Consider the following 60,948-nt stretch of genomic DNA (forward strand, 5'->3'; position numbering starts at 1 on the left):
TATCTCAATTGATACGTAATGCTCGTGCATGTTCACACTATACAGACTTCATATACAGGAGTGTGCTCCTTACGTAGAAACTGCTCCAACAGAGTTATGAGGAGGAAAGATTAAAAGTGACACTCCGTCACGAATTGGTTCATCTATATGATGTGTCTCTGTCTAAACTAACTAACGACATTTTTATCACGTCTTAGATTGTGGTTTACCATCTACGTCGTCTGGTCTGCTTAGTACCGAACGTGACCTATTTCCGAATATGACTGTTTTGCCGAGTGTGAATTTGCATTGCTATACGACATGTCTCGGTATTCATATATCCAACATTTATGTATTTAGCTATGATGTTTTATTTTGTAAGTCCGGTAAGATGTTTTATGTTCGCTTTTGGAGACGAAGTGGTTTATATATCCCGCATTCGGGCATTTTGTTGGTACTTTCTTATACGTGTTGGTCCGTCGGATCATTTTGTGCTGAGTTGTAGTCTGTTTAAGTCGTTTTTGGTTGAATTCTGTATTTTCGGTACATTTCATATATGTCTTATTTGTCAGTATAGTCGAGTTACTTGTGGTTCGTCTACATGGTTTTTGTTTTATGTTGTTTGTATTCATGTGTGTTTACTGTTTGGTCTTACATGATCTTGCCTTATATTGCAGTTATTTTATTCTTATTTTCTATATGTATGTAAAAGTTAAGATAAAAAATTAGCTACTTCATTTATATGATTTTAAGTTTAAAGCTACTATATGCACAGGATTGTTTTTATACACAGTTTTAATTTAGAAGAAAAACCGACATGGTTAAAAAATACAAATAATAACACCATTACAAACACAATTCCATTTTAATATTCTTGTCATGGTTAGAAAATACATACAATAACACCATTACAAACTCAATCCCAATTTAATATTTTTGTACGTGTCTATAAATAAAACAAATCTATTTTATTTTTAGAAATGTACCTGTGATAATATAAATGTCCGAAAAAAATACGTCACTTGTTGTGACGTTGATCCATTCATGTGACTCGCAGTTTATATTTCGTTTGTGGTGTCCTGTGTGCTGTCGTTAATTCATGGCGTTTGTCCGTTGTTATTCTGCATTTACATTACTTATTCATGTATTTCTCTGTGCTGAGTGTTCTTGCGTTTGTTTGTACTGTATTACTGTCACATAGTGTTGTCATTTGAGTGGTATTTTAACATTGCCATATAAGCGGAAGGTTTGGCTAGCCATAAAACCAGGTTCAACCCACCATGTTTCTTAAAATGTCCTGTAACAAGTCAGGAAAAAGGCAGATGTTATCTACATTCCGTCTCTTTGTATGTTGGCGTTTGCTTTAGTTGTTCAGTGTCCTGTTGTTCCGTTGTTTTCCGTTTATAGTTGATGTGTTTCCCCGGATTTGTTGTTGCGTAATTGAATTATGACTATTGAACAGCGGTATACTATTGTTGTCTTTTTTTTTACCATGTTAACGGTTTTGGGTATTATTTTTATTATTATTATTATTTTTCGCTATCTGTAAACTTGATATTGATGACACATCTGTTATAGTTTCTGTTTAATACAACTTGTTCATACCTGACATTTAAAAGCATGGTATATTGTAGAGAGCTTTAGATGTCTTTGTTATTTGGGCATTGGGTTGCTGTCTCGTTGATGTATATATTCTTTGATTTATACACAGAGTTGGCCATTATAGGTTAATCAGAAGCAACACATTACATTCTTGGCACCACGTATCTAAATTCTTTAACTTTTCTCTCATAATTTAGTTTTTTTTTCTTCTATAGGCTATTTTTTTCTGAGACATTTCAAAAGGCTAAATCGGATAGGTTATTTCACAAAGTAAAAATCGAACTAAACTTACTTTTTATGAAAGGCATAATGTAAAAATAGTAAAAACTTATCAAATCTTTATTAACCAAAACACGAGTGTGCGACAAAAACAACCCACTGACAAATACAACTAAGGTATACAGTTAAATAAATCATAAAAAATAACAGATAAATTAATTAAAAATATAAAAAAAGAGTTACCTCTTACTTAAGTTTAACCAGTCATCTAAACATGTTTTTGTTATAAACGTGAGTGAAACAAGGATTCTGCCTTGATGTTCTATTATTACATGGTAGAGTATACATAAATTACGTCTCTTGTTTAAAAATTGTGTCGTATATTCAAACATTAGCATATGGTAAAATCATGTTAGGGTCTTATACATGTTCTCTCTCATAAACTAAAACAAAAACGGAAAAAACCTCACCTCAAAACGATAAGCATGTCATGATTTCCAATTTTCTCTAGTTCTATAAGCAATCAAATCCTCAATATTATCTTGACAATTGTGTACACGTTGAAATTTGTCGACTGCTTTACTGATCATGATTGAATTATGGCGGTATATGTTTTTACTATATGTATCGCATAAACTTACTACTACCAGTGTAAATTATGTCAAGGTTAGATAAACACTAAGAACAAACCCAAAACATGAGTTAAAATTGATAAATGAACCATGAAAATGCGGTCAAGGTCAGATAACCATGCCAAGCAGACATTTACATATTATAAGTATCCCTTTCGTCAAATAGTTAAACTATTTCTTATAATATCTGAGAAACAGACCAAACCACAACAACTTGACATTGACAAATAAACCATGAAAATAAGATCAAAGTCAGAATAATCATGCACGACTGCCATGTACACCTAAGAATCACTCCATACACCAAACCCAGCTGATCTATTGATTTCGTCTATCTAATAAAGACATAACGATAAAAACTTAACGTTGACCAATGAAGCATGAAAAAAGGTCAACGCCAGATGAACCTTGCTAGAGAGACATATTCCTTAAAATCATTCAATACAACAAATAAAGAGGACCTATTGCTAATAGTATCTAACTGGCCTTGGATATTGCAAGGATCGCACACGTCATGGCGTTGGCAGTTTATTTTCGACTTATGAGTTTGAATGTCCCTTTGCTATCTCTCGCCTCTGTTTTTCAATGATGAGTCTTGTACATGAAACACGCGTCAGGCGTACAAAATTTCAAACCTTGTATCTATGATAAGTTTGTTTACATACCATATATATTCATCCTAGTTATACTCATTATAAATAAGAAATTCACATGATTAAAAAACATAGTAACCAGTCGATGAACTACGAAAAAGTGTTTATGGACAATGGACATATGATTGCCGGAAACCTTATGATATTGGCATCCATATAATCTACCTCCTGAAATATAAAGGTTTATACATGTAATTTACGCCGTCGCCGCCGGATTGTACTCCCTTTGCATTCTTTTACTTTCGGCGCAAGCTAGACAACAAAGTGTCAGAGATATATACCAGTCGGAGAAGTTTAATCAGCAGATTTCTGAGAATGTTTTACAACAAATCACATGTCGTTGAGCAAAGATTCACATGGTTTGTAACAAATATTTTTAAAATTGCCCCTTTATCAACTTTGAAATAGAGGTTTCAATTACCTGAGTAAAGTAAACCTTAGATGGAATTAGCTATTTGTTTTTGAAACCGTTTTTGGTTATATAGCTCTTCAATTGTTCCGTTCTTATACATCCTTTGCTTTCAAATTTTCAGTTTTGATCGTTCCTGGTGAAGATAAACCAAGAGAAGCTCGTCGGACGCATGAAATTTATAACATTATAATTTATCTTAAACGAATGAGACTTTGATTAAGGATTTTTGTTCGATTATATTTGGTGTGATGATGAAAGGATGGTTAAATAGAAATACAAAAATATTTCCGGGTAAGGATACAACTGTATTTTTGGTGTATTTCCAGAATACTTAGATAGCCTTCCTAACAAATACTGATAAACAGTAGAAAACAAAATAGATACATATAACATGTAACCAAATTAAATCTATGCAGACCATTACTGACCAGTTTGTTACATTTGATTCTACTGTAAGTGTACCATTATAATTTGTAATGTTTAGGTCATTACGACACTGTACAGAAAAATCGACACCTATGGTGTAAGAAATATTATAGGCAGAATTTGTACATGAGATATTATTAGGACTAAACTCTGTACAATTTAAGGCTGATAGTTGCATTGTATTCATATCGGGCATTGTATAAAAATTGTGTTCTGAATCCACAATATAAACAATTTGAACAATTGTAAAAAAAGATAATGTTAAAATATAGACCATACAACATTCGTACAACATTGAGAACTTTATATTAAGTATTTTCTTATCCTTACATATCTTGAATAAAAAGTATGTCAAAACGTCCATCATCTTTATAAACAACATATACAAAATAACAAATACAGTCATTTTAAAGATGATGTTGTATACGAATTGAATGTATACATATGCACCAAATAATACGAAAGAACCACATCCTATTAATAACAAAAGTAAAAACCATCGCAGGTGAACTGAACACCTATTATCATACATTATCGATGAACATAATACAAAGGGTACCATCAGTAATAAACCGTATATGCTTCTCGTCACCTGCACCAATGTAATATTATCTGATTCTGTGACTTGTCCATTGCAATAAAACGCATTTTGACTTTCCTTACCAATTATGTACGGAATACTCTTTAGTAGGCAAATAGCGGATGCAATAAGGACGAACATAAAAGAGCATATACAATATGAGTCTTCTTAAGTAATTGTCTATATTTGCACTGTTGTTGATGTATTCGTCTGTATCACAGCAATTTCCAATTAGCTCTAATGCTGAAATGCCAAAATCATTAAATAAACAAGGATTGGCCCCATTCTCTAATAATGTTTCTATACAATCACTGCTTTCCTGTTTTAAAAGGCACCTGTTTATAACCGAATGTAAGGGTGTATTACCCTCACTGTCTAGCATATTAACACAGTCACGATAAAAATTTCTGAAAGCAGTGTGTAGAATTACATTTAAACATGTGGTCTTGAAAACTGATATACGTGCTATTTCATACTCTCTCAATTCATTTGCTTTTAGCTTAGTCGCAAAACACTGGTTTTGAAAGCTATGAGACAGCAATAATTTTGTTGCACTTTCACTAGTTGTGTAATGTAAAGGGGTTCTATCAAAATCATCACGAACATTAACATCTGCTTTATAACGAAGCAGAATTGAAAGTGTTTCGATATTATTGTTTATAACTGCTAGGTGGACAGCGGTAAGCCCGTTGTTGTCAGCTATGCTTACTTTCGGTTTCGACTTTCTGCGCAAAACAAAATCATCGTTTTTGGACAAATCGTCATGGAATAAAATCTCCACAGCTTTTATATTATTTGATAATATAGCGTAATGTAGGACTGTCCACCCGCTCTTTGTTTTAGAATCAATAATCTCGGATGAAATATTTGATCTTAAAATTTGTAGAATGTTATTTCGGACAGCTTTATGAAGTTTGGTCTGGTTTAAATCATATTTTTCATATATCAAACTGGTTAATTGGTTATTGTTTGAAATGACTAAGATTAGGATCTTCATGTCAAACAATAATCGTAAGTTTATATGTAAAAGTAGGCGTACCATATCACAGCGACCTGAATTAACTGCTATATATAAAGGAGTTTCAAAAAATTCTGAAAAGCAGTTAACATCTGCTGCATCAGAAATAAATGTTTCTACAATATCTAAGCTACCACCAAGAACAGCTAAAGGATAGAAGGACTTTGATAAAGGTTTGGATTTATAGTCTCTATCCAGAATCTGTTTATGCTTTGAAGGTGTCATCACGCTCCAAGCATATCGAAAGAATTCATAACAGCCGAAGGCCACAATCCAGTGCATAATTGTACTTCTTTTACTTTTAGCCTCCATAACTCGCCTAATGGCGTCTTTGTTATCTTTGAATTCATCATTCGATTGTTTTTGAAAGATAGACTGAAAGATGCTTCGTTTCCACTCGGAACTAACTTCCGAAAAAGGTTCATCAAAACTTCTCTGATTAGTTTTAAAATGGGTTCCAAATATATCGACAAAGTGTATATTCTTCAAAAGGTGACTCATCAACAAATTAGAAAACCTTCCAGATTTTAATTCAGTCAATAATCTATGATATAACGGTCTAAAACGATCCTCATTTAGTTCATCTTCCCGTAAAACCACAATGTTTTCATCAACATTTGTATTTAACTGAACTCTTACTCGATCTCTAATAAACAAGATATTACAGTCTGCAAACATTTCTTTTGGATTCAAAGTACAGAAATGACAACCCACAGTCTCTTCAAGAGCATCGTGAATAAACCGGAAATTGTAACTGTCCTTTGTGAAATAAGATCCTAAAGCTGAAAGAGCGCTTTCCTCGAGTGCTTTTTTTCATATGTTTCTTTGCATTCCACATGTTTTCATTATTTTGTATATTTTCTCGTCACACTCAGTTGAGTCAATGTCAAACATACTTCTACTTAATGAACCATCAAACAACAAACATACTATCAAAATGCAATATAACTTTTTATTGTCATTACTCATTTTATCAAGTTCTTCTTTTAAAAGTGATAATGGTTGCCTAAAAAATGTGATTCTTTTTCTGAATCTTTCCTCATTATTTGACACTAATTTGCACATTATTTCAATCTCCTCAGTTTCCATTTCGTTTTCTAGATTATTTGCACATTATTTTAATCTCCTCTGTTTCAATTTCGTTTTCTAGATTACTTCTCCTAAGATGTTTCATTAATATTTTCTGCTTTTCCTCTATTGAAAGAGCATTAGACTCGTGCTCTAAATTTATGACTACTTTGTTTTAAAATTGTGGATGCATTTTTAAATCTATTTTGGATTGCTATTTGTAATCTCAGTGTACATAATATTTTTGTTGAACATAATCCTGTGTTGAAACAGCTTATTAACTTTTCGTTTATTCTTTCCCATTCATTCAACAGGGTTGGACTTAAATCGTATTTACCAAGGACATCATCAATAAGAAACATTTGTTTTTTATTTGTTTTGTAAGTGATTATATCCTCTGGGGACTCTACGGGGACAATTTCAAATCCTTTTAGTTTAAATTTTAATGCGACATGTCGGATGGTGGCAGTCTTTCCTAATCCTGAATTTGATGTCACCACAATACAGCTACAATCCTTTACTTTACCATAAACAAGTTCTGTTCCGAGTGTCTCACAAAAACTTTCGTCATCTTTTATCCATGTTTCAACGAAAGCTGCATTTGCTTCTGTAAACAATGGTAAAGACAAATATAATTTCAAGATAAAAAATTACTTTGTCAAGACCTACTTCAGATATTGAAAGACCAATTGACATTACACACCATTTCGTTATCTTCTGTTTTATTACGAGAAAAAAAGGTAAAATGAGAAAATCATAAAATGTATCAAACTGTAATACGCCAGTGTTTAGTCAATTTAAGCTTCAAACAGGTTTCTATTGATAAATTACAACAAACCTTCAATGTTTTTTGGAAGATTTCCCTCCCTGTAATAAGTGATATCACATTCTATCTGTTCTTTTTCCTTTTCGCAATCCAGAAATACTTTTGTCAGTTGCTTCAGTTCTTCTTTCGCTAATGTTTTTGCCTGTTCTCCATCAAGATCGTAATTCAAGATTTCAGTGACTTTTTGTGGTCTTTGACCGATATTTAAAGATGTCAGTGCCTAAAATCAGAAAAGTATACACGTAATTGATGATAATCTTATCTCTAAATGGGACATAACAGAATCTATCCCCCTACAGATACATCATACAGTGTTTCTATGGTCAAAAGCATTAGATACGAAAGGAATAGTGTGTCTTTCATATTTTGAGTACCTTACTTAATCTTGAACTACTTGTACATGGAAAGGAAGCAAAAGTTATATATACATGTATATCATTTGACATGTGAACATACTCATTCGGCACCATCAACAATGTAGTGAATAATTTTTTGTTTACGATTAACATTTTACGTATATCTTACCTTATAATTTGAAAATGTATATACCACCAATGTATTCTAAAATTTGGTTTGGTTAATTTCATGTCTTAATTACAATTATGAATATCTAAACAAAATAAATAAATGTGCTTTACTTGTTACAACATACATTTTCAACCTGAGTCCATTTGAGTGTGAAATCATTGTTATCCATAGAGGAAACTGTTGTAGGGCCAACTGATTTCTGTACCACTTCAGTCTAGCAAAGTGCGCTCCCGGCAACGTATCATTCGGTTGCGGAAGTTGATCCCATCCATTGGAGGGTTTTGATAAACCTCCTAGATTGCGTAGCAGAAATATCATCATTGTCAGATCAAAGTCCTTAGAAGAGGTAGCTAGAAAAAAACAAAAGTTGAACGGTCAATATCTGCTGAAGTATTTCACACAAGTGACATTTTCAAAAAATTCTTCATTCTTAAAAAAAATACAGCATCACAACATTAAAAAATGAAAACAACACGGTATTAATTTCGTGCGTACGAAGCGCTGTTCTGGATTTTCCTTCATCGGGAACGCTCATAGCCGAATATATGAAAGTCAAGGATGTACAAGAACCGCGACATTTCTTATTAAGTTTTGCCCAAAACACAAAAAAGGGTAAAACAAAATCTTCTTTTAAGGGCAATCACTCCTATCTACTAATTGTTTTGACAGAAATTGACCTGATTATAGGTCTAGTCTTTTTGATCATGTTGAAAGTTTCTATCTATCTTGTATATAATATTTTTTAAGGTAATAGACAAAAATGCAGTAATCGGTAAAAATCGTCTTTAAAGAGTAATAATTTCAATAAACAGTCGTCTGAAAACATCAATTATTAGATTTATTTGTAGATCTTGCCTTGCTGATCACTTAGCTGTTTAACGTTTCTATCTATCTATTGTAGTTTTTAAGATCTTAGGCAAAAACGCAAAACAAATAGTAAAATTGTCATCAAAAGTGCATTAACTCTAATAAGGAGTCGATTGAGGATTTCCGCTATATTGACTTATTTGAAGATCTTGTCTGGCTGATCAGTTTTGCTGTTTAAAATTTCTCTCTTAAGCTACCTATTATAGTTTTCAAGATAATAGACAAAACGGAAAACAGTATTAAAATTCGTTATTTAGAGCAATAACTGCACTAAGAAAGTGTCGGACTGTTTTGACGTTAATAGATAATTGGTAAAGCTCATCATTCTGACTATTACAGCCCCTGTCAGATTTTTTTTTCTATTTATAACGGTTTTCAAAATAATAGACAAAACTTAAATTTTACCCCATGTTCTATTTTTAGACATGTCGGCCATCTTGGTTGACAATCGGGGTCATCGGAAACATATTTTAAAACTGGATACTCCAATAATAATTGTGGCCAAGTTTGGTTAAATTTAGCTCAGCAGTTTCAAGGGAGATGATTTTGTAAAACTTAACGGACGACGGACGACAACGACGAGGACGACAGACGACGGACGCTGACTGATGGGAAAAACTCACTGGCCCTACGGCCCAGGTGAGCTAAACTTAAGTTCTTTATAGTTTAAAAATTCATAAACGGACAATTTTAATAAGGTTTGTTATAAATCATGTCGTACCGTAGTTGTTACTACTGAGCTGAGGATATCATCGGGACTGATAGTCCATTAAATGTATACTTTGAGGTAGAAACAACATAATGGTGTATTTCCGAACATGGCTTTTGATGGTAAGTAGCTTAAAACTGCAATCAAAAAAGATCTAGACAAATTTAGAGTGTTTATTCAACAAAATAAATGTGTATTCTTAGACGAAAAACAATTCTATCAGATAACAATTGTCACTCTGATACAAATTAATTCATTTAGGTTACGGTTGTCTTCCGATACAAAATTTTACTAAACATGTAAAATGTGAATTAATTTATCAGAATTTTTAACTGCAATTTAAACAATGATAAAATATAGAATTTTATTTATATATGACATATTGTTGGAATATCATTAATTGTGGGATTTTGATCACGTGACTAGAACGAATTCAGGTGGAATTGGCAATACTTACGTGCATTTGAATAATATAAACAATCCACACTCATTATGAAGTTGATTATATTTTTAGAGTCAACTTTTCATAATCTAGTGTTTCGGGGCCATTTATAGCGTACTGTATTATATGGTTATGCTCATTGTTAAAGGCTATACGGTGACTTATAAGTGTTTATATCATTTTCATTTGATCTTTGGCTGATTAATGTTTCATATCGCGTGGACAGTTAGTCCCAGAGGGTATCACCATTCATGTAGCCAGTACTTCGATAATTGTGCTATTTAAATTTGCAGTTACAAAATTTTGGAAATCATCTTAAATTAAGGAACATATCTCCCTCATGCAATACTCTGATTTCTTGCCCTAATTTGGCTATGTTTTGTCGTTTGTGGTTGAAAAGCTCTTCATATTTTAAATAAGCTTTGGATTATCAAAACATCACTGAAGTGACATCTACAGTCGAAATGCACATCCGGTGCATGTTGGTTGGTAACGTTAATGTTATTTTCCTTTTTTTCATTTTGAAAATAGATTGTGAATGCGTTAGAGCACTATTAGCTATATTATAAATATTTAACTTTTGTTCTTACAGGCATCGGGGGAAGATTGGACGGCCATATGGTTCCAGGGACACTCCTTAGTATTTCTAATTGGGCCGCATTAATTTTTTTTTATTTGTGCAACTTCATGATGACCGGCATTGTATTGTTGATAGTTTGTGTGAGCTAAGTGTGTTGGTGAAAATACTCCGTCATAGTATCCCCTGGCAATCTCAGGTGATACTTTAAAGTTGAGCAAGAAAAATCAGGTGAAGTTTCCCTCTTCTTCTGTAAGTTGTGAAATCGAAGCCATGATTACACTTTGGAGCCTCTGTTTAACAATTATGATCCACAGTATTTAGTCATGAACTCCGTTTGTAATATATGCCATCATGAACAACCTGTTTGAAGTATAAAATATTTGTTTATTTTTAAAACATTCTTTAAGTTTTAATGAAAGCCTAGGCCAAAAATAAAATTGAAATTGTGTAATGGTGCCTACCTTCCCACTTAAAAAGCAGCTATATATAGAAAAATGTATATGACAAACGGTTTCAATTTGGGGTTTTTGTTCGTGCTCTCATACGGAAGCGTATTAGGGACATAGTAAAAAGAAATTTGCATTTTTTCAAAGTCGATATTATGACATTTCATAGCTTTAAATTTCGACTTTGAAATATATTAAAATCTTGAATAAATTCATGTGGAAATTTTGTAACTGAAGCTAGATCTGTAAGGTTTGGTATAATAAGATATTCTACAATTGTTATTTTACCTATCATTGTAAGATTTCTCCCTTTCCAGTAACGTATTAATTTTTCCCATTTTGTATTATATTTTCAGTATTCAGCTTATTACATTCAGCTTGATTCATAGGCGGATCTAGCGGATGGGGACCCGAGCCCCCCTTTAGTGGGAAATTATTTGTTGATTATATAGGGAATCACTGAAGCATGACTGTAGCGGCCCCCTTTTATGGCAGTCAGTGGGCCTTCTTTGCAAAGTCCTGGATCCGCCAATGTGTTCAGTTCCAAATTAACGTCCTAGATTTTTAGTTGATCTATTATTCCATACAACATTTTCGAATTGATTTTTACGATGTTTTATATTTCCTAACCAAATGCTCTTTGTTTTTGATCTGTTTAGTTTTAAACCCGATAGTGTTCCAAAGATTCCAGGGATATTAAGAGTGTCACGTATTTCGTTTGTGCGATTTTAGAAAAAGTGTAGTGTCTTCGGCTAACTGTTAGATCTTTAAACTATGAGTTTTAGTATCAAGATTTATTTAAAAACCTTTGATGATAGAATCTTATTTTATGATTCATGACAACATGTCTACAGCTATAACAAAAATAGCTCAATATTTGCCTCTTAATAAATTTTTCTGGTCATGAAAGTTGTTCTTTTCCTTATATAATCTCGTTTGTTTTGTTCCAAATATAGTTGCATCATTATTAAAGATGTTGCTCTCTTTGTGACATACATGTTAATAGACAAATTTCTCAGTTTTCATTGATTGTCTATTAAAAAGATCATTTATCAATTTTAGACACAGTTAGATCCTTTGAAAATACATTTTGGAACGGTACTATAAGTATGGGTTTTTGTCGGATTCAAAATATATCTTTTTATGGGTTCTTTTTTAATAGCACACTTTTTTGAACATTTTAAGGTTAACAGATAGTAATAAAGAATGACTGGCACCACCTAGAAGCTAGACATCCAAAAACTAAAAGTAAATATATTTTCTGCTGCCGTGTTAATTAGAAAACCAAATTAATGCAAACAGTGGAAAATGAGTGTTGGCTATTGGTGTAGAATTTGATAGAAATATTGAGGAAATTCTCTTTGATGAGCAATATTTTCTGTGCAAAATTAAACAAGATGTGTTCTTCATTTTTACTATTACATAGCGTATCCTTACAAAAATATGCCATTTCTATCAAAAAAAATGCGGCTCCATATGTGTTTCACAGTTTTATTTACACCCAAAGTTGTTGAAATTCAAAATATGACAGTTTTTCAACGGATCTTTTATCATGCTTATAGTGAAAACTTAGAACCCAAAAAGGCTTTCATTGTCGTGTATAAAAATAATTACTTCATTTTAACATACAGCTAGAATTAGCCAAACTTCTCATGTAAGTTTTTGAGAAAGCTAAATTGTATGTGTGTATGACACAGAGAGCAGAGCACATTAATATGTCATTATAATACGATTATGGACAATTCAGAAATCAAGGGAAATAACTCTATATTGTGCATCCTACAGTATAAAGATAATAGGATCAATTTTGAACAGTGATCATATAATAAGTAACTGGGCACTTTACCTTACCAAAAAGAAAACTATTTTCCTTTTTGAATAATGCAATATAAGAGATTGCTTTAATTTGAAAGCGCATCAAAAATGTATAATTGAATACACAAGAGCGATCGGGAGTTTTTTTTAAACACGTGCTTGAGCTTTTTAGGCTTGGATAGAAGTGGTTAATTATACCCACTAGTTTTCCACTGAATGTTTGCAAACCAAGAAAGAAAAAAAAGAATCTCCATTTCTGTGGTAATTCTATCAATAAGGTGTCAATTAACTCAAATCTACGATTTGTAGCTAAATGAACCGAAAACACACACCGGAGTCGTTTTGTAGTCTTATTTCAGTTTACTTTTAAGCTGAGATGACAGATAAGAATTTTACAAAAGTACGTGCATGCATTTTATTATAGCAAAGAATTTCTTAATTGTATGAATAAGATGTGGTATGATAGTCAATTAGACAACTCTCCACAAGAGATCAAATGGCATAGAGTTTTCGACTATAATTCACCGTACGATCTTCACCAATGAGCAAAATCCATTCCGAATATTCATCTTTAAAAGGCTCCGCAAATACAAATGTAAAACAACTCAAACGAGAATAATAACAGACTGAAATATGTAAAAGAAACAATGAAAGACAAACAATAATGATATCCAGCAACAAAATGCAAAAGAACTAATCAAGATCATTTATGCCTTGAGCACTTTACAATATCCTAAGTTTGTATAAGCAATGATAATTCCTTTCGTCATGTTTAGTAAGCGCTAACACTCGTGCTAAATCTAGCTTTCATAGTTATCTATTGTCGGCAAAAGAGGGCTTATTATATTTCAAATATATTTGATATCATTGAAGGTCAAATTCCGCATTTTCATGCTTTTTCAGCACTGTTTGTGTCAGCAACATCTTTTAGTAATGACAAACAGTTGTAACAAGGATTTTTTTTATATAAAAATGAAACATCAATGAGCAAAGCTTTGTCTCTAAAATTTATCTTTTAAATTTTACCAGATGCACTAAAACTAGAGGTTCATAAGAGCCACTGTCGCTCACCTGCATCTTCCACAATGGCCACTGTTTAGTAAAAATCATCATTAAAGGGGAATAACTCTATTTAGAGTTAACTGCCAAATTCAGTCATGTTGCATATTTGCAGATCTTATCTTACTGATAATCATCCCTTTTAAAGTTTCTATTTATCTATAATTATAATATTATAGTTTTCAAGATAATAGGCAAAAAATGCAAAAATATGTTAAAATTTTTCATTAAAGAGCAATACCTCCAAAATTGAGTCGACTGAAAATTTCGGCCATTTGGCTTATTATTATTGATTAAAGTTTCTATCTATCTTCTAGTATTATAGTTTTCAAGATAAAAGGCAAAAACGGGGAAAATCGCCACAAAAGGGAACCAACTTCAAAATGTAGTCGAGTAACGATTTGGTCATTTGACTTAATTATAGATCTTGTCTTGCTGATAGTTTGCGCTACTTAAAGTTTCTATATATCTAATATAGGTAAGATAATAGACAAAATCGCTAAAAAAACTTGTATAAATGATCATTATCGGAAATCAGTCTTATAAGGAGTTGACTAAAGATTTCAGCCATGTTGACTTATATTAAGATCTGGTCTAATTGATCGTTTTTTATTTCAAAGTTTTCTGTCTATCTATTAAACTTTTCGAAATAAAAGGAAAAAAAATAGCAGAGTTCATCATGTAAGGTCAATAACTCCCACAAGAAGTTGACAGACAGTTTTGACGTACATGTAAACGAATAATAGGTATAGCGATCAACATTATGAAATGTTTGCCTCTGTTAGATTTTCTCTATTTATAAATTTTCCTCTTTTCATGTGCGTTCCAATATCTATATGACATGAATATCACAGGGTGCCTGCCATCAACCAAGGTTTGACTATTTCATGAACTTACAAATTAAACCTGATCGTGCATTTTTCATTGTTATTCAACGCAAAATAATTATTTAAGATACCTGGGACGATCCCATTTCAAATAGGATTTCTTTTGTTTACTTATTGTACCTTGAACTTATTAACCTGGTGTAGGTCTTTACGTTGCAGGTTCAATTTACTAAAAGTTAATCGTTTTTGACTAATTAGACACGCCCTCTTAACATCAAGGGGTTTATAATAGGATAGGAAAAAAATACCATCAAAGTGCTTTTGGTTGATTTTAAAATATCTTCGATCAATAATCAGACGGTATTTGAGTGGAAACACAAACCTTTCCGAGACAGGGAAATGCTGGCTGCAATAGGAATTTATTTACAAAATTTGTCCATATCTCTTAAATTTTAGTGGGCTTTATTGATCGTAAATTCATTTTGTTTTTGGCGTGCGTCTTCCGTAGAGAAAAAAGGGGGGGGAGGGAGGGGGGCAAATAGCTTAACTTACGATCTTGATCATGATTCAACTTTATTCTAGTACAGCATACGTTTTACCTCTAGCAAACTCTATATATTATTAATGTGTCAATCATTTGCTTCAGGTCGATCCACTTTGCACCTCGTCGTGAATATGCGTGATATATTTGCCATTGGACATAACGGGAGCAATCAATATACCAGCTTCATTTAGTGATGATTAATCATTAGTTCTCAGTTGATAATTGTCTAAAACAGTTTTCCATTTTTTGTGTATTTAATTTTTATTTATATTTGATTTTTTAAGCGTAAATTTTTAGAATTTCTTTCCGCATTTTTCTCTTTGAATTTATTTTGTTGTTAACATTTAGTAAACGGCGTAGTATCCAGCCAAACTAGGAGGAGGGGAGTAGAACAAAAAAATCTTTAAGTACATACAATAACTCATATATTGAAACGTAAAACAACAGCAGTCTCGTATAGGTGGCAAAATTTGCTGTGTCAATTTATATATATATATATATCTGGTATAGTTGTCATAAAAGCAAAATCGGATGAAAAAAGGTTGGCAACAATTTATAAGATTTATCAAGATTCAACTTATTTTGGCCGTTTCGTTTATTCTATAGTTACTGTCTTATTGATCGGTTTTGTTATTTAAAGTTGTTTAATTTTTTTTCATCTACAATTGTCATTGCAAAAGGCGCAAAAGATGTTTTAACATCAGCCGTGCGACTTTTTTTTTGAAGATCCAGGTGACCTTTGTTGTTGTTTATAGAAATTTCAATCGTAGATCGTATTTACCCCTCAACGATTTATTCAAATGGTTCTTTAACGTGAAACTCTCACTACACCAGGCATCGAATATACGACATTTTTATTTCGACCAAACGAGGTTGCATATTTTATACATCCAAACAGCTAAACGGCCGCGAACAATTTTAGCAAAGATATACTGTCGGAAGGGAGAAGTCCAGAGATGTCAATATTTCTATACCCAATCAATCCTTTGGTTTTGAAAACGAATATAAAGGTATACATCAATACGACAGCAACCCAACGACACGCGTAAATCAAAACATTAAGAGTCAACAAACAGACGTTTGTAATAGCAAGAAGCATACACATGCTATACAGAATAAAAAAGCCCAAAACCGCAACATGACTTAATAATACGGAGTTGAATTTTAGACAAGTGTTAGGTTGAAAAGTTTCACATGCCCTTTTTTATTTTTTCGATTGTTGGAAATTATAGAAGGTGTAATATAAATCAGTAGAAGAAAAACACTTCACTGTATAGTAATGATAAAATAAATAATGATTATATATATATATAATTATGGATGACGTTCAGTGGCAAATTAAATGAATATTCAGGACAAAATGGAATGAAAATATAATATGAAAATTAACCCTGCTTTGTACTAGACCGACAAACTGAGACGGCTTTTTAACGTGTAAGTTCACAAGCTATTAGTTCGGAGGGAAAAAAGTCACCCTTCGTTTGACCCGGTTAGGATTCGGACCAAAGTCCTCCCGCTCTCGAGGCGAACATACTCTCACGAGACCAACCATGAGAGCAGTCGCAAGGAATATCTAACCAAAAACTCTAGCATAATAAACAATACAGTTTCACAGAATTCTCATGGTTACTAATGCAAGCTAAAAGTATTTAGCTTAAATTAGATGCGTTAAATGATATTGGAAACTACACGTAAATAACGATGGCCCACATCAGAGTAGATTTAGAGGATCATCGCTCTCTGCAAGTTAAAAACTCTTGCTTTATTTTTTTTAGGGGTCCCACTGTGGCGAGCTGTTGCAAGGCTAAATTTCTATCCTTTTTAAATCTACCCTCATTTTCCAGTGGTATTACAAGTTTACGTCCAACCTAACTGTCGACCGACTATTGCAAGTCCTACCTATTGTATTTAAAATTAATGTGTTCTCGTCATGAACACTGGACGTGATGCAAACAACAAAAATGATTCCATGTGAATAGTACACGAAGACACGATCTTCTTAAATGTTGTAATATCCATTTAAATCACTGAATAGTAGTTCAAACATTTTTATATTATTTTGGGCAATTTACCACAAAACTGAACAATTATATTTCTTTTAAATACTTCTTTACTATGGTTATTTAATATCTACCGTTTCGTTATTATTTATAATATAAGATTATGTCAGGCGATTATAAAACTAAGAAAGATTAAAGTTTTTTTCAACGTGTTTATACTTCATCTATAGCCTTGAGAAGGGAATGACGGACGACTAAAATAAAAGTGTTTGATCTCATATAATCAATTGAAGAATTATGAAAGTTTCTCATCTATACACGTTTTGATCGAGCCACTCAAACCTACACATCTTGCTGCTAAAGTTGTTACATTTAGGGTATTCAATACAATTGTATGCATTGAAGTTTACATGCGTAGTTTTTTTATTTTAAAATATTAAAACTAGAGGCTCTAAAGAGCCTGTGTCGCTCACCTTGGTTTATGTGCATAATAAACAAAGGACACAGATGGATTCATGACAAAATTGTGTTTTGGTGATGGTGATGTGTTTGTAGATCTTACTTTACTGAACATTCTTGCTGCTTACAATTATCTTTATCTATAATGAACTTGGCCCAGTAGTTACAGTGGAAAATATTTTGTAAAAATTTACAAAAATTTACAAAATTTATGAAAATTGTAAAAAATTGACTATAAAGGGCAATAACTCCTTAAGGGGTCAATTGACAATTTTGGTCATGTTGACTTATTTGTAGATCCTACTTTGCTGTATACTATTGCTGTTTACAGTTTATCTCTATCTATAATAATATTCAAGATAATAACCAAAAGCTGCAAAATTTTCTTAAAATTGCCAATTCAGGGGCAGCAACCCAACAACGTGTTGCCTGATTGGTCTGAAAATTTCAGGGCAGATAGATCTTGACCTAATGAACAATTTTATCCTCGTCAGATTTGCTCTAAATGCTTTGGTTTCAGAGGTATGAGCCAAAAACTACATTTTACCCTGTGTACTATTTTTTAGCCATGTCGGCCATCTTGGATCGCGGACGGGGTCATCGGACACATTTTTTAAACTAGATACCCTAATGATGATTGTGGACAAATTTGGTTAAATTTGTCTTAGTAGTTTCAGAGGAGAAGATTTTTGTAAAAGATTACAAAAATTTACGAAAAATGGATAGAAATTGACCTGATAAACAATTTTATTCCATGTCAGATTTGCTCTAAATGCTTTGGTTTCAGAGATATAAGCCAAAATCTACATTTTACCCCTATGTTCTAATTTTAGCCATGGCGGCCATCTTGGTTGGTTGGCCGGGTCATATTTTTTAAACTAGATACCCCAATGATGATTGTGGCCAAGTTTGGTTTAATTTGGCCAAGTAGTTTCAGAGGAGAAGATTTTTGTAAAAGTTAACGACGACGGACGACGGACGCCAAGTGATGAGAAAAGCTCACTTGGCCCTTTGGGCCAGGTGAGCTAATAATATATTTATAAATTAATTGGACTGAACAGACAATTACTTATTTCGCATTTGCATGTAGCTTAGTGTAGGAAAAGTACAGAATCAAAATACCTGAATATTGTGCAGGAACTTATGCATATAGGTCTGTTCGATTAGAAGTTGAGAAACTAGCTGTTTAATAACTTATTGTTGGAAGAGTTTACTTACTGTTTTCAGTTGGTCTGGTCATATCGAATCTGTTTCATGATTACTGACAAATTAAAAACATCAAATATATATAACAAGACATTTTTGTACAGAACATTCATTGGTCAGTTGTAAATGAGGTCTGTATAGGGTTTTGATTTGTTCATTTATAAAATGAAAAATAGTTATTTAGAAAAGTTGGAATTCAAAAATATAAATTTACCCCTTAATCTTTTATAAAACTATCCTATGGTGTTATTTAAATGCTATAATATGATAATAAATAGACAATAAAATGATGTGCTGCCATTTAATCGGTCCGTTTCAAATGCAATTCGGTAACGGTTATTTGTATATACCAGTGTGAGTACTATTTAAGTTTGATATATTTAGACTGGTCCAATTCAGGGGATTAAGGCTTCTGCAAGTGTTTTATTGCGTACTTTTCTTATGTTTTTTGACGGTTTGTAAGTCAGTAAAAGATCAATGATTAAGTTAATATTGACATTAAAAGACATCCTCACAAAAAAGGGCTGTTCAAATACCCTCGCCCTTCGGGCTCGCGAATCTGAACATCCCTTTTTTGTTCGGAGGTCTTTTAATATCAATATTAACTTATCATTGAGCTTTCACTATTACCAATAATACTTGTAATGTGTAGTAAAATTCATTGATCCAATGGTTAAACTTTTTTGTAAGCTAAAAGGTAACGTCACACTGACTACGTTTCAGGTTGTTGTGACCTAATCTTCATTTCTTGGACTTATAGCTAACTCTGCGATATGGGTTTTGCTCATTGGAAACATATTATGCAACATGTAATTGTTAACTTATATGCCAGATATTCTCTACTGGAGAGTTGTCTCATTGGCAATCAAACCACATCTTATTATTTTGTATAAACCAAAATATTTTAATCTGAGAATATAGAATTGTTAGAATGTATTTATCACATTTGTATGTTCAGTTAACCGTGTAATCAGGATATAGAACCGTATACTGCGATATAATATAAACAGTTCAAGTTGTCATAAATGGTATATTTTCATGATAACCTAACTTAAACAAAAACTTAATCTAATTATGGGAGGACTTACGGACGGACGCATAGAATAGAATACATAATGCCCCACTCTTTTCTATCATGGACGGGTGTATTACTTTTACAACCGTAAAAATAGTTCTTCATTATTTCAGGGAACAAATATATATTTATCGTTTCTGCTTTGTTAAAAATGTAAGTTAAAACATATGTCCTTATAAATTCCTGACTTTTATGGTATGATTATTGAATTCTATTTTTGTCATTCATTTCGAGATAAACTTATATATTTCGAAATATAACATTTCCGTCTATGGGTACTGACTCGTGATTTCAAATAGGTTTGTTTTAAGTGGTTTTCTTTCTAATCTTAATCAAACAAGTGTCAAAGGTTAAGTTTTTCCTGTTATGAAACTACATTACATGGGAAAAAATAAATTAACAATTATTTCCTCTCCAGTTTAAAAATCCAGTTATTAGTTTCTTTTTTTTTTACTCATTTCGTTTAATAGTTCTTTGGAATACATTCATTTAAGTTAAATTCCTGCATTTTGATATGCTATGAATATTTATCATGTTTATCTAATTTAAAAAGAAAATCATTGGTGATCTGTTCATAAAAGAGAGCTCAAAAGTCGAAAATAAACTGACCACGTCCACTCTGGGTTTTTGTTAGATGTATTTCTATTTGTATCTATCTGACGAGTTTTGCCTTTTTCAACTGTATTTGTATAGTTCGTTCTTTAGTTGTACTGTTTCACCAATGTCCCAGGTTAGGAGAGGGTTGGGATCCCTCTAACATATTTAACCCCGCCACATTCTGTTTTTATGTGTCTGTCCCTGTAATTCTGTGGTTGTCGTTTGTATGGACATTTTATAGCTGACTATGCGGTATGGGTTTTGCTCATTGTTTAAGGCCATAAGTTGACCTGTAGTTGTTAATTTCTGTGTCATTTAGTCTCCTGTGGAAAGTCGTCTCAATGGCAATCATTTCCCATAGGGTTCAAAAATACATGTTTGCTTAAAAATTAAAAGAAACTCTAGAAAATTTAAATCACGTATTTACATCTTACTCCGAACAGATGGTAGCCTACTCGAAAAGTCATAGAAACTCAATACAAACATGCAAATACATTTTTGATGTTTACAGTTTATCTCTATCTATTATAATATTCTAAATAACAACAAAAAAATGTAAACTTTTCTTAAAATGACCAATTAAGGAGCAACAACCTAACAAATTAAAGGGTCGTCTGTTTTGCTTAAAATTTTAGGGCAGATAGATATTGACCTGATCAACATTTTTACACATGTCAGATTTGCTCTATATGCTTTAGTTTCAAAGATAAAAACAAAACTGCATTTTACCCCCATGTTCTATGTTTAGCCATGGCGGCAATCTCGGTTGATGGGCGGGGTCATCGGAAACAATTTTCGAACTTAATACCTAATGATGGTTTAGGCTAAGTTTGTTTGGCTCAGTAGTTTCAGAAGAGAAGATTTTGAAAAAGATTACAAAAATTGAGAAACATAGACTATAAAGGACAATATCTCATTATGGGGTCAATTAACAATCTTTAGTCCACGATTATAATTTAATACGCCATACCCGCGTTTCGTCTACATAAGACTCATCAGTGACGCTCAGATCAAACTAGTTATGAAGCCAAACAAGTACAAAGTTGAGAAGCATTGAGGACTCAAAATTCCAAAACGTTGTGCCAAAAACGGCTAAGGTAATCTATTCCTGGGATAAGAAAATCCTTAGTTTTTCGAAAAATTCAAAGGTTTGTCAACAGGAAATTTATAAAAATGACCATATAATTGATATTCATGTCAACACCGAAGTGCTGACTACTGGGCTGGTGATAGCCTCGGGGACGAAACGTCCACAGCAGTGGCGTCGACCCAGTGGTGTAAATAGTTATCAAAAGACCAGGATTATAATTTAATACGCCGGACGCGCGTTTTCGTCTACATAAGACTCATCAGTGACGCTCAGATCAAAATAGTTATGAAGCCAAACAAGTACAAAGTTGAGGAGCATTGAGGACCAAAAATTCCAAAAAGTTGTGCCAATACGGCTAAGGTAATCTATTCCTGGGATAAGAAAATCCTTAGTTTTTCAAAAAATTCAAAGTTTTGTCAACAGGAAATTTATAAAAATGACCATATAATTGATATTCCTTGTAGATCGTACTTTGCTAAATAATTGTGCTGATAACAGTTTATCTCTATCTTTTATAATATTCTAGATAATGACCAAAAACTTTAAAATTTCCTTAAAAATACCTATACAAGGACAGCAACCCAACAACGAGTTGTCTGATGAATCTCAAGATTTCAGGGCACATAGATCTTGACTTGATACGAGTTTTTTTCTTCATGTTTTAGTTGCAGAGATATAAGCCAAAAAACTGCATTTTACACCAATTTTCATTTTGAACCATGACGGCCACCTTTGTTGATGACCGAGGTTGGGGGTCATCGGATACCCTAAGGATGATTCAGGCTAAGTTTGGTTTAATTTGGTCCTGTAGTTTCAGAGGAGCAGTTAAAGACCACAAAGAACGATGACGGACGAAGGACGCCAAGTGATGTGGAAAACTCGGTTGGCCCTCTTGGCCAGGTGAGCTAAAATGAAATATGACAAATTAACGAGTGTATATAAACGTAGGGTAAAACACGATAAATGTTTTCTATATAAAGCTTGTTTTTGGAAACATATTTGTTTGGTCAATAGTTACACCAAAAAGAGAAACTTGCGTGAAAAAATGAAATTGTTTCACAGCCGATATTTCTTCTATCAGATCTAGAATGAAGTGTATAGAGAAATAAGATTGACGGAAGATATGTTCTCTATCTGAAAAAAATGTGAAAAACGAAAACAAAACGAATACAAAACGAAAACAAAAAATAAGTTCATTTGAAGAGATTTCTCCCATCAACCTGATTTGAAATACTTGAAGCAGTTAGTTCAAAGAAAGATATTCAATTTTAAACCTGAAATGATACTTGTGGCAGTCTGTTTGTTTCAAATTATTTTTTTTATTCTACTTAAAAATATATTTTTGGTGCAGTAAGTTTGTTACGTTTTTCTAGCATACATGCACCTAAAATGAAACACACGAGGCAGATAATTTATTTAAAGAACTTTCTCCCATTAGAAATTAAACACAGTCTTTGGAGCGGTTAGTTCACTTGTTTTGTTTTGTTTTGTTTTGTTTCAAACCTAAGATGAAAGATGTTGAGCCTTTCATTGGAAGAAATTTCATTTCTAAACTGAAAATGAAATATCTGAACAATTAGTTCGTTGGAAGAAATGTCTTCTATCAAAACTTCAACAAAATACTTGGAACAATTAATTCGTTGGAAGAAATGAATTATATTTAGCGTAAATATTAAATCTTTTTCAACAGTTATATCAGTTATAGAAGAAATCATATTAATCACGCGGTGAGTAACACAAGAATACCAAGAAACTGTTCACATGTACAAATGAACCTGCATTGTAATTTATCTTAAAAACGAATTAACTTGTATCGACCTATGAGACAGAATAAAGGTACAATAGTTTTAGCCTAGGAGTCAGCCCTTTTGTGTTTACACGAACTAAGATTGATATGGTCATATTTACAGACGATTGGGGAAAAAATCTTAATAACCCTTTTGAAAGGAAGATATGTATATTATGTTACTTTTTAATCAAATATCTTGATATTACTAAGATATTTGAAGAGATACAGAGACTAAAGGGATTTTGTATATCTTCCACCATGTACTTATAGATGAAAGTTCATATATTTATACGCCTTGGTACACTAGAGTATGCAAAAGATGTTGTAGTAATGAGGTTGAAGATGACACAGGTTGTTTTTTAACTGTGATAGCCATATTGACCAACATGACCAACATGACCAAAGAAAAGATATAAGAAATATAAATAATTGCTGCGAGAATATCATAAATCAAGACTCCACCAACCAACTGTTATGGTTATGTTATACCACAAATGCCGATAAGACGTTATAATCAGAGTTGTGCATATTCATTGAAATATATGAAAGTTTTGATGGGATTGACATAAACACATTAATCTAGATCTTCCCTCTTTGTTTAGTTACTATATCTCAGATAATATAAAATGGTCTACCTGATTTTTATCACTTGAATTTTAGAATTTTCCATTTGTGAGTTATAAAGCGCCGTGAGTTGGCATTCTTGAACAGTACATTTAGCATTGATCAACCCTTGCAGTTGTGTATTAATCAGGAGGAAAACAAGGATTGGAGTTAAGCTTTTTTTAATATTAGGAGCTGGTTCTAAATGACCACCGCTTGATTACTTCTGCATCATGATGATTTAAGTTCCTTACTGATGTGCAGTGGTCATGAGGAGAATTACTACAAAATATGAAACCATTTGTCTTGCTTTACTATTTCCTTTTCATATATTTCATATCTATGTTTGTATACTGACTACATTACACTAAACACTTAGTCATGTTAGTACTGCAATACTCATATCTGAGGGTCTGGATGGGGTTTACAGAATAGAGAATTATAGGCCAATACTGCAAAAGACAAATTGTCAAAAAAAATAAGAATAGAGAAACATATATAGTAAAAAAAAAAACGGAGAATAATTGGTTGCTTGAATATAAAGAATAGAGAAAAATGTCCTATTCATTTTGAAATAAAAGTATACATAATTGAACGACCCTCGATCCAGACCCTAATATTTTACTTATTTCTTTGTGTATGGTTTATTTTCACTAAAAAGTCGCATGTTTGATGATAATTATTGTATCATGAGGTGTAAATATGTATCTAAACTTTTATACAGGAAGGCATTTCTTTAGTATGAGGCTTTTTTAATTATTCACACGATCTTTTTATTACATTTCTACAGAATAATGTAAAACATATATGTTTATCCTCTTAGAATTAGCTTCGTCATCAAAAAGACTGAACAATGGCAATATTTCGAATAAAAGTAATTTTACCGTCCAAACTAGCTGCCGATAGCTTTTAATTTAAGTTGGTCAAATTTATACTAAAATACATGTAATATATGGAAAATAAAATATAAAAACAAATAATTTCACCTACCTATTTAACCTATTGTTTTCGTCAGCAGACAGGTGACAAGTGTATACATGGTAATGTCTCAATAATATGATTAATATCACTTATTAAAGTTAATCCAAAATATCCAAGTTTAACCAGAAACACTTATTGTAGAAAGTGTTTCGTGTTCATGTGAATCTACAGCTTCAATTACACGTATCAGGATATTTTCCCGTAAACACACACTTCTGCTGTTCTCTGTACATAGTTTTACATTCTTAAAATTAGTTTATCTGCACTACCAAATAATTTGAGTAACAGTGAATCTCCTTTTAATACACACATTGATGTATGTATGTAAATAGGCCACGCAATAATAATTTACAACAGACTATTTGATGGTATACTATTAAAACTAAAGAACTGAATTAATCGTTTCTAAACATGTGTTATGTATCTTGTGTATACACAGCAGTACTAATTGTAATAGAATACAAGTAATAGCTTTTTTAAAAAAAACTTGCCGTTTTATAGCTTGTTATCCATATGAATATAGTATATTATTACATTGGTAGCATTGAATTACATTGGTTTCTCAGTCAAATAAAAAACGGTAATTTCACATGTGAAATAAACGTGGTTATCTCACTCTCTGACGTCATACAACAATAGGCGTTGTCAAGACGTCGATAACGTCGGATCAAAACAAATTGTGAATGCGTAGAAAAAAGATATAGTTCCTTACATTTTCTACATTAATTTCATTAAAAAAAGCCATTTGCCAATGTAATAAAAAGAATAACTAATCAAAGAATTCAAATATCGAAAAATATTCAACTCGTGACCGAACAACACTGATAATTAGCTCATGCGCTACGCGCATTCGTGAATTAATGTGTTGTTCGGTCACTCGTTGAATAATTTTCTCTATTTGAATTCTTCGATTAGTTATTCTATAAATATTATCAAACTAAGTTATAGATTTTAAAATATTTGAAACACAATCAGAACAGATACAAAAAGTAGTAAAGTAGGTACTTATTTCAAACGACAAATGTTTTTGTAAAGAAATTGATCAATCTTTAAACATTTGCTTATATGAGGAGAGCAATGTGTTAAATCAGATACAGTTACCATGATATCAAAATAGAAAGACCCCGATATGCATTATCATTGATATGGTCACAATTTCAAATTAACTGTTTACAAAACTTAGATATTTAAAATAATAACGCTTTTCTGCCCCAGAAAGAGATAGCTTAGCTGTATTTGGCAAAACTTTTAGGCCTTTTTATTTTTCTCTTTATTCGACCGTCACTGATGAGTCTTTTGTAGACGAAACGCGCACCTGCCGCAATTACAAATTTCAATCCTGGTATCTATGAATAGTTTATATAAAAAATGTATACCTGGTAAGATATCAGAGGCGTTGTACGAAATGTATCCCTAATTTGGTTGACGAAAAACAACTTGTTATAATTATAAGTTGTCCACCATACAATGAAAATAACATTTTTTAAAGAAATAAACAATATTTGTTATTATATTTTCAATTTATCTCACGTGAGATAAATAAAATTTTGTTATTACTAATGAAAATGTGTCTGTCTTGAAGTATATATAGGAAATTATATTATTTGATGTTTAGATTTAAGACGCAACGTGAATTTATCCTAAATTAATTTTAGTTATTCGTTGTTATTCTGTTGTTAAAATGTCGAAATGTAATATTCTTGCATTTATTTGTACTGTATTCCCGTCATGTAATGCTGTCATTTCAGCGGTATATTTAACATTGCCATAAAGCCCGACACAGGTTCAATCCACAATTAGTTGTTATCTAATAGTTCTTGTCTATGTATGTTACATTGTCGTTAGATTTTTATTTTGATTGTAGTTAGATCCGTTGTTTCTCCTCCAAAATGTGTGTTTCCTCTGGGGTCGCACTACCACTAATATCCTTGCTGCAGAGAGTAAAACTTTTAAAATCATTTTACATTGTGTTTGTTACTATCCAATCGGTATTATACAGTATATTCTTGTACTGGGGTAAATTAATGAAATCAAAATTTCAATTACTTCCGTTGCGGTGAAGATTAAACAGATGGAATTCGCTATACAAGAAACAAGTTAACGAAATTCAAATATGGAAAAGGGTTGCGAGGAAATGTGTTCAACTATTGATTCCGTAATCGGAAAATACTTTCAAAACAAAATGGTGGAAAGCGTCCTTGAGGAAACTGTGCAAATGTTCGAAAAAAAGACGGAAATCTTACCGAAATACTCTTACCAAGTTAATCAGTTGAACGATTGTTTATTGTATCTTTGTTTTTTTATTGGAGGAGAATACTCTGGACCTCTGTTTCAAGAGGACGAACATTTTGAGGAAAAACGGCAGTCCTTCCCATGCAGCGACACTGGCTTAAGCGAAGAGTGTAAATAGGACCTATACTTAGGTTTTAGAAAACCAGATTTTGAAGGAGTTAGAACAATTGTAGCCAATTATCGCATAAAAAAAAGATATTGATATAATCCTTAAAAGTGCGTACCAATGGATAAAAATCATTCAGAATCTATTAGTTTCCGTAGAGGAAGAACAGAACACTGTTATATTCAATCAGAACGATAGCGAAAGATAAAGGGAAACGATTCCAAGTTTTACGCGATAGATTGCACGGTCAGAAGGAATGCAAAGAAGAACGAATACCTCAACTTAGAAAGTGTTATTGACGGATAAGAAATAACTTGTAAATCAAAGCCCTTTCATACCGCTACGGACCTTTAAGAAAGCGAGAAAAGATCTGTTACAAAATACATGTCCTTAGTAATACACCGTTAAAAGCTAGTGTCTCTAACTATTAAGTTATATGTACTAGAATATTACTTGTATGTATTGAGGCAGAATAAATCATTCATAACAGATTGATTAATAACGTTACTACGTTCTTTCATCTTATGTGTCTCAATGACACCAATGAGGAAATTCAGTATCAATAAGAACCTTCTAAAAAACAAATAGAAATAGCACCTTGCGAAATTTTACTTTCAGATATATTAAGGAAGTTCGGGATTTTTGTCAGATTTTCAGAATCGTCTGGTTTTATCCATTTTAATGCCTGAAAAATTGCCCATTGACCCCCTTTTTCTTTTTATAAATCTTTTACATGTATAATGATAAGCCATCTGTAAAAGTCTTATAAAATTTTAATTATTTTTTAATAGTTTTTGATAAAGCTATGAAAAGTCAAGGGAGAATATTCTCCCGCCAAAATGACAATGGCTGATATCTCGAAAACAAGTACATTGACCTATATATATTTTTTGCTCTTTTGATTCCTTAATTAATCACCTATCAATATAGACTAGTGTTTTGAAAAGCTGATTATTTTGAACTTGAGAAGCGAACTCCCTTAATGATGTCCTTTCACTGAAAACCCCATATTTCAGTCAGTATTGCATCTCATATATCCCAGTAAACTTGAAATAAAGGATTCTACTGATACTAGAAGGTCTGCTTCTTGCCTTGATCTTTTCCTCAATATTGACAAATGGACGACTTCAGACTAAAATATATGACGAACGTGATGATTTCTACTTCCCATTTTTGAATTTCTCATTTTTAAGCAGTTACATACCCTCTGTCTCGTCGTATGGCGTCTACATATCTCTATTGATACGTTATGCCAGTACATGATCACACTATACGGACTTCATATACAGGAGTGTGCTTCTTACGCAGAAACTGCTCTAACAGATCAAAAATGACACACCATCACAAATTGGTTGATATATACGATGTTTCTGTGTATAAACTAACTAACGACATTTTTATCCCGCTTAGATTGTGGTGTACCATCTACGTCGTCTGGTCTGCTAAGTACCGAACGTGACCTATTTCTGAACATGACTGTTTGGCCGAGTGTGAATTCGCGTTGCTATACGACGTGTTTCGGTATTTATGTATCCAAGATGTATGTATTTAGTTATGAAGTTTCTTTTGTAAGTCCGGTAAGATATTTTGTTATGTCTTATGTTCGCTTTTGGAGACGAAGTTGTTCGTTATTAATATATCCTGCATTCGGGCATTTTGTTTTTATTTTTTTATACATGTGGATCCGTTGGATCATGTTGTGCTGAGTTGTTGTCTGTTTACTTCGTTTGTGGTTGAATACTGTATTTTCGGTACATTTCACATAAATTATGTCTTATTTAACAGTATACTCATTGTTCGTCTACATGTTTTTTTGTTTTATGTTGTTTGTTAACTGTTTAGTCTTACATAATCTTGCCTTATATAACAGTTACTTTACTTTTATTTTCTATATGTATGTTAAAGTTAAGATATGATCGTAAATTCAAAGCAACTATAATCACTAAGAACAAAACCAAAAACATTTACATTGGTAAATGAAACACGAAAATGCGGTCAAGGTCAGATTACCATGCCAAGCAGACATGTTAATATTATAATGATCCCTTTCGTCAAATAGTTAAACTATGTCTTATAATAATTGAGGAACAAACCAAACCACAACAACTTGACATTGACAAATGAACCATGAATATAAGATCAAAGTCAGAATAACCTTGGACGACTGCCATGTACACCTAAGAATCACTCCATACATTAAACCCAGTTGACCTATTGATTTTGTCTATCTTATAAAGACATACCGATAACAACTTAATGTTGCCAAATGAAGCATGAACAAAGGTCAATGTCAGATGAAGCCCTCTTGTGAGACATATTCCATAAAATCATTCCATACACCAAATAAAGAAGATAAAATTGAGAATGGAACTGGGGAATGTGTCAAAGAGACAACCCTACCATAGAGCAGACGATAATGCAGCGAGAAACTCCCGCACCCGGAGGCGTCCTTCATATCAGCTGGCCCCTACACAAATATGTATACTAGTTCAGTGATAATGGACATCATACTAAACTCCGAATTATACACAAGAAACTAAAATTAAAAATCATACAAGACTAAGCAAGGCCAGAGGCTCCTGACTTGGGACAGGTGCAAAAATGCCTATTGGTAATAGTATCTAACGGACTTTAGATATTACAAGGGTTGCACACGTCATAGCGTATCAGTTTCTTTTCGACTTGTGAGTTTGAAAGTTCCTTTGTTATATTTTGCCTCTCTTTTTCAATGATGAGCCTTGTACATGAAACACGTGTCAGGCGTACAAATTCAATCCTTGAATTTATGATAAGTTTATTTACATATCATATATATTCATCCTATTTATATTCATTACATATAAGGAATTCACATGATTAAAAAAACATAATAAGCAGTGGATGAAGTACGAAAAAGAGTTTTTAGACAATGGACATATGGTTGCCGGAAACTTTATGATATTGGCATCCAGAAAATCTCCCTCCAGAAATATAACGGTTATTACAAATAATTTACGCCGTCGCCGCCGGACTGTACTTCCTTTGCATTCTGCTTCTGTCGGCGTAAACTAGACAACAAAGTGTCGAACGTATATACATCCCGGAGAAGTTTAATCAGCAGAATTCTGAGAATGTTTTACAACAAACCACATATCGGTGAGCAAAGAATCACATGGTTGATAACAAATATTTCTAAAATTGCCTCTTGATAAACTTTGAAATAGAGGTTTCAACTACCTGAGTAAGGTCAACCTTAGATGGATTTGGCTATTTGGTTTTTTTCGATAGCTCTTCAATTGTGTCGGTTCTTATACATTTTTGGTTTCCAAATTTTACGTTTTGATCGTTCCTGGTGAAGGTAAACCCAGAGATGCACGTCGGACGCATGAAAATTATAACGTTTTTATCAATTTCAAGCGTATGCGAATTTGATTAAGGATTTTTGTTCGATTATATTAGATGTACTGATGCAAGGATGATTACATAGAAAAACAAAAAAATTTCCGGATAAGGATACAACTTTAGTTTTGGTGTATTTCCATAATACTTAGATAGTGTTACTACCTTCCTAACAAATACTGATAAACAGTAGAATACAAAATAGATACATATAACATGTAACCAAATTAAATCTATGCAGACCATTACTGACCAGTCTATAACTTTTGATTCTACAATAAATGTACCATTATAACTTGAAATTTTTGGGTCATTACGACACTGTACAGAAAAATCTACACCTATAGTGTAAGTAATATTATAGGGAGAATATGAGATATTTTTAGGACTAAACTCTGTACAATTTAAAGATGTAAGTTTCATTGTATTTATATCAGGCATTGTATAAAATTTGTATTCTGAATCCACAATATAAATAATTTGGACAAATGTAAAAAAAGATAACATTAAAATATACACCATACAACATTCGTACAACATTGAGAACTTTATATTAAGTATTTTCCTATCCTTACATATCTTGAATAAAATATATGTTAAAACGCCTATCATCTTTATACTCAACATACACAAAATATAAAATACAGTCATTTTAAAGATGATGTTGTATACGAATTGAATGTACACATATAAACCAAATAATACGAAAGAACCACATACTATCAATAACGAAAGTAAAAACCATCGCATGTGAACTGAACACCTATTGTCATACATTATCGACGAAAATAACAAAAAAGGTACAATAATCAATAATATACCGTGAAGGCTTCTCGTCAACTGTAACAAGATAATATTATCCGATTCTGTAACTTGTTCATTGCAATAACTCGCATTTTTACTGTCCTTATTAATTATGTAGGGAATACTCTTTAGTAGGCATATAGCGAATGTAATAAAGACGAACATGAAAACAGCGAATACAATATGAGTCTTCTTGAGTAATTGCATATATTTTGCACTGCTGTTGATGTATTCGTCTGTATCACTGCAGCTTCCAATAAGCTCTAATGCTGAAATGCCCATGTCATTGAACAAACAAGGATTGGCCCCATTCTCTAATAATGTTTCTATACAATCACTGCTTTGCTGTTTTAAAAGGCACCTGGTTATAACCGAATGCAAGGGTGTGTTACCCTCACTGTCGGGCATATTAACACAGTCTCGACAAAAATTTCTAAAAGCAGTGTGTAGAATTATATTTAAACATGTGGTCTTGAAAACTGATATACGTGCTATTTCATATTCTCTAAAGTCATTTGCGATTAGCTTAGTAGCAAAACACTGGTTTTGAAAGCTACAAGTTAGCAATAATTTTATTGCACTTTCACTAGTTGTGTAATGTAAAGGGATTCTATCAAAATCATCACGAGCATTAACATCAACATTATTACGAAGCAGAATTGAAAGTATTTCAATATTATTGTTTATAACTGCTAGATGGACAGCGGTAAGCCCGTTATTGTCCGCTATGCTTACTTTTGGTGTCGGCTTTCTACGCAAAACAAAAGCATCGTTTTGGGACAATTCTTCTTGGAATAAAACCTTTACAGCTTCTATGTTATTTGATAATACAGCATAGTGTAGGATTGTCCACCCGCTCTTTGTTTTAGAATCAATAATCTTGGATGAAATATTTGATCTCAAAATGTGTAGATCGTTATTGCGGACTGCTTTATGGAGTTTGGTCTGGTTTAAATCATATTTTAGGATCAAACTGGTTAATTGGTTATTGTTTAAAATGACTAAGATTGGGACCTTCATGTCAAACCATAATCGTAGGTTTATATGTGCTCCATTTTTTAAAAGTAGGCGTACCATATCACAGCGACCTGACTTAACTGCTATATATAAAGGAGTTTCAAAAAATTCTGAAAAGCAGTTAACATCTGCGGCATCAGAAATTAATTTTTCTACAATATCTAAGCTACCACCAAGAACAGCTAAAGGAAAGAATGACTTTGATAAGGGTTTGGATTTATAGTCTCTATCAAGAATCTGTTTACGCTTTGAAGGTGTCATCACGCTCCAAGCATATCGAAAGAATTCATAACAGCCGAAGGCCACAATCCAGTGCATAATTGTACTTCTTTTACGTTTAGCCTCAATAACTCGACTAATGGCGTCTTTGTTATCTTTGAATTCTTCTTTCGATTGTTTTTGAAAGATAGACTGAAAGATGCTTCGTTGCCACTCGGAACTAACCTCCGAAAAAGGTTCATCAAACATTCTCTGATTAGTTTTTAAATGGGTTCCAAATATATCAACAAAATTTCTATTCTTAAAAAGTTGACTCATCAACAAATTAGAAAATCTCCCAGATTTTAATTCGGTCAATAATCTATGATATAACGGTCTAAGACGAATCTCATTTAGTTCATCTTCCCGTAAAACCACAATGTTTTCATCAACATTTGTATTTAACTGAACTCTTACTCGATCTCTAATAAATAAGATATTACAGTCTGCAAACATTTCTTCGGGATTCGAAGTACAGAAATGACAACCCACAGTCTCTTCAAGAGCATCGTGAATAAACCGGAAATTGTAACTGTCCTTTGTGAAATAAGATCCTAAAGCTGAAAAAGCTCTTTCCTCAAGTGCTTTCTTTGATATGTTGCTCTGCAGTCCGCACGTTTTCATTATTTTGTATATTTTCTCATCACACTCAGTTGAGTCAATGTCAAACATACTTCTACTTAATAAACCATCAAACAACAAACATACTATCAAAATGCAATATAACTTTTTATTGTCATTACTCATCTTATCAAGTTCTTCTTTTAAAAGTGATAATGGTTGTTTAAAAAATGTGATTCTTTTTCTGAATCTTTCCTCATTATTTGACACCAATTTGCAAAGAAGAGGAAATGCATAGTTCGCTTCGCACATTATTTCAATCTCCTCTGTTTCAATTTCGTTTTCTAGATAACTTCTCCTAAGATGTTTCATTAATATTTTCTGCTTTTCCTCTTTTGAAAGAGCATTAGACTCGTGCTCTAAATTTATAACTACTTTGTTTAAAATTGTGGATGCATTTTTAAATCTTTTTTGGAGTGCTATTTGTAATCTCAGTGTACACAATATTTTTGTTGAACCTAATTTTGTGTTGAAACAGCTTATTAACGTTTCGTTTATTCTTTCCCATTCACCCAACAGGGTCGGACTTAAATCGTATTTACCAAGGACATCATCAATAAGAAATATTTGTGTTTTATTTGTTTTGTATGTGATTATATCGTGTGGAGACTCTACGGGGACAATTTCAAATCCTTTAAGTTTAAATTTTAATGCGATATGTCGGATGGTGGCCGTCTTTCCTAATCCTGAACTTGATGTTACCACAATACAGCTACATTCCTTTGATTTATCATAAACAAGTTCTGATCCCATTGTCTCACAAAAACTTTCGTCTTCTTTTATCCATGTTTCAACGAAAGCAGCATTTGCGTCTGTAAATATAAATATAATTTCCAAATAGAAAAAAAATACTTGAGATATTGAACGAACAATTGACATGCCACAACATTTTGTTATCTTCTGTTTTATTACAGGGAAAAATGGTTAATGAAAAAATTAAATGCATCAAACTATATGGGACGACATCTAAAGTTCAATGTAGGATAAAAAAAAATTTAATTCACATAGTTTTTTCACTGATCTCCCCCCCACCCTTCCCCTTCCCCCCGGAAAAAAATGATTGACTAATATGGATATATGTAAAATCGATGTCAGATAAACAAAACTTAAAACTTGCAGTAATTTGTACACCTCCCACCCCCAAACTATTTTAATTAAGTTTTTTCTCCTACATTGATCTTTTGATATCGTCCCTAACACGCCAGTGCTTAGTTAATTCAAGCATCACAATGGTTCTTTTGCTAAATTACAACAAACCTTCAATGTTTTTTGGAAGATTTTCCTCCCTGTAATAAGTGAAATCACATTCTATCTGTTCTTTTTCCTTTTCACAATCAAGATAATCTTTTGTCAGTTGCTTCAATTCTTCTTTCGCTAACGTTTTTGCCTGTTCTCCATCAAGATCGTAACTCAAGATTTCAGTGACCTGTTGTGGTCTTTGACCATTATTTAAAGATGTCAGTGCCTAAAACCAGAAATGTATACAAGTAATTGATGATAATCCTATCTTTGAATGGGACATAACAGAATATATCCCTCTTTAGGTACATCATACAGTGTTTCAAGAGTCCTAGCTACGGGAGGAATTGTGTGTCTTCCATATTTTGACTACCTTACTTAATCTTGAATCACTTGTAAATGGAAAGGAAGCAAAGTGTATATCGTCATGTATATCCTTTGACATGTAAACATACTCGTTTGGCACCATCCAAACTAAGGTGATTAATTTTTTTCTTAGGAATGACATTTTACTTACATCTTATTTTATATATATACATGTACCACCCATGTATTCTTACAATTCTTTTGATTAACTTTATGTCTAAATTACAATTATGAATATGTAAACAAAATAAAGAAATGTGCTTTACTTGTTACAACATACATGATCAACCTGAGTCCACTTGCGTGTGAATTCATTGTTATCCATAGAGGAAACTGTTGTATGGGCCAACTGATTTCTGTACCACTTCAGCGTAGCAAAGTGCGCTCCTGGTAACGTATCATACGGATGAGGAAGTTGATCCCATCCATTGGAGGGGGTTGATAAACCTCCTATATTACGTAACAGACATATCATCATTGTCAGATCAAAGTCCTTGGAAGAGGTAGCTAGAAAAAAAAAACAAAAGTGTCAATATCTGCTGAAGTATTTCACACTAGTGACATTTTCAAAACGTTCTTCGATCTCAAAAAATTATATTAAAAAAGAAAAACAACACGTTATTAATTTCGAGCGTACGAAGTGCTTTTCTGGATTTTTCTTCACCAGAAACGCTCACAGCCTTAAAATATGAAAGCCAAGTGTATACAAGAACCTAAACATTTCTACATACCCAACACGGACATAAAACTAGACGCGCAAAAGAACCTGTGTCGCTCACAGAGGTCTACGTGCACCTTCAACATTGTAGTCTACTGTTTACATTGTTTCCCCTTTTATTTAGTTTTCCCCAAAAACACAAACAAGAGGCTCCCTAGAGCCTGAATCGCTCACCTGTAATTTTTTGCTTAATTCGTTCATCAATGATTATTTTTGCTTTTCAATATATTAATGAGTAACTTAAAAATTACATTTAAATGTCCTTAGTATCTGTCATATTTTCTTTAAAAGGAAAAAAAAATGCATTTTACCCCTATGTTCCATTTTAGCCATAGTGGCTATGTTTTTTGGTTTACAAGAAAATAAAAAAACAAAATTTACGCTAATTATTCTGAAACTCATTCAGCCTAAGTTTGGCTGAAATTGATTCAACAGTTTCAGAGGAAAAGATTTTTTAAAGTAAGCAAACCAGATGAACATATTGTGAAAATTGTCTTTAAAAGGCAATAACTCCTCAGGGGGTCAATTGACAATTTTGGTCATTAAACTTTTTTGTAGATCTTACTCTGCTGAACATTTTTACTATTTACAGTTTATCTTTATCATTAATAATATTCAAGATAATAACCAAAAACTGCATAATTTCCTTAAAATTACCAATTTAGTGGCAGCAACCCAACAATGGGTTGTTAAATTCATCTGAAAATTTCATGGCTGATAGAACTTTACCTTATGAACATTTTTTAATCACATCAGATTTGCTCTTCGTGCTTTAGTGTTTGAGATTAAGCCAAAAACTGCATTTTACTCCTAGTTCTTAGCCATTGCTGCCATGTTTTCTGATAAAACAGAAAATAAAGCACAAACTATATTCTAGATATCCTAAGGATCATTCAGCTGAAGTATGGTTGGAATTGGTTTCGTAGTTTCAGAGGAAAAGATGTTTGAAATAGTTTACAACGAACGGTAGACGACGACGGACGCCAAGTGATGGCTAAAACTCAAATTTCCTTCGGAACGATGAGCTAAAAAGGGTGAAACAAAATTTTCATTTAAGGGCAATCATTCCTATCTACTAACTTTTGACCTGATTGTGGATCTTGTCTTTGCAATCTTATTTAAAGTTTCTATCTATCTTTTATAGTTTTTAAGATAATAGACAAAAATGCAAAAATCGGTAAAAATCGTCTTCAAAGAGCAATACTTTCGATAAACAGTCGTCTAATGAATTCAACTTTAAGACTTATTTATAAATCTTATCTTGCGGATCACTTATACTGTTTAAAGTTTCTATCTATATAATGTAGTTTTTAAGATTTTAGTCAACAACGCATCAAATTGTCATTAAAGGGCATGAACTCTAATAAGGAGTCGATTGAAGATTTCCGCTATATTGACCTATTTGAAAATCTTGTCTTGCTGATCGGTTGTGTTGTTTAAAGTTTCTCTCCAAAGCTATCTATTATAGTTTTTCAAGATAATAGGTAGAATGGAAAACAAAATAGTAAAATTCGTCATTTTAGGGCATTTTCTCTAATAGGAAAGTGTCTGACAGTTTTGACGTAAATAGAAGCTTACCATTATGAACATTACTGCCCCTGTCAGATTTTTTTCTATTTATAGCGGTTTTCAAAATAATAGACATAACTTATGTTTTACCCCTATGTTCTATTTTTAGACAATTCGGCCATCTTGGTTGGCAAGCGGGGTCATCGGAAACATTTTTTAAACTAGATACCCCAATAATAATTGTGACCAAGTTTGGTTGAATTTGGCTGAGCACTTTCAGAGGAGATGAATTTGTAAAAGTTAACGCACGACGAACGACGACGACAGACGACGAACGCCGACTGATGGAAAAAGCTCACAGGCCCTACGGCCCAAGTGAGCTAAACTTTAGTTTTTTATAGTTTAAACATTTATAAACGGATAATGTTAGATCTATTTGTTCTAACTCATGTCGTACCATAGTTGTGACTCCTGAGCTGAGGATATCATCGGGACTGATAGTCCATTAAATGTATATTTTGAGGTAGAAACAACATAATGATGTATTTCCGAACATGACGTTTGATTTTTGGTGGCTAAGGATTTGTTAAAACTGCAATTAAAAAAGATCTCGACAAATTTTGAGTGTTTATTCAACAAAATAAATGCGTATTCTTAGACGAAAAAAATATTCTATCGGATAACAATCGTCACTTTGATAAAACTTAATTCATTTAGGTTACGGATGCCTTCCGATACAAAATTTTACTTAACATGTAAAATGTGAAATAATTTATCAGAATTTTTAACTGCAATTCAAACAATGATAGAATATAGGATTTTATGCATATATGACAAATTGTTGGAATTTCATTAATTGTGGGATTTTGATCACGTGGTTAGAACGAAATCAGGTAGAGTTGACAATACTTTCGTGCATTTGAATAATATAAACAATCCACACTCATTATGAAGTTGATAATATTTTCAGAGTCAACTTTTCATAATCTAGTGTTCTGGGTTCCTTTATAGCGTACTGTACTGTATGGCTATGCCAAGGCTATACGATGACCTATTAGTGTTTATATCATTTTCATTTGATACATGTTGCATATTGCGTAGACTGTTAGTCCATGACGGTAGCCAGTACTTCGATATTTGTGTTATTTAAATTTGCAGTAACAAAATTTTGGAAATCATCTTAGATTAAGGAACATATCTTCCTCATGCAAAGCTCTGACTTCTTGCCCTACTTTGGCTATATTTGTTTTTTGCGTTTTTGGTTTAAAAGCTTTTTATATGTTAAATAAGCGTTGGATTATCAAAGCATCACTGAAAAGACATCTGTTGTCGAAATGCACATCTAGTGCTGGCTGATTGGTAACGTTAATGTTATTTTCTTTTTTCCTTTTGAAAATAGATTGTGAACGCGTAAGAGAACTATAAACTCTATAATAAATATTTACGTGTTGTTCCGGTCATCGGAGGGAGATATGAAGGCCATAACGTTCCAGGGACACCCCTTAGAATTTCTAATTGGGCTGCATTTATTCTTTTTGATTTGTGCAACTTCATGATGACCGGCATTCTATTGTTGATAGTTAGAGCTAAGTGTGTTGTTGGAAATACTCCGTCAAAGTATCCCCTAGCAATCTCAGGTGATACTTTAAAGTTGAGCAAAAAAATCTGGTGAAATTTCCTTCTTCTTCTGTAAGTTGTGAAATCGAAGTCATGATTACACTTTGGAGCCTCTTTTGAACAACATTGATCCAAAGTATTTAGTCAGGAACTCCCTTTGTCATATTTGCCATCATCAACAACCTGTTTGAAGGATAAAAATTTTCTTTATTTGTATAACATTCTTTAAGTTTTAATGAAAGCCTAGGCCAACAATAAAATTGAAACTAGATATGTAAGGTTTGGTATAATAAGATATTTTACAATTGTTATTTTACCTATCATTGTAAGATTTCTCCCTTTCCAGTAACGTTTTAATTTTTCACATTTTGTATTATATTTTCAGTATTCAGCTTATCACATTCAGCTTGATTCATAGCCGGATCCAGCGAGGGGGTCGGGGACCCGGGCCCCCCTTTGGTGGGAAATTTTTGTTGATTATAAAGGGAATCACTGAAGCATGACTGTAGCGGGTCCCTCTCTTATGGCAGTCAGTGGGCCCTCTTATAAAAAGTCCTGGATGCGCCAATGTGATTAGTTCCAAATTAATTTCCTATTGGTCTATTATTCCATACAATATTTTCAAACTTATTTTTACAATGTTTTATATTTCCTAACCAAATGCTCTCTAGATCTGTTTTTGAACCTGATAGTGTTCCAAAGATTTCAAGGATATTAAGAGTGTCACGTACTTCGTTTTGCGATTTTAGAAAAAGTGTAGTGTCGTCGGCTAACTGTTAGATCTTTAAACTATGAGTTTTAGTATCAAGCCTAATTCAAAAACCTTTGATGTTAGAATCTTGTCTTATTCTGCATGACAAAATTTCTACAGCTTTAACAAAAAAAAGCTCAATATTTGCCTCTAAATAATAATTTCTGTTCATGAAAGTTGCCAATTTCCTTATACAATATCGTTTGTTATGTTCCAAATATAGTTGAATCATTATAAAAGATGTTGCTCCCTTTATGACATACCTATACAAATTTTCCAGTTTTCATTGATTGTCTAAAACAAATTATTATTTATCAATTTTAGACACAGTTATAGATCCTTCGAAAGTATAAGCATGGGTTTGAGTCGGATTCAAAATATATCTTTTTTAATGAGATACTTTGTTTAAAAAGCACACTGTAATCATTTTAAAGCTAAAAGAAAGTAATAAAGGATGATTAGCGCCACCTAGTAGCTGGACATCAAAAAAGTAGAAGTAAAGCTGTTTTCTGCTGCCATGTTAATTTGAAAACAAAATTAAAACAGTGAGAAATGAGTGTTGGCTATTGGTGTAGAATTAGCAAGAAATTTGGATGAAATTCTCTTTGATTAGCATCATTTTCTGTGCAAAATTAAGCAAGGGGTGTTCTTCATTTTTACTATTTCGAAAAATCTGGAACCATAGAGTATCCTTAAATAATCCCATTTTCTATGAAAAAGACTGCGGCACCATATGTGTTTTGCAGCTTTATTTACACCCAAAGGTGTTGAAATTCAAAATATGACAGTTTTTCAATGGATCTTTTATCATGCTTATAGTGAAAACGCAGAACCCAAAAAGGCTTCCATTGTCGCCTATATAAATAATTACTTCATTTTAACATAAAGCTAGGATTAGCCAAACTTCTTATGCAAGATTTTGAGAAGCTAAATTGTATGTGTATATGACACATATACATTGATAGAGCAGAGCACATTGAATATGCCATTGACAATTCAGAAATCAAGGGAAATAACTTCATATTATGCATCCTACAGTACAAAGATAATATGAACAATTTCGAACAGTAATTACATAACAAGTAACTGGGCATTTTACCGAACGAAAAAACAAACATTTCCTTTTTAAATAATGCAATTTTAAGAGATTTTTTTAATTTGAATGCGCAACAAAAATGTACAAGATAAAATATCATCTCGAATAAACAAGAGAGAGCGCGAGTTAATATTTTTTTTTTTCCACTGAATGTTTGCAAGCCAACAAAGAGAAAAGTATTTCCTTTTCTGTGGTCATTCTGTCAACAAGTTGTCAAATGTACTCAAGTTTACCGTGTGTAGCTGCATGAACTGAAAACACACACCGGAATCGTTTTGTCGTCTTATTTCAGTTTACTATTCCACTTTAAAGCTGAGTTGACAAATAAGAATTTTACAAAAGTATGTGTACGCATTATATTTTAGCAAACAATTTCTTAATCGTCAAAATAAGATGTGGTATGATAGCCAATAAGACAACTCTCCTCCAGAGACCAAATGGCATAGAAATTTACAACTATAAGTCACCGTACGACCTTCAACAATGAGCAAAACCCATTCCGCATATACATCTTTAAAGGCCCCAAAATTACAAATGTAAAACAATTCTAACGAGAAAACTAACGGCCTGAATTATGTAAAAAATAATGAACGACAAACAATAATGATACATTGTATCCAGCAAGAAAATGCATGTATTGTAAACATTGCACTGATAATGAAAAAAAAATTAAAAACTAATCAAGATCATTTGTGCGTTGAGCACTTTAAAATATTCTAAGTTTGTAAAAACAATGATAATCCCTTTCGTCATGCTAAGTAAGCGCTAACACTCGTACTAAATCTAGCCTTTACAGTTATCTATTGGCGGCAAAAGAGGGCTTATTATATTTCAAAATTGTATTTTATCATTGACGGACATATTCCGCATTGTCATGCTTTTTCAACACTATTTGGTTCAGCAAAATATTTGAGTAATGACAAACAGTTGTAACAAGTACTTTTTATAAAATTGGTAAAGTTATGTTTAAAGTCAGTGAAAATATATTAATACATATCAATGAGCACAAAATGCAAAAAAAATGCAAAAATGTTAAAATTATAATCAAAGGGCAATACCTCCATTAATCAGTCGACTGAACATTTCGGCCATTTGCTTATTTGTGTTGATAAAAGTTTCTATCTGTAACGTGTAACCAGACGTTTATATCTCAAATGAACGTTCCAGTAAATACTTGGATTCAAGCTGTCCATAAACAATACGACAATACTATTAACTATCTATGAAATACACAATGAACAAAAATATACACAGGGGCTCTTTGCCGATATGAAATAACAAAAGGACAATTATATATATACAAATATAATACAATCTAACAGCCTGTCCTCCAGATAGGACGGTCTGTCACTATAATACAGTACGGCTGGTACAGCCTGTCCTCAGATTGGGACAGTCTGTCACTACAAGACAGTCGGGCTTATACAACTTGTCGTCCGAGTGGGACAGTCTGTCACTACCAGACAGTGCGGGCTGGTACAGTCTGTCTTCCGAGTGGGACAGTCTGCTCTGTCAATCCGATCAACTTGTACGTTCACTTTGTACCCAGTACAAAGTGTTCTCACAGTGTTATAGCTCTACTAGCATATACACCGTACGCTCTATTGATTTATGAACATTGACAGCTCATTGATAGCCAACTGACGGCCTCGAGTGTCGTTTCTCATTCTCTTATATACCCGTGGTCGAATACATTATTTCCTTGATAGGGGTGTTCTCTAAATGTTCCCCTTACGGAACATAGAAAGTCCCTTACGATCACACCTATAACCTTCGACCCGGCCACAAACTTTCCCGCGAAACGCAAAATGCAAAAAAATGCAAAAAAATGTTAAAATTATAATCAAAGGGCAATACCTCCATTAATGAGTCGACTGAACATTTCGGCCATTTGCTTATTTGTGTTGATAAAAGTTTCTATCTGTAACGTGTAACCAGACGTTTATATCTCAAATGAACGTTCCAGTAAATACTTGGATTCCAGCTGTCCATAAACAATACGACAATACTATTAACTATCTATGAAATACACAATGAACAAAAATATACACATGGGCTCTTTGCCGATATGAAATAACAGAAGGACAATTATATATATACAAATATAATACAATCTAACAGCCTGTCCTCCAGATAGGACGGTCTGTCACTATAGCACAGTACGGCTGGTACAGCCTGTCCTCAGATTGGGACAGTCTGTCACTACAAGACAGTCGGGTTTATACAACTTGTCGTCCGAGTGGGACAGTCTGTCACTACCAGACAGTGCGGGCTGGTACAGTCTGTCCTCCGAGTGGGACAGTCTGCTCTGTCAATCCGATCAACTTGTACGTTCACTTTGTACCCAGTACAAAGTGTTCTCACAGTGTTATAGCTCTACTAGCATATACACCGTACGCTCTATTGATTTATGAACATTGACAGCTCACTGATAGCCAACTGACGGCCTCGAGTGTCGTTTTTCATTCTCTTATATACCCGTGGTCGAATACATTATTTCCTTGATAGGGGTGTTCTCTAAATAATCCCCTTACGGAACATAGAAAGTCCCTTACGATCAACCCTATAACCTTCGACCTGGCCACTAACTTTCCCGCGAAACGCAAAATGCAAAAAAATGCAAAAAAATGGCAAAAACTGTTAAAATTATAATCAAAGGGCAATACCTCCATTAATGAGTCGACTGAACATTTCGGCCATTTGCTTATTTGTGTTGATAAAAGTTTCTATCTGTAACGTGTAACCAGACGTTTATATCTCAAATGAACGTTCTAGTAAATACTTGGATTCAAGCTGTCCATAAACAATACGACAATACTATTAACTATCTATGAAATACACAATGAACAAAAATATACACATGGGCTCTTTGCCGATATGAAGTAACAAAGGACAATTATATATATACAAATATAATACAATCTAACAGCCTGTCCTCCAGATAGCAGACAGGGGGTCAATTACTTTTGAAAGTAATTAATTACATTCAATTACAATTACAAAATCTTCAATTAAATTACACATTACATTTGACTTTTTTTGACAATGTAATTAATTACTTTCCAATTACTTGGCAAATGTAATTAATTACTTCAATTACTTTTGAAAGGAAAATTTAGAACATGCATTTATTCTATCATATGTACATAACTATCATACATTGCTTTATAGTAATAACAAATGAGATCTACAGTGACTATTTTCAAATTCAGCCAGTATCAAAGAAGAGTAAAAGTTACATATCTGCTGTGTTACGGGAATAAAGAAAAAACAAACATAAATGTGAAGTGCTCATAATACTTTGTCTATCAGGAATGGTTAGGACTAGATGTCTGGTTTAATTTAATGTGCAAAATAATAAAAAGCCTTATTCAATATTTGGAAAATATTGAATTTTGTTTAATTACCTATTGAAATTTTATGTTTTAATGTATTTCATTAAAAATGATAAAAGAAGAGAGCCCTATAGATAAAATTTTATTTTTTTATTTTGATCACACAACTTATTAAAATTATTTTCCCTATAGAAATGATTTAGAAAGTCTGACTTTTTTAAAAATATAATGTAGTTTTAATCACAATTAATTAATTTAAAAAAGAATCATGTACCTAGGGGTATATTTATCTCTCTCTAATTGGCTTAACACCTGTTTAGCATGTTAACATAACTGTTGTAAAAACAGTCATTATATAGTTTAGCACATACTTACAACTTCTCGTCCAATCAAATTGCTTATATTTGCCTTCTAATTTTCATAGTACATACTTTTCCTGTGTACTAAGTAACTACGCATGAATGACCACAAGGGTAAGACTTCATTGTATCGTAATCAAGATATTTAAAACAAAAATTGCCACTGGCTATTTTGAAATAAAATGCTGTGTTCCAAATTAAAGACATTAAATTAAATAGTTTGTAATTAGTTTTCACATTGATTTTTAAATATCCTGTTATTAAAATCTTTGGATCTAAAAAATGTTTTTGACAATTGCAAATTTTATCATTAAAAAAAAGGGTAATACATATGGTTCTTTATACCTTGATTAGAGTACAACGATATCTTAAAATTATGATAATGTATCATCCACGCAATTACTTTGTACACAGAAAAGTGTGTACTATGAAAACTTGTGAAGGAAAATTAAAGCAACTTGGTAATAATTTTTTTAATTTCTTAAGGAAAGTGATCTATTTCGTCATGAATTGATTGATTTATTGATTATTGGTTGCTTAATGTCCAGTGGCAAATATTTCCTGCATGTTCAGGACGATGTCATGAATTGAAAAACTGTGATTATGTCTGAAGATAATGTGCCACCTATATATATATATATATATATATATATAAACATATTCTGATAAATCTTTTAGTTTTTACTTTGAACTAATAAAAAAAAACACACAAAACCTATAATCTCTGATCTATTTGACGTTGCTTTTTAATGCCTATCTGCTAGACTATATCTTTGGGGACAAACTATCTATATGTTTCAAATTTATTATAGCTTTAGTTTTACTGTGAAATTAAAAAATGTTTTCAAAACATGTAAAGCTTCCACTGCAATTTCATTATTACCTGCTTTTGGTCAATTCATTTTGTCATCTTACCTAAGAAGAACATGTATAGTAAAACACCGCTTTATATCAGTATACATACTTACACCAGCAGCTACCATCTTTTCATTCTGGAGTGAAGGGCCTTTTGAAATCACATATTTTACAATGATACTGGTGAGTAGATTTACAAAATTCGTTAATGAGCTCCGTTTTACAAACACCTGTGATACAAGTAGTCAGCCAAAATAAACTATCAATAGACCAATTAAAAGATTACTCGAGTTGTAAATATGTGCTAAATTGGATAGTCTATGGAAAGGTATATACTATGAAATTAAGAGCTTGGGGCAAGCCCCTCGCTCTAAATTTCATAGTATATACCTTTCCATAGACTAACCTAGACTTATGATAAAACAAATAGCCAGAGGTTATATTTATTGATTGACTGATGACCTTTCAAATTGATTATGCTAAATCAATGTCTAACAATATCAATCTGAATATACATGTAGGTAACAAGCTAATTAAGGTATAAGACGATGACTTACTAATGGTTTCTTTTAAACACAAATTATGGCATGGCTCTACAATATTTTTTTTTTTATTGTTTGTTCATTCATTACAAAATAAAGAATCTTCCATGGTTGTGTAATTACAGAAGGTATACTGTGTAGGCTTTGATTTGTCAGCTAACTACATTTGCTAAGGTCATGGCTCATAATTTTTGTGAGAAAACACAAGATTCAATCTTTCTGATCCCAAATTTCAAATGTTATTGAGTTGTAATTGAAAAGTAATTGTCAATTACAGACATTTTTGGCTTTGTAATTCATAACTTTCAATTACTTGTAATTGAAAAAATGCTCAATTACACATTACATTCAATTACTTGAGGAATTGTAATTAATTACAGACAATTACAATTACATATTTCAATTACCCCATGTCTGCCAGATAGGACGGTCTGTCACTATAATACAGTACGGCTGGTACAGCCTGTCCTCAGATTGGGACAGTCTGTCACTACAAGACAGTCGGGTTTATACAACTTGTCGTCCGAGTGGGACAGTCTGTCACTACCAGACAGTGCGGGCTGGTACAGTCTGTCCTCCGAGTAGGACAGTCTGCTCTGTCAATCCGATCAACTTTTACGTTCACTTTGTACCCAGTACAAAGTGTTCTTACAGTGTTATAGCTCTACTAGCATATACACCGTACGCTCTATTGATTTATGAACAATGACAGCTCATTGATAGCCAACTGACGGCCTCGAGTGCCGTTTCTTATTCTCTTATATACCCGTGGTCGAATACATTATTTCCTTGATAGGGGTGTTCTCTAAATGTTCCCCTTACGGAACATAGAAAGTCCCTTACGATCACCCCTATAACCTTCGACCCGGCCACTAACTTTCCCGCGAAACGTCTAAATCGACACAACGCTTCCTTCAGCGTGAAACCTGTATTGTTACAATAAGACTCTTCGAATTTGTAGCAATAACGACCAATAAACATTACATATCTATCTACTAGTATTACAGTTTTCAAGATAATAGGCAAAAATGAGAAAAATCGTCATTAAAGGACAATAACCTCAATATAGAGTCGACTAACAATTTCGGTCATTTGACTTAATTGTAGATCTTGTCTTGCGGATCATTTTCGCTAATTAAAGTTTCTATCTATCTAATATAGTTTTTAAGATATTAGGCAAAATTGAAAAAAACCGTGTATAAATCGTCATTAAAGGGCAATCAGTCTAATAAGGAGTTGACTGAAAATTTCGGCCATGTTGACTCATTTTCAGATCTTGTCTTGTTGATCATTTTGCAATTCAAAATTTCTGTCTATCTATTATAATTTTCGAAATAATAGGCAAAACATTTTTAAAAAATGGCAAAGTTCATCATTTAAGAACAAGCTCAACATTTTGAATTTTGAAAATTTGAATGCATCTTACCCCTATGTTATATTTTAAGCCATGCAAGTCATATTGGTTGACAAGCGGGGTCATCGGACACATTTTTAAAAATAGATACCCCAAGGATGATTGTGGCTAAGTTAGGCTAAATTTGGCCCGGCAGTTTCAAAGGAGAAGATTTTTGTAAAAGTTATCAGACAACGACGACGGACGACGGACGCCAAATGATGAGATAAGCTCTATGGCTTTTACGCCAGGTGAGCTAAAAACGTTCTAAATTTTCCGTTTTTGTGTGCGTTCCACTATCTAGAATAAGATGAATATCACAGGTTGCCTGCCATACACCAAGGTTGATTATTTCATGACCAACTAATAATGTGGAGTAAAATTCAGTAGTTCCATGGTTCAAATTTTTGGTAAGCTAAATTTTCATTAGATGACAGTGAAACAACCTAAAATCAAGTAAATTTTCACCAATCTTACGGAATTACAAAACTGTGTAAAGCCAATACATTAACTGAAATAAAATTAAAAGAAAAATAAGTGTAAGGCTACAGTTACATGTAAGCAATAAAGAAAGGAATTATCATTCTCTTATATTTTCTTGTCGTACAATTTGTTCAAAGTCAATGAAAAGGTAACCTCACAATGTACTACGTTTCAAGTTGTTGTGACCAAATCTTCATTTCTGGGACTTTTATAGCTGACTCTGCGATATGGGTTTTGCTCATTGGTGAAGGTTGTACGGTAACATATAGTTGTTAACTTATATGCCATTTAGTCTCTGCTGGAGAGTTGTCTCATTGGCAATCATACCACATCTTATTATTTTTATATCTCAACCAAAATATTTAATCTGAGAATATACCAATCATTAGAATGTACAGAATAGAAAACATAGTGCCCCACTGTCTTCTATCATGGGCGGGTATATCTGTTTACAACCATAATATTAATTCTTCATTATTTCAGATAGCAAATATATATATAGTTTCTGATTTGTTAAAAATTTATGTTAATACATATGAATTTTTAAATACTTGACTTTTATGTATGATTATTGAATTCTATTTTTGTCATTCATTAAGAGATACATTTATACTTATAACATTTCCGTCTATGGGTAATGACTCGAGATTTCAAATAGTTTTCTATCAAGTGGGTTTCTTTCTAATCTAAATCAAACAATTGTCAAAGTTTAAGTATTTCCTACAATTATAGTGAAGTTATGAAAGTACATTGCATGAAAAAAAAAAACATGTTAACAATTTTTTCATCTTCAGTTGAAAGATACAGTTATCAGTTTCATTTTTTTTTTACTCAGTGCGATGTAGAGCTTATCCTATTGCATAGACACCTGGCTACTGTTGGAGACTTATTTTGCCCTCTAGATGTCTTCCAGTTATTCATGTCGTTTGGTTGCTGGCTCTCTAGATCTGGTATATACCCCACATCTTTCAAACATAATCATTTGTTAGATCATCATTCAAGTCATCAGTCTCAGACTAACAAGTCTATTTTGTACGACTTTGCCCAACACAGAGCTATAGAAAAACAGTACATTATCGGGTGTTACACGGACACTTATTAAATGAATATAAAATTAATATAATTTATCTGAAAAGTGTTCATAAAAAGCTTAATATAAAAAAAGAGATGTGGTATATTTATATTTGTGGTATGAGTGCCAATAAGACAACTCTCCATTCAAGTCACAATGTGTAAAAAGTAAACAATTATAGGTCAAATTACGGTAACAACCCATATATATAAGTTTATTTATGAAAAGTTAATTATGTCCCAAATTGCTGAAATCAAATAAAGTTGCTACAAATAACTGAGTGCAAAAACAACTTTAACAGCTGTTTAACCATAAAATGGTTCCATATACAAATCATCGGTTTTCTTTGTAGTCAAGATGAAATCTTTTGAGTCTCTGAATCAAACTATGAGGAAGATTTCCTCTGTTCCTTTCATCTTCAAGGAATTTGTTAAAGTCGAATTGTGATTGCGCAAAATCAATCTCAAGGTCAATATGGTAAATAAAAACATACTGTGTCGCATGATCAATCCTTGGGTCCACCCGAATATCACATAGTTGGTTTGAGCACAAAAATCAACTGAAAAATTTGAATTCCGAAATATGTGAATCCAAAATTTTCAAAACGAGATACACTTTTAGTTATATTTTGAAAAAAAGCATGGTAAAATCGCCATTTTAACAAAGTATAAGAATATTAGTTACATAGTGTATTAGTGACCTAATACGATATAAACGGGGTCAGTAAATTCCATATGGGGTGAAAGCGAAGCTCGAACCCCATATGGAATTTACTGACCCCGTATATATCGTATTAGGTCACTAGCACACTATGCAACGAATTTATCTTACCGACTATCTTTATTTGTTGAATTTAGACTAGAGTTGTCTCATTTGCAATCATACCACATCTTCTTATGTTTATATTAAAGTGTTCAAGTGTTCGATTTTAAGAACCTATTTTCATTGGTCTCCCAAAAAAAATCAATGCCAACAATAACAATTTAATATCAACAATATTGATATAACAATATTAAACATCACTTTCCAAACATTCAAATAAGCAAATAGTGCCAAAGTCATAACTCCACTACTAACCGTGTATTGTAATAAGCCCCGCCTCCCTACTAACCTAATATGGAATATACATGGTCTCCACGCGGACGCTTTTAACCAATCATATTCCTAGAAATGTATAGAAGGTAAGATAATACTCTATATGGGGAAATATTAGGTGATGATCAACCTTAAGCAAAATGTTAAGGACATACTATACAATTTTTGTTTGTCTTCTAAATTGAATAGTTTCATATTTTTTATGTCATGGCCTTTTACAGCCGACTATACAGTATTGGTATTTCTCATTGTTGAAGGCCGTACGGTTGACTATAAGTGGTTACATCCACTTCATTTGAACTTGGTCGATAGTTGTCTCATTGGCAATCATAGCATCTCTTTCCAACATGTCACATTTTGACGCCGCGAAAAATAACATTTTACGTTAGCGACGTTTTTATCCTCCCTGTTACAGTAAACTGAATCATATGCCCTTAACACCATTATTTTGATTTCTCACCCAACTTTAAGGTAGCATTAGCTGTCAAATTTATGTTCACCGATTTGACTCAAATTCTCATATTTGATTTATAACCTACTAAAACGTATATCCAACTTACAAAAAGTCTAAAATAAACCATTAACAATGAATGGACTCGATAAAATGTATCAGCATTGTTATGTGTATTTTAGTCTAGACGCCATCTAATTAACCATCGAGGTGACATTCGAAGACTGCCGACAGTCATATAACCCAATATAATAATAATTAAAGATATATATAGATAGCGTACATGTGCAATTGGATTTTTCTTGGTCTGTTTGTTTTTATTTTATAGGTTAAACAAATATGCTATTCATAATTTTTACCTGTAAAAGAATGAGTTTTTGTGGATCATATCTGTCAACCAACGTGTTTACCTTTGTTTCACATTAAATGTTGACATTCTTTTCCTTTTAATAGCTGAACAGGCCTATTTCGTGCGTAACCCATCTCAAGCTAAGCGGTTAAATAGAAGGTAATATGAATACGGATTCAATGAGGTTGAATTATTCACTTGCAAGTGAATAATTCATCAGAGATGTTTATTAGCTTATTTTGACAAAATTGAGCCAAACTGGCTGCTTAAACCGAGTTATTTCATAATTTCATTTTCATCAATGATTGAACAAAAAAAAATTATATTTTATGTTTTTTTTATATCTCGTAGCTTATACCCCTTTAAACGAATATACAGCTATTACATACCCATATTCGTTAAACGGGGCATTAGCTACTAGATATAAAAAAAACATAAAATATAAATTTAAAACAAATAACTTTTCCTCCAAAAATGCCAAACAAATCCATTGAAAATGATATCAAGTGAAAATTATTATTAGAATAATCGTATCATATTACAAATTTTAGATTTTTTATATTGTCCCATACATGAATATATATGGTTTAGGGGTGGGGATCTCGACCATATACAAGTTCTCAAACAGAAGGGGGTGGGGTGACACCGAGGACTCTCCCAAATCATTTTCATTTGATTTGTTTTATTGTCCCATACATGAATATATATGGTTTAGGGTTGGGGATCGCGACCGTTTACAAGGTAAAAGTACATTTTCAAACTGAAGGGGGTGGGATGACCCCCAGGGACTCACCCTATATTTTATTTGATTTGTTTTATTGTCTTGTTCTCATTACAGAAGACCCCAAGTGTCTATCACTTACTGTTTTCGAGTAATAGTCATTTGAAAATTAAAAAAAACAAAAATCCAATAGGGTTCTTCAGTAAACCCCTCCTTTCTTTAGGCCCCTCAAAATACCCCTAAATAGTCTCCAATGCACAAACGAAAGACTAATGGCTCCGCTAGACATATTAGTCTTACATTTTATGAAACCCTAAGTAAATCTGACAAGCGGTCCGAGTTGTCTTCTTAGACGGTCCGAGTGGACTCGGTCCGACTTGTCTCTGGGACGAGTTGTTCCGCATTTCTTAAAACATCGACCTGATTGGAAAGGAATTTAAATGTTCAAACATTTAATTGCAATCAATTAAATAATCACAAACTTCTTAAACTAAAAGAATATCATTATTAACAATACTTTCTTTTAATCGGGCTTTATATCATCAGAATCAAACGAACTTACGTTTATTGTAAGTTAAAATTACCGCCAACTTAGACTACTATATATAACTTTATTTCCTCTATCATTTTGGTATTGTACATATATTTGGTGCACATGAACAATATTCCTGCGCATTTTGCCATTTGTAATTACAGATTTTCGGCGATGAAATATTTCATACAATTGTTCTTTGACATCTTAGCCAAAAGCACAGGGAATAATTAACTACGTACGGATTTCTACTGAGCGCTATTTCCTATGTGCAACTTCAAATATTATGGGTCGTTCGACGATCATTTAAGGTTATTCTGGTCATTATTATTGTATTCCAGAATTAAAAGTATGATAAAATGTCTAATTAGTTATAAATAACATATTAGCCTTCTAGATTATAACAATGGCACTTTTTCAGCATTCGTTGGGAAGAACACAAATCTAGAGTGCTAGCATAAGGCAGCTTAACTGCCTCAAAATAATTGATCGGCACAGATTTTCGAACTCATCCAAGACATTGATGATATAAACCTACAATATAAATTTAGTAAAAATCTGGCAAGAATTGTACACATGAGAGCACTCACAAGGTAATTTTCCATATAATTAATATTTCCAAGGGCATAACTCTTTAAAAATAAGTAATTGGAACAGATTTTCGAACTCGTCCAAGACATCGCTGATATTGATATAAATCTACAATATAAGTTTCATAAAAATCTGGCAAGAATTTTACACATGACAGCGCTAAAGATGCAATTTTGCACATAATTAATGTTTCCAAGGGGCATAACTCTTTTTAAAATAATTGATCGGCACTGATTTTTGAACTCGTTCGAGACATTACTGATATTAACATACAATATAAGTTTCATAAAAATACTGATATTAACCTACAATATAAGTTCATAAAAATCGGGCAAGAATTGTACACATGAGAGTGCTAAAGATGCAATTTTTTATATAATTAATGTTTCCAAGGGCATAACTCTTTAAAAAATAATTGATCGGCACTGATCTTTGAACTCGTCCTAGACATTGCTGATATACACCTACAATATAATTTTCATAAAAATCGGGCAAGAATTGTACACATGAGAGCACTAACGATGCAATTTGTCATATAATTAATGTTTCCAAGGGGCTTAACTCTTTTAGAAATAGTTCATCGGCACTGATTTTCGAACTCGTCCGAGACAATTCTTACTCTTAAAAACATATAGAATTGGTTAAATTCAATGAGGGAATTGCTTTTTATAAAAACTTCCGAAATATAAAAAATGAGGGGGTCGTGGGCCTCCTTTCTTGAAAATTCAAAAGACACAAATTGTACTATCAAATTCAGTACAATTATCGGCCATTAATTTTTAAAGTTTTTTTTTTCTGATAATCTTAAATACACTTAACGAATCTTGATTTTTTGACAGTTTAATCTTAAAATTTCAATTTTTAGATGTTTCTGTTGTATATTGAATGATATTTGGTAAAATATGTTTAAACCAAAAGAGTACTTTTGAAAAATGCCCATAAAAGATGCTTAGAAAAATATACCCGACCTACCTTAAGAATTATACAAGCGTTTTGCGGTTTTGTTTAACGTTGAAGATTGTTATGAAAATGTCCATTTGAAATCATGCTGATGAAAAATATCTGACATCCGAAATATTTATTGATATTTGCATTTATTTACTATATCTCTTTTTTTTTTCGGTTTTGGTATACAGTTGATATACTAGATTTATGTATTGTGTACAGTATCGTTTTTCATAACTATCTTACGCCCTCGTTGACTAAGATCTATACGTTTTATAATAAGTTATTTATTAGTTAATTCAATTGGCCTGAACCATGGAAGTAATTCGTATAACAGTGCGAATACATAAGGCAATTTTATTCTCCAAATTTTGGTAGGTTTTTTTTTAAAAGTTGGTAAAACTTATTTTCGAAATGAAAAAAAAATAAAATAAACAGAAATAATATGTTTTGCGTGTTCGTGGTCCGTCTGAGGCATATTTGCAGACATTAGCGCATCGTTCAGATGCTTGATATTATTATACTGTTATTGCTGTTGTTACTGGTTCATTACAATCAAAATAAAATATGCATATCTCTTATCTCATGCATGTCAGACGAAAACACAACTGCTCTATTTCCTTCTTCTCTATAACTACCTACCGTTATATTTTTGCCTAGCCTAACAGAGTTAAAACCATTTTCAATTAAGGATCGTTAACTCCAGATATTCCCTATATCATATACATAGTCTATGTAAACTTTTCAACAGAATTTTACCTACCTACCTATCCTATCCTATATTTCCTCAAGACACAAGACAGTAAACAAGTACATATTATATGAATACATTTTTTTACCTCAATAATATAAGTGTTATCTTCACTTGTCGAAAAAAAATGTATTTACTAAAGGTTAATTTGATTAATATATACGTAGATATTACCTTAGCGGCCAGCTTTATCCATGATCTCCACGGTTGACCAGAAGGAAAATAGTACGAAGTCTATTTTGCGTGTTCACAACATCATTTACCTCCCCATGTATCAGGAAATTTCTCAGGAGATATCTTTATAGAAATGCTCACTTTGTGGTTCTCGTTTCTCTCATTTGAATATAAAACCTCTTATAATACCTGGGATTAGTGTTATGTCCCAGATAATTTCAAGCACTTAATTTGTTTTATCTGCACTACCATACACTTTGTACGATATAGCACTTAGTTTCCTTTTAATACTATTGATTAATTTGTGTAAATAGGCCGCATGTAACAGTATTAGTTATCTGTGGGTATTGTCGGCCAGGAAGGCTCATCAATACATCATGTGTATTGGAGACAGAGGAATGTCTAAATACATACATCTATAGATAATTAGCCATGTGTCGGTTTTCTATGAAATATAGACTCAAATTTGAATGAACGAAACGAATCACAATGTATCAACAATATTTATATTTAACAGTCTGCTTGGTGGTATATTAGAGAGTGGAGGAAATAATCTTCGGAAGTAACACAAGTGTGTATAGTGTGTATACATGTGTTAGCGTCATCATCCACACTTTGAGTTTGTATAAACAATATTATATCGCTGTTAACTTACGTACTCGATCTTTAAATGACTAAAGATGACTCCAAGGTTCAATTTTGAAAGATTTTAGCAAGTTTCGAGTATATATCAAAAAAATGAATAAAAAGGACACCTCGTAACCAAAACCACCTTTGAATAAGAAGTTATAAGCTATGTATTGTCTTTCAGGTACAAGTTAATTCATTTTGGTTTGGTATCCTTCAATGTAAAATTTTCCAAAACCGCATCAATTTTTTATCGAAATTGTTTTCAGGATCAATGAGTAACAGAGACACACAAACATGGTTGCTAAATATCATTTAGAAAACTGTACATTTCATCAATTTTCTGATTTTGAACAAATGATTGAAACAAATTCAATGGATATTGGCCTTACCTCTTTTGAATTAATTATTAATTAGAGTTCGAGGCGTTTGGAAAAGCGATATAATTTGTACTTTTCTTAAGTATCTGACATATCATGAATTTCCAATGGTTTTCTTAATTGAATTTTTTTTTCTGAGAAAAGGGAGATAATCCAATGTTTACCTCGTTATAACTGCATCTCATAGGTTACAAGAATAATTTGTTATACAAAGATGGTACTCAGAATAAAAACAAAAACTTTGCGCCAGTCATGCTTCAGTGATTCCCTATATAATCAACCAAATTTTTCCCTCGAAAGGGGGGCCCGGGCCCCAGCGCTAACCCCTTTGGATCCGCCTATGATGCTCCTAGCTGTTTTGATGATACAGGGTTGGAATTATCTTTTTATTTGAAAGCCTATTCATTTAGGTTTGAAAATAGGAGAAAATTGAATTCATCATATACAATGTGTAGAAGATATGCATTTTTTATCAACTAAGGAGCCATTCAAAATTAACCCTTCTTATTTAGTGCAAAATTTAGAAGCTTCCATAAAAAACTGTAATGATTGTTATCGCACCGCGGGTAAATTATCACGTTGTGATTGGTTTAACGCCGTCACGTGGTGACCCTCTATGAATCCGTAGGGGGTTAGTAAATTTCATAGGGGGTTCATTACGTCACGTCTACTGTTAATGGTGACGTCATCTATTAATGTTGTTGTGTTTCATTGTTTATTTTTCTACAAAACGCAGCAGAAAAAGTCCCGCGTGCGATAAATTCGTTATACGGTTCACTACTGACCCCCTACGGACCATAGAGGGTGAATAAAATCCATAGGAGATTCGGCCTTCGGCCTCACCCCCTATGGATTTTACTAACCCTCTATGGATCCGTAGGGGGTCAGTAGCGAACCATATAACTTATAATAGATTGTTCGTTGCTTAACGTCTAGAGCGTCTGTAATGACTGCTTGGAGCTTATTCACAAAACATCCATCAACTAACGTATTTACAGATAATGAGGAATATACAAACTACGGTTTATCACACATACATTTAATGATTACAAGTAACTGGAACATTACAGACACAATTTACATTTAATTTATGGCAAAACTGAATCTCTGGCTAGTTTTAAAAAGTCGAAAAACATGAATTTTGATCACATTTGACACGACACACTATAAAATGACTTTGGAGATTTATGACTAAGTCTTATTAGGGACATTTTGTGAGACCCAGGTCCATATTTAAATGTTTCACATTTGCGTTGTCTCCAATCGCCTTGTTTTTGTACTTATACAGAAAGGTCAGACATGATTATATGCGGAAACAGATATAAAATGGTTGTATTGCTGTTCTTCATTTGGAAACTTACTGGATAGACTCAGCTATAATCTGAGTACAATAAGTACAATATATAGAACAAATACCCCGACTCCAATTGTTTTTATTAGAGACCACTTCTGGAAGCCTGCTTATCCCTGTGAAGAGGAAATATCAACTGCATTTTATAGTGATCGCATTGGCACTGGCATTATATTTAAATTATACTCTGTAAAAACAAAAAACATATAGGGTCTTATTTGGTCTCCGATTTTCAGGTTTTCAATTTTATTCTCAGTATCTAAATGATGATGTCTATTTTATATAGATGGGCCTAAATAAACAAAACAGTTGCTTAAATTTGTCTACGTCACAAATTTCATCAGCCAAATAGAATATCTAAAATTGATGCAAAAATACTAATTTTAATTTCAGTTTTTCATCATTTTTAATACACAAGATGTTGAGCGAAATTCACTCTCACAGAATATTTGTAAAGGAACCTGAAGTTTAAATTCGATTTGTTTGTGCAATATGATTTATGTAACTTTTAGTTTAATTTCTATTTTTATGTTGTACATAATACTATTATTTCTTTCATGAAAGCTGTCTTATTTCATAATGTATCAATTTTTTACTCTGACAATGACATATGAATATTTTTACTTGTTTGTACATATTTATTACATATGCTGTTAGACGCAGGTGTTGATATCTTATCAACATCAACAAGTGCCCGTACTGTAAAGAGGTAGTTTCTAAGAAAATATATATATATATATATATCAAGATCTTTGACATTATATGCTTAACATTATATATTTATTTTCAATCTATTTCTCCTTGGCCCAAAAAGAATATTTCTTTATAAATGACGTCATATACACACCTTTGTTTTAATTGAAGATAGAGAAACATCGAGTAATACACGAACTTTCAAATCTTCAAAAGTACAATTTTGTGTATTGATATTGTTCAACAATTATTATACCTTGCGTTTTGTTACAAAATTGATTCAAGCTATTGAAATTAAAATCACGATTAAGGGTTAAAAAAATCTATCTACATGTATAATCATGTCCTATGATTATTCTAAAAAGATAGGTCCAATGTTGCCTGAATCTATTTCACACCATGACCATTTTTAATAAGTCTTTTAATTTTTACTAAAATTCATAGTACCACAGCTCCATATGCCATTTTTAAAAAGTATTTTAATTTTTACTAAAATTCATAGTACCACAGCTCCTTATGAGTACTATTTTTAAACATATCACAAACTTAAAAACGCCTTAAAATATATAGCCCACAACTGTAATCTAGACATATTTTGGCAGATTGTGAGAATTTATCCTCAAAAAGTATAAGACGAACATTCTAACTAAACCCAAAATGGTGCTGGAAGTTAAGCTATAAATTGTCTTTCGAATATAGATTGTTTCTTTATGGTTAGATACATCCTTCGAAGCAAAATTTTACAAAACATGTACAATTAAAAAAACAATAGCATCACAATACTTTCAACAGCCATATATACATGTAGCTCTAAATAACATTTTATCGTTCTGAAATTTTGTAAAATTCGTGACAAATATTTTTGAGTTTGTGGTATAGACTCTTGAACTTAGAAATTCAACAGTGATTTCAGAGGTTTTCCCTGTAAGTAAAAACAAAAAGGCCGTATCTCTTTATTGGTCTTATTAGCAATTATACCATATCGTAATTTTATATACTTTACAATTAATACAGGAAAAGCACTAATTTTACAATTACGATACCAATCATTAGGTTTATCGAGGACTTAATTTAGTGGTTGTCGTTTGTTGCTATATATCATATTTGTTTTTAGATTAATGTTTTGTACATAAACCAGGCTGCTAGTTTTCACGTTTGAATTGGTTTACATTTGTCATTTCGGGACCTTTTATAGCTCACTATGTGGTATGAGTTATGCTCATTGTTGAAGGTCATACGGTGACTTATATGTCATTTAGTCTCTGATGGAGAGTTTTCTAATTGGCAATCATGTCACATCTTCTTATTTCTATATTATAAATGAAACGAATTCGTTGATCCGAGTAGTATGGAGCCGTTGATCTGGATTTTTAAAACAAACGTTTTGAAGTTCAGTTGCGAATCGTTTATCATTACAATGATGAAGTATACATGTTGCAACATTATTTGAAAAAAAAGATTTTGTGAATGCCACTATTTCAATGCAATATGTTAAATTTCTGAAAAAGAAATCACTAAAGGCGCGTTACTCATTCTCGAAATTTGAAACAAAAAATGTAAACAAAGGCATCGTCATATCCGTTTTCAATAGAAACGGCAAGAATTGGAATGCAGAAATCATCCCTTTTTTCATAAAAATTTGTATTTAACCAACCCTTATTATCAATGTCTAGATGTAAGTCAAGATATGAGGCAGACTTAACTGCATCTGTGGAATGTTATCCTTTATTTCAAGGTCGATTGGATAGATGCGTTCATTATAGTTACCAAGCTTTGAATCATTTAGTGAGAGGACATCATCTTTGTATTAGAACGTAAGCACTAAATATTAACCTTTATCTATTAATTCGTATTACTCTGTACCTAGTTTAATAAGTTAAAATGTTTTCTTTTACTAGATTACATTTAATAATATTACTTCGGCATTTTCCTGATGATTAAATAACTTATAAAAATTAAAAGGGAAATTACCAAAAATCCAGGAGAGTACAACCCCAAACATAACACACAAACAAGGTAGAACACATGATCTTGATAACATATAAACATAAAGTTTCCTGCTTGTTTATTAATTTTGTTACAAATTGTCTTCAAACGAGAAATTTTAATCTTTTTTTTTAATCAAATTAAAAGATAAGGATAAAATAAACGAACTTCAAGACTAATTAAGTATAAAGTATTTTCAGTCAGTTCTTATATTTATCGAGTTAATCATTCCATACATAAAAAAGGGACGGAAGGACCTTCCTCGGGATGTCGGGATAGGCCTATTTTTCGCAGGAATTCGGAATGCTTTTTTCCGGGAATTCGGGATGAAATTCCCTCCTATCGCCCCTCATAAAAAAACACAAGGAAACTAAGTTAAAGAATTGCAACATCTTGTTCGTAAAGATGCTCCTCAAAATGCGCGGTAACAATATATCGTTGAATATAACAAGCATGTCGGATTGATGGTATTAAACTTTTATGATAATTAGAGTTGAATAAGATATAACAATACATATTTTCCTTATACTTCTGACAAACAACAGAAACAATTAATGTTAATGGAAAATGTTAAATTAAATGGGTGTGCAATTAGTGGAGCAGGAACAACAGACTTTTCAGGAGTACGTGTATTCCTTTCTCGATTTAGATTGACTACCGGTTTCTTATTCTGTAGTTTGTTTATAGTTTGCCTGCAGTTTTATGGACGTGGCTTTTTTCATAAAAGGTTCTTATATCATTGTGTCGTATGTCATCCATTTTTAACGTGTGGATTTCTATTTGCCTCGTACATAATTTACAACGTGTATGTTTTATTTGCCTCGTACTTAATTCATAACGATATGGTGCAAACTCAGGAACCAGCTGAATCTAATACAATGAAGAAAAGCATTTCCAAACAAATTAGTCAGATATTGTCAACTCTCATAGTATCAAGCAGACAATAGTCTACATAACATGCTGAATCCAAAACAATGAACAAAGAGCATTTCAAAACAAATTAGTCAGATACTGACAACTCATACAGTATCAAGTAGACAAGGGTCTACATAACATGCTAAATCCAATACAAAGAAGAAAGAGCATTTCCAAACAAATAAGTCAGACCATGACAACTCTTCACAGTATCAAGTAGACAAAAGTCTACATAACATGCTGAATGCAATACAATGAACAAAGAGCATTTCCTTACGAATTAGTCAGACCATGACAACTCTAACAGTATCAAGTAGACAAAAGTCTACATAACATGATGAATCCAATACAATGAACAAAGAGCATATCAAAACAAATTAGTCAGACCATGACAGGTCTCACATGATAAAGTAGACAAAAGTCTACATAACATGCTAGGGGCTTCCACAGGGTACCCCCTCAGGTCGCAAGGTCGCTTTTAAATTCGTCGCAAGGTCGTGAGGTCGTTTTTAAGGGAAATGTACAGGTCGCAGGTCGTTTTTTC

The 60,948-nt window shown here is 32.5% G+C and overlaps 1 protein-coding gene across 2 annotated transcripts; it reads right to left on the reverse strand.

Moving 5' to 3' along the window:
• Positions 1 to 3,191: 3,191 nt before the first annotated feature.
• Positions 3,192 to 54,730, reverse strand: LOC127717490 (uncharacterized). Of its 2 annotated transcripts, XR_007989204.1 has the most exons (6): positions 54,453 to 54,730; positions 38,786 to 39,140; positions 35,394 to 35,620; positions 34,766 to 34,973; positions 30,362 to 34,320; positions 3,192 to 3,221 (listed from the first exon to the last, which is right to left on the reverse strand). XR_007989204.1 is itself a non-coding variant. In XM_052223157.1 (5 exons), exons 2-5 carry the CDS (start codon positions 38,904 to 38,906, stop codon positions 30,860 to 30,862), a joined length of 4,017 nt encoding a protein of 1,338 aa, XP_052079117.1. In that variant the 5' UTR covers positions 38,907 to 39,140; positions 54,453 to 54,730; the 3' UTR covers positions 30,208 to 30,859. The 2 variants fall into 2 exon arrangements, 1 of the variants encoding a protein (XP_052079117.1); XM_052223157.1 differs by lacking the exon at positions 3,192 to 3,221 and having other exon boundaries at positions 30,208 to 34,320.
• Positions 54,731 to 60,948: the final 6,218 nt, after the last annotated feature.

This window comes from Mytilus californianus, unplaced genomic scaffold (genome assembly GCF_021869535.1).
Source record: "Mytilus californianus isolate M0D057914Y unplaced genomic scaffold, xbMytCali1.0.p SCAF_10, whole genome shotgun sequence".
Lineage (NCBI taxonomy): Eukaryota > Metazoa > Mollusca > Bivalvia > Mytilida > Mytilidae > Mytilus > Mytilus californianus.

Excerpts from the sequence above, each read along its gene's own strand:
- LOC127717490 (XM_052223157.1), bottom strand. The coding sequence starts at position 38,906 with ATGCCGGTCATCATGAAGTTGCACAAATCAAAAAGAATAAATGCAGCC. Across the intron at positions 35,621-38,785 it reads TCCGATGACCGGAACAACAC|CTACCTCTTCCAAGGACTTT; the intron begins GTAAATATTTAT and ends TTTTTTTTCTAG. Across the intron at positions 34,321-34,765 it reads TCTTCCAAAAAACATTGAAG|ACGCAAATGCTGCTTTCGTT; the intron begins GTTTGTTGTAAT and ends TTATATTTACAG.